The 72,089-nt window shown below is 41.8% G+C and overlaps 1 protein-coding gene across 4 annotated transcripts; it reads left to right on the top strand.

Annotated features, from left to right (window-relative positions):
* The first annotated feature begins 23,472 nt into the window (after positions 1-23,472).
* On the top strand, positions 23,473-64,489 carry FERMT1 (FERM domain containing kindlin 1). 4 transcript variants are annotated; one of them, XM_058563189.1, is made up of 15 exons: positions 23,473-23,636; positions 26,999-27,167; positions 29,356-29,589; positions 33,020-33,166; positions 34,341-34,554; positions 36,382-36,484; positions 46,223-46,330; positions 46,754-46,885; positions 48,468-48,517; positions 55,226-55,350; positions 56,139-56,245; positions 57,700-57,921; positions 58,788-58,912; positions 59,980-60,121; positions 61,764-64,489. In XM_058563189.1, exons 2-15 carry the CDS (start codon positions 27,017-27,019, stop codon positions 61,935-61,937), a joined length of 2,034 nt encoding a protein of 677 aa, XP_058419172.1. In that variant the 5' UTR covers positions 23,473-23,636; positions 26,999-27,016; the 3' UTR covers positions 61,938-64,489. The 4 variants fall into 4 exon arrangements, with proteins under 4 accessions (XP_058419172.1, XP_058419170.1, XP_058419171.1 ...); XM_058563187.1 differs by having other exon boundaries at positions 23,473-23,783; XM_058563188.1 differs by lacking the exon at positions 23,473-23,636 and adding an exon at positions 23,793-24,243.
* The last annotated feature ends 7,600 nt before the right edge of the window (positions 64,490-72,089 follow it).

The raw sequence follows: 72,089 nt of genomic DNA, 5'->3' as shown, positions 1-72,089 counted from the left end.
AGTAATCAAATCTGTGAAATACAGTTACAACAAGAGAAGATCCCTCTCTCATCCTTTGTGCCCTGGAAGTTACAGGACCAGCTAGAGAACTCACAGAATCCTTGGATTTTGGAATTGGAAAAGACTGCTTAGCAAGATCAATTTTCAGAAGAGAGATAGAAAATTATACAATAAGGTCAGAAACTAAAACTTCCAAGTGCACAGGAAAGATTGTGAGTTGCATAATATAGGAGAGCTTTTTTTTTTTTTTTTTGGTGAGGAAGATCAGCCCTGAGCTAACATCCGTGCCAATCCTCCTCTTTTTGCTGAGGAAGACAGGCCCTGAGCTAACATCTATTGCCAATCCTCCTCCTTTTTTTTTCCCTTTTTCTCCCCAAGGCCCCAGTAGATAGTTGTACGTCATAGTTGCACATTCTTCTGGTTGCTATATGTGGGACGCAGCCTCAGCATGGCCAGACAAGCTGTGCGCCAGTGCGTGCCCAGGATCCGAACCCAGGCCACCAGTAGTGGAGCGCACGTACTTAACCACTAAGCCACGGGGCCGGCCCCTATAGGACCGCTTTTAAACAGCAATTTTTTAAAAAATGAATTTTATTCATATTTCATACAGTTCATTGATTTTTACATATATTATTCCAAAAACGATTCATTATATGCAATATGAAGTTAATATATATTATTTATAGGCTTTAAGGATGTGTTTTGTCAGGAAGTTTGTTTCTTGCTTTGAAAATCTGTAAACAGGAAGTGATAGGTTTCAGCAAGCTTCCTCATCACAGAGGAAGGACACGATTGATATAGTATAATGGCAAAAAGTATTTCTTTCTTTTTTCTTGGTTCTCCTGGAAAGCATTGATTAAATTATTACTTCAGTGGATGATGGAGTAACTTCACACCAGGAAAAAATGTATTATATTATTATACCTAACAAAAAAAAGATATACTATTTATATTTTAATTAATGTTATAGTTGTACTATTAACACTCTTTTACTATATTTTTTCCTGGCCAAAAAGCATTTCCTTATAAAAAGGAGGGGAGATTAAAATTAGGACATCAAGTATTAAAGTTAATCGAATACATTTCTATATATAAACAAAATGTCTCCCTACTCTTAAAAAAATTTAAGATTTGAAAATAAGTAATCAAGTAAGCTTTCAAGGAAGCTTAATAAAACTATAAACACCTCTCCATTTGTAAAGCAACATTAAGGATTAAGATGTCACTTTTGGTCTGATAAAAAATCTTTTGTTTGTCTCTTTATGTGGTCTTTCTTAAGTGTATTACACTATTGTGAGAAAGTAGCTTCTTTCTATAATTTAATTTCTTTTCAAGGAAGACAATGTGATTAAAGTCTCATCTTTGTTTAATGAAATATATTAGGCTTGAACAAAAGCCTCTGCATTTCGTTTCTCTCTCTACCTCTAATCCGTTGAAAATGGTTTAGAATTGTTCAGCTGTGACCTCTGCAGCTACTGCATCTTGCTTTATAGACCTTCATAAGAGGCCAGGCAAAATGTTTCCCAGGATTTCGCAAATTTGTGTCAGAAGTTTAAAACCAAAAATCCACTTGCGTTTGAGACTCTTCCCTGCCATATCATCAACCCATAGTGGCTGCATTTGTCAGGGTAATAGCTGTAACAAATTACCCTTAAATATCAGCACCTTAACACAATATAAGTTTCTCATGCATGTAAATTCCAAAACAAGTGTTTCCTATCATTAAGTGTCTCTACACTCAGCAATGATTCAGGAGTAGGAGATGGGGGGTTTAAGCACTTTCATCTTTGCCATCTTCAACATTTAGTCACTAAAACTTCTGTGGGGGTGGTCTCCCTTCCAGCCAGCCTTCTATAAGGGAAAAAGAACATGGTGATACAGGCCTGGGAGTAACTCACATCACTTCTCTACCTTCTATCCGCCAAATATCATTCACATGGCCACACCCAACTGCAAAGGAGGCTGGGAAATGTAGTCTAACCATGTGCCAAGGAGAGGAAAAGAAAAGTTCAGGAAACAGCTATGCTGTCATTGCCACAGCAGCCTCTGTCTCCACTTCATTCACTCTTCACTCAGACTTAGTGAGTGATTCTGTTCCAATCTTCCTTTTTGGCTTCTTATAAATCATCATCCCAAATGCCTCTGTAGTGGGTTGAAGAGTGTCCCCCAAGCATTTGTGTTCACCCAGAACCTCAACTCACATGACCTTATCTGGAAATAGGGTCTCTGCAAATGTAGTTAGTTAAGGATCTCAGATGAAACCATCCTGGATATAGGGTGGGCCCTAAATCCAATGACTGGTATCCTTATAAGAAGAAGAAAGGACACAGAGATACAGAGAAGGCGGCCGTGTGAAGATGGAGGCAGAGATTGCAGTTATGCTGCCACAAGCTAAGGAGCATCAGACGCCGCCTGAAGCTGGGAAAGACAAGGAAGAATTCTTCCCGTGAGACTTTAGAAGGAGTGTAGCCTTTGGCAGCTTGCTCTCAGACTTCTAGGCTTCGGAACTGTGAGAGCATAAATTTACGTTTACACCACCAAGTTTGTGGTGATTTGTAACGGCAGCCCTGGGAAACCAACACAGCCTCCCTCTCCGTCACCTCCTGCATTCAACCAGGTCTGGCTAATTTTACCCACTAAATATGTCTTCAACATGGTCGCCACCAACGACCAGTCCCTCGCCATCTTTCACCTGTTATATTGCAAAAGCCTCCACATTAGCCGGGCTCTCTCTGATTTGCTTCCCCATCAAATCCATTTCTACAAGATCCTAATTCGACCCAGGTTGTTCCCTTGTTAAAAACTCATCTGTGGCTCCCTACTACTCAAAGAAGAGGAGCAAGTCCAAGTCCCCCACCGCAGCCCGTGAGCCTCTCTCGACCCAGCTCCTGACCGCTCACCACCTCACACACTGAGCTGCTTGCCTTCTCCAAAGCCCCCAGGCTGATTCACACCACCACGCCACTGTCACACCACACTGCCCCCTCTTCCTCGGACCCCTTCTTCCCACTTTTTGGGCCCTTCCATTCTTCAAGACTCCATTCATGTCACTTCATGGGGACTCTGCACTTACCATGTTGTATAGGAAGTATCTTTTACTGGGTCAGATTATCTCACAAAACCTCACATTGTTTGATAACAATAGTAATAGCTAACCCCAGTTGGCTAATGTGCCAAATGTTATCCAAAGTGCTTTGCATATATGAATTTGTTTAAGCTTCACAACGTTCCTGTGTTGTAGCATCATTCCCATTTTACAGATGAAGAAACTGAGGTGAAGTAATTTGATTAGAGACCCTCAGCTAGCAAGTGACACAGGCAGGATTCAAATCCAAATCCATCTGCAGAGTTTGTGTCCTCCCCTCCATACCTACTAGTTTTTGTTGCCAGAAACACATAGAAGAAACCTACTCTAAAAATATACTGCTCAGAGAGAAAAGGCGTTAGGTAAAAACTAAGGAAATCCAAAAAAAGTGTAGACTTTAGTTAATAATAGTGTATCAATATTGGTTCATTAGTTGTGATAAATGTACCTTAATAACGTAAAGCTAGTAACAATAGGGGAAACTAGGTGCAGAGTACACATGATCTCTCTGTACTATCTTGGCAACTTTTCTAATTCTAAAATAAAAAGTTGATTAAAAAAAAAAAAAAAAAACACTATTCCAGGCCAAGTTGGTAATGACAGAATTTCTACAAGGAAGGCTTCATTTCTTTGGCTTAAGACTTCAACTACTAATATGATTAAATTAAGTGTTTAATGGATTAGATAAATTAAATTAAAATGAAATTTTTCTATATATAGTCTTGACAGTTATTTACACTCTTTGTCCAAATTTTCTTGGTTTCAGCTCTTGGTATGGATTCGTTCATGGGAATTTTTAAAAGGAACAAAGAGACAGAGGAATAGTATGGTGGTTTAAAATATGTCCACAGACTCCAATACTTGAGCTAGAGTCTAATTCCCTTCTCTTCACTCCTAAGGAATAGAATGTGACAGATGTGATGGTGTGACTTCAGAGACTAGATTGTAAAAGACATGTGGCTTCTGCTTTGCTCTCTCTCTTAGGTCACCCACTCTCAAGGGAGCCAGCCACCATGTTGTGAGGACACTCAAGCAGCCCTGTGAAGAGGTCCATGCATCAAGACACTGAGGCATTCTGCCTACAGCAATGTGCATGCACCATCTTAGAAGCAGGTCCCCCAGTCCAGCCTTCAGCTGACTGCAGCTCCTGCTGACCTCTTCACCACAGCCTCATGAGAGACCCAGAGCCAGAACCACCCAGCTGAGTCACTCCCAAATTCCTGACCCACAGAAACTGTAAAGTAATAAATGTTTATTGTTTAAGCTGCTACAGTTTGGGTAATTTGTTATGTAGCAATAGACAACTCCTTAATTCACCACCACCCCTACCTCAACCACAGATAGAACTGTCCTTAACTTATCCTTAGTCTAGATACAGGGGCTCCTAATTGTTTCTGTGCCATGGATCTCTTTGTCAGTGTATTAGTTTCCTATTGCTGCTGTTAACAAATTACCACACACTTAAGTAGCTTAAAACAACACAAATTTATTATCTTATAGTTCTGGAGGTCAGAAGTTCCGAAATGGGTCTCAGGGGGCTAAAATCAAGGTGTCAGCAGGGCTGTTTCTTTCTGGAAACTCCAGGAGAGAATCCATGTCCTTGACTTGTCCAGTTTCTAGAGGCTGCCCGCATTCCTTGGCTTGTGGCCCCCTTCCACCTTCAAAGCAGCAATCACATCACTCCAACCTCTGTTTCCGTCATCACATCTCCTTCTCTGACTCTGACCCCAACTCTCCCGCCTCCCTCTTTCACTTATAGAGACCCTTGTGATTACATCAGGCCCACCGGGTTCTCCAGGATGATCGCCCCATTTTAGGGTCAGCCGAGTAGCTACCTTAATTCTATCTGCAACCTTAATTCCCTCTCACCAAGTAACATAACATTTGACAGGTTCTGGGAGTTAGGACACAGACATCTTTGAGGAGGCATTATTCTGTGTATCAGTCAGTCTGGTGAAGCCTATGGACCCTTTGCCAGGATAATGCATTTAAATGCATTAATTAACATACATATGACTACAAAGGAAACGAATTCCACTGAATACAGTTATCAAAATACTTAAAAAACAAACTTGTGGTATAGTAATGTCTGTGCTTCTCTTTTAACACATTATAAAATCTAACAGTGACTCTAGTAACCACCTTAATTTCAAAGTGGTGACAATATATATATTTCAAAATTATCTACAACAATATAATGTAAAAAATTGTGATTTCTATCGGTGGCATAGTCCCAGTTACTACTACTACTGTGTTTTTTTGCCTACACTTATAATCAAAGGAAATGCTAGTTTTCTGTTAGAAGTTAGTGATTTTTTTTTTTCCTATTCAAATTCACACCAATTTGGCTTAAGATCTGGTTAAGAACCCTGGTAGAATTAAGGAATTTACCCAGTTTTTAAAAAATAAATAGTACTGCAGTAAGTTAAAATAGAAAGACACTATCTCCTCAAACCTCTAGAAACTCCCCCTTTTCAATTCAATTCAAATTTTTTTAAACCCCTACTGTGTATACAGAGAACTTCATATGCCCAATATAAGCAAGGAAAACAACGAAAGTAGTGGGAAGTCAGTGATAACATGGAAATAAAGCAAGGATGCTGAGAATTTATAAATGGAAATCTGCCCTCTAACTTTAAAATGGACAGACTTGTGTTCTAAATCTAATGAAATCAAACCAAGGTGGGGGAGGGGCAGGAGGAAATGAGGGATGTATGATTTGCAAACGTGACAACTGTGACATCTAGTGGTCATCATGTGGTAAAGCACCTCAGGTACCTACCAAAAAATGCAGGCAGAGCGCGCCACATCCGTTGAACATTTATTGAGCACCTATTATAGATTAATATCTCATTAGGCCCAGGCAGGCAGCCCACTCACGTTCTTTTCCCTCCCCTGGCTCCATCCCACACTATAATGGCCTCATGTGTACACACTTAAGCCAAGTCCCAGATACAAAGTAGGTAAAGGAAAGGATTCTGGTGCTCTTCTCTTTCTAAAACAGATGGACTAGGGTTTCAGGGCCGAAGTAAAAAGTCATGCAGGTATGAGACGACCAAATCTAGGCAAGGAGTATTTTTCCATGGGGACAAAGAAAAACGTGGGCACTGGAGTAGGTTATGATATTGGAGACCTGGGGGTGGGTCATTCAAGTCTCCACAAACTATTTCCACGTTCTCTCCCCCTTGGTTCATTCCTTTTTCCTTCTTCCAACAAACCCAAAGGTAGGGCAAGGATCGTGAGAGAAGAAGAGAAGGGGAAGAAGTAAGATGGACAGGGTTGGGGGAAAGTAAGGTCTCTTGGCCACCCCTCAGACCCAGAGGTGCACACGCTGTGGTGGATCCACCCTGCAGATGAAGGGCAGCCCCGGGCAGTGTTCTTCTCTGTCCTGAAGTCCTACACCTCAGGGCAGGCTGGAGATCCACTGGAACCTGGCTGGTCAGAGTCCAGTGGCTGGAGAAGAGGCCCATGTGGGCCCTGGAAACATGCTTGGGGCCATCTGTGCAAGGAATTCCTGAGTCTCAGGTACCCAAAGTAAGGTCTAGAAGAGTCTAGAGGCAGACTCCAGGCGGACACTCCTCTTAGCCCCATGGATTCCTCAGCCAGTGGGATGGACGTGGCCAGAGGAGAGCCATGGGGTTGGGGGTCTTGCCAAGATTTAAGGGTAGTCCTGCTCTTACCTGTCCTTCCTTCCCTCTCATCTCCTGGTTGGGACCATTGTCGTGACTACAGCAACTGTTTAAATATTCACATGATCAGTATGGATGAGGAGTGAGAGAGAGAACCCACATCTCTCTTTCTGAAAGCCTTCTGTAGTTCAGTACTTCTCATACCTCACTGCGCACAAGAATCACCTGGGGTCTTGTTAGAGTGCAGATTCTGATTCAGTGGGTCTAAGGTTGGGAGCAAGAATCTGCATTTCTAACAACTCCCAGGTGATGCTGATACTGCTGGTCCATAGACCACACTTGGAGTAGCCAGGCTACAGCAGACAATTTTTGTCTGCCCAGCACCCCTTTCTTTTCTTGGAGAACCTGTTCCACTTCCATTCCATAGGAATCCTCCTCAGTCCACGTGATTCACTTGAGGCTGGTTCCATCCTGCCAAGAGCAGGCACATGTCCCAGGCCAGGCCAGTAGAAAGCCTTGTCAGAACTACTGTGCAGTCATAATGGGCATAGGGAAGGTCACCCTTTTCACCACCTTGAGTCAGCCTGAGAATGACGCCAACGCAGAGGAAACCAGAGCCAAGAGACAGAGAGAAAGAGGCAGGGCTCTGGTGAAACCCTGGATCCAGCCATGCCTCTAGACTTCTCAGTTATGACCAATAAACTCCTTTTCTCTCTGAGCTGGCTTGAAATGGGGCCCTCCTCTTATAACGAACGTTCTCCTGATTTCACTCTTGATGTCAATCAAGATACAGACAGCAACTGATTTCCAAATGGAGATGGTACTGCTCTCATTTCATGGGTTCACCTTTCCCAGGAGCCTACCCAACCCCTCCACTCAGCAGGAAGCCTCCTGCATTGAAACCCATAGCTCTCACTGCCTGGGGCCTCTCATTTGGAACTTTTCATTTACAGCAATAACAAATTATAACCCCATTTATAAAGTATCTCCATTTGCAAAGCCTCTTGCAGAAACATAGTCAAGAAAAGAGGTAAACGGCCTGGGTTCAAATCCCACCTTTGCCACTTCTTAGCTGTATGATGTTGGGCCGGTTGCTTAGCTTCTCTATGCTCCCATTTTCTCGTCTGATAAAATGGGGACATTACAGTTCCTCACTCATAGGGCTCTGTTGGTTAATGTAGGTCCAATTCCTAGAACAGTGCCCGGCACATGGTAAGATCCACGTAAGTGCCTACTATTACTATTACTATCATTATTGTTAATATTTTATCTCCTAAACAACCTCCCAGAGTAGATATTATTTTTATCCTTATTCCCATTTTGCAGATAAGGAGACTGAAATTGATTGTGACAAACTCATCTAGTGAACAACATTGCTGAGATAAAATTTCAAGCTTTCTGATTCTATACCCCCATCAACAATCTTCTGCAAATTGTAACATGTGGACTCTTCTAATGCTGTCTTATTTAGCTGTTTTATGGCTACGTAGATTTTAATGTGCTTGTTTTCTCATTAGCTAAATTGTAATTTACTTGATGTTAGGAACTCTGATTAATACATCTTTAAAATCTCTCAGCAAATAGCATGGCAGCTCCAGGTAGCAAACAAATACCCATTGACTAATAATATTTAATGAAATAAAAATGTTTACGTTCATCTTTTAAATGGTAGGGACGGTTTACAAAACAGAATATACATGAAGCTCTATTATTGTCAAAAAATATTTCTCTATATGTAGACAGGATCAAAATGACTGAAGGAATTTATATCCAAATATTAACAAGGTTTGGGCCGGCCCCATGGCTTAGCGGTTAAGTGCGTGTGCTCCGCTGCTGGCGGCCCAGGTTCGGATCCCGGCCGCGCACGGATGCACCGCTTCTCTGGCCATGCTGAGGCCGAGTCCCACATGCAGCAACTAGAAGGATGTGCAGCTATGACATGCAACTATCTACTGGAGCTTTGGGGGAAAAAAATAAATAAATAAAATTTTTAAAAAATCAAATATTAACAAGGTTATCATTTATGGATAATGGGCTATGGATAACTTTTGTGTGTGTGTCTGGGATTTCAATTAAGAGACTTCCAAAGACTCACTAGCTGGCAGATGCGGGGTGCTGGAGTTTCCCCATTTCCGTCCTCCCGAATGCTGCCTGAGACCTGTCAGGGTCCCAGTAGTCACCTCAACTGGAAACAGACTGAAGGGATCCTCTCGAATCCAGAATTTATATTGGTTAGTACCCCCTGGTGTGGCCACCTATCCCAGTGTCTCCTGTCTTAAGCCACTGGACTGAAGGCACTACCTTCCAGTGGTGTTATAAAATTCCCTCTTGTTTCTGCTTGGTGTGTTCTCAATAAAGCATTGTCAGAGGGGCATGGAAACAGGTTGGTATTCATCTGAGAGCTCTCCCTAAAAGGATGTGGAAGAACTCAGGTGGTCTTCAAGGAGAAGAAAGTGAGGGTCCACACGGGGCTCTCCAGCTAGGCATTCTACCACCAACAAGCATCTTATAATAGAGGAAAACATTTGTAAAAGCAAATTAAAAGCATTAAAACGTATGTTGAACATATACTGCAAGAAGTTTTGGGACTGTCTGAGTCCTGCCAAGCTTCATAGTATTGAGAATATTCTTTTCCTGGAATTTTTTCTCTCTATGGGAGTCCTTAAAGTTCAATCAACTTTGAATTGTTTATTCCGGATTCTTTTTTTTTTTTTTTGGTGAGGAAAATTGGCCCTGAGCTAACATCTGTTGCCAATCTTCCTCTATCTTATACATGGGACACTGCCACAGCATACCTTGATGAGCAGTGTGTATGTCCGCACCCGGGATCTGAACCCGCGAACCCTGAGCCCCTGAAGTGGAGCATGCAAACTCAACCACTACACCACCGGGCCAGCCCCTATTCTGGATTCTTTAGTCTACACTCCTTCTCAGTTTCCTAGGCTGATTTTCTACCTCTGCTGTGGCTAGCATAGAACAGCTAGAGAAATCTGTATAAATATTACTTAAGGTCTTCCCTAATTCAAAAAAATATGTTTTTTTCTTTAAACATTTCAATGGGTCAAAACTCAGGAAACTACAGAGTGGGTCTGACTCTTCTTTATCATTTAGCAAATATTTGTTCAGTGCCACAATGTGACAGGCCCTGGGGACAAAGTAATGAATTAAAACATGGGAGCCGGCCCAGTGGTGCAAGCGGTTAAGTGCGCGCTCCGCTGCGGCGGACCGGTGTTCGCTGGTTCGGATCCTGGGCGCGCACCAACGCACTGCTTGGCAAGCCATTCTGTGGCGGCATCCCATATAAAGTGGAGGAAGATGGGCACAGATGTTAGCCCAGGGCCAGTCTTCCTCAGCAAGAAAAGAGGAGGATTGACAGATGTTAGCACAGGGCTGATCTCCTCACAAAAAAATTTAAAAATAAATAAATAAATAAAACCTGCACTCTTCCTGTCCTCCAAGGGCTTAGAGTCTAGTGGACTTAAATCCCACTCACCTCTGGAAACGATGTTCCTTTTCTCCAGTCTAGTCATAATGCTATGCTATTTATGTGCATTAAATTTTCCATGCACACTGAGGGAAGGGTGTTAGGAGAGGAGAAGTTGCCTCACATTTTATCTTCCTAAATATGGGTTTAACGTCAGCCTTTATAAGTGTATTGCAAACTCCGTGAAGGCCGGGACCATATCTTTTATTCATTGCTTTATCCCTAGCACCTAGAACAGTATCTGGCACTTAGAAGGCACTCAACAAACATTGACCAATTGGTTGAATGAATGAATTAATGTACCTAGGAATATTGCCCGGCAGATAGTAGCTGCTCATTTGTGGATAGTTAGATGGATGAACAGGTGGTAAAGTAGATGAGTGGATAAGTGTAGAGATGAGTTAATGGTGGATGGGTGGGTGGAAGGGTGGATAGGTCAATGGGTGGATGAATGAGTGGGTGAATGGGTGGATGGATACTGAGCAAGTGAATGAATGAGTGGATGGATGGTTGGGTTGGTGCCTATGTGGGTGGGTGATTTAAAAAACGGAAAGTGTCAGTATAGTCACCAGGATCCTAGTGATAACATTCAGTTTGTAAAGAAATTTGAATTTGCTCCAGTTAGGAAGAAATCACAGAAACAACACCAGGGTCTTGAGCAGCCCATGCCTAGGAAGTGGCCTGCACATTCCTGAATCATCACCCCAGGTCACGAGGCTCCAGAAGTACACATGTGTTGGTGCCAGTGGCATCTCCTGTTTCTGCTGCCCTGACCCGTTCTCCCTACTCCTGGAAATAGCATCTCTTTACCCTTTGAAGAACCACCCATCCCTCCAAATATGATCTCATGGGTGGGCACATGACATAAGCTGGGCTACTCAGATGTTTGTTCCTTGGAATTTGAAGCTGGGACAGAGAGACACTGTACTAGTTTCCTAGGGCTGCCACAACAAAGCACCACAAACTGCGTGGTTTAAAACAACCAAAACTTACTGTCTCATAATTCTGGAGGCTAGAATTCCAAAATCAAGGTGTGAGCAGGCCCATGCTCTCTCTGAAATCTGTGCAGGAGAATCCTCCCTTGCCTCTTCTAGCTTCTGGTGCTTGCTGGCAATCCTTGGCATTCCTTGGGTTTCAGGTGTATCACGCCAATCTCTGCCTCCATCATCACATGGCCATCTTCTCCCTGTATGTCTCTATTTCTTTTCCTCTTATAAGGACACTAGTCATATTGGATTGGGGTCCACCCTAGGCCACTATGACCTCATCTTAACTTGAGTGCATCTGCAAAGAACCTACTTCCAAGTAAGGTGACATTCACATACTGGGGGCTAGGACTTCAACATACCTTTTTGGGGGGGCATAACAGACATGAAGCCTGAAGCCATATGGAGCCCATTCATCTGAAGAGAGGACCCTGAAGGGACTCCCTATATCCCTGATCTACCTTGGTTCTTGTACTTTCCAAATTCTAATAGGGAGATTTTACTTGATTCTATGCACTATACTTTCATATCCTTACCATAAACTGCTTTTAATTTTGTTTTTTTACCTTTTTAAGACAGAGTTTGTTTATGTTCCTTACATGGATCCTAACAGCTATACCCAGTCCTCCAAGACAAAGGGGTTGAGTGTGATGCATACACACACACACACACACACACACACACACACAGAGAGTCATCTCTCCCATCTCTCTTCCCCTCCGACCTTGGAAAGTGATCTTGGCAAGAATAGGCCAAGGAATTCTTTTAATTTAAATGAAAACAAAAGGCCTTTTCCCGTTACCTTTTATCTAATGAGGGCACCTCTTTACCTCTGCATTTTAGCGAAAGAAGCTTTGATGGTTCACACATTGGACTGTGCTGACTCTGTGCCTAAACTTGTCACAGGGATATTGTAAGAATTAAATAGGGGAAAAAGGATTTGAAAGCAAAACATGAGCTATGAAATGTTATGCAATAATGAAGGCCGTATCTTTAATTAAGGAGGATCAAGCAGTAAACTTTAGATTCAGAAAACCCCTTCAGTTTATAATCAATCTCTTACCCTGATTTATTTTTCTTTATAAACATTTTTACCTGAAGTTATGTTTTATTTGTGTTTATTTATTTACTCTATTGTCAGTCTTCTCTACTAAAAGACAAGTTCCACAAAGGTAGGGACTTGGTTTCACTCACTGCTATATCCATGCTCCTGAAGAAATAAATGAGTGAATGCACAAATGAATGAAAGCAACAAGCTCCAGATCAGCTGTACTGTTAGTACTGCAGACAAATTACTTAACCTGAGTTTTAATTTCCTCATCACTAAAATGGGGATGATAAAACCTACTTTGTTAGGTGAATACAGGAATTAAGATGAGGTAAAGCCTAGCTATCAAAATGTAGTGGCATCCAGCAGCATCAGCATTGTCTGGGAACTTGCTAGAATGCAGATCCTCAGGCCCCAACCCAGACCCACTGAATCAGAATCTACATTTTAACAAGATACCCAGATGACTCATATGAACAGCATAGTTTGAGAAGTCTTGAACTAAGGTACACAAAAATGTTCATTTACTAAGGTAAATGAAACTGTCAAGCAATAAACACATACATTATCATTATTATATTTTCAGTTTTTTGCCATATATCCTCTCACTATTTCACTTATGTGATAAAGGCAGGTATCCCAAGGGCCTGGTAGAGCACTTAGCACAGTCCAAATATTTCAAACAAGACAGTGGCTAACAATAATAAATAATAATCTTAGAGGAGCTTCGATATATTGCTGGAAAGAATATTAATGGGTACAATATTTCTGGCAAGAAATTATACAGTCGTACCAAAACTCTTTAAGTTTTTGCACATATGCACAAAGATTTAGCAACATGTCCAGCACAGCCTTAAGTTGGGGAAAAATGGAGACAATTCAAACCAATAGATTTAATGGGTTACAATAAATTCTATATATCCAAACAATAGAGAGCTTGCAATCATGTCCAGCATTATGGAAATATAAGTATCACCAGTACACTGACCAAGCAAGACTCATGCAGTGTAATTAAAAAAAAAATAAAATAAAATAAAACTATTTTGTTTCCTCTTCTGCCTGTTGACACAGGCGGAGGGGTACTTATTTTCCCCTCCTTGGATGAAAATCGGGGCAGCTTTCATGAGGCATCTAGGCCCTCTTAGATCATGAAAAGTGCTCCAGACACTACCGGTCAGTTAAAAAAAAAAAAAAAAATCCCAGTTTGGTAACAGATAGTCCAGTTTGATGTAATAATTTAAATGTCAATCTTCATTCAAAGTTAAAATTTCTCCTTCCTCCAGCTGTGCTTACCACAGCCTCACCATCTGCAATGCCAGTTCTTAAAGAATGGGTAGGAATTTACAGAAGAAAGGATGGGGGAGGGCAGTACAGAGGGAAGGATCAGTCTGAACAAAGGTGGGAGGCAACAAGGAGCACACCTCCCATGGTGGATGCTGAGTAAACCATCCTGCCCGGAATAGAGCCCTCATAAACGGCCATAAACTTTCAGAAGCTGCCAGAAATTCACCTATCAAAACTAAATAGAATTGGAAATTTGCAAAAGAAACATTGCATGTGCATGCTAACAGTATTATGAGCTGTTGAGAGCATTGGTTTGAGAGTTAAACAGGTACAAGGTCAAATCCCAAGTTTGCCACTCAGTAGCTATGACCCCGGGCAAATTGCTGAAACTCGTAAGATTCCGTTTCCTGACCTGTAAAATGATGTCCCCTTAGGTTATGAGGATTAAATGAGATAATGCATACAAAGAAGTAGGCACTGCTCCTGGAACACAGAAAGTGCTCACCAAAAGGTGTCTGCTCTAAAGGCTGCCTGGGTGACCCAGAAAAGCTCATGCCCCCTCACTGGTCAAGGATTGGAAGCAAGTGTGCCATGTTCAACTCCTACTAAGCAGTTGGGGCTGCCAACTGCCTCTACCCCCTTCCCAGAAACCATCCTCTTCCCAGAAAAATGCAAGACAGGTGCTCACTGTGGTCGTGGGAGCCACAGGGCAAGACCCAGGCCCAAACTGGCCTCAGAAGAAGAAAGACACTTCCTTCAAGCAAACGCTTAGAGAAGACAGAATTGCAGAGACCAGGGGGACTGGAGTCCAGAGTCCTTCCAGAAAGCTCTGCCTTTTCTAAAATAATCTTGGGATCTTCATGAGACGCTGGAGGTCGGGGAAGTGAGACCCAATAATGACAGATTCCATTTCCCACCAGCCCAGCGGGAGTGGAGAAGGAGGCATGGAAGAAAGTGATTTAACATATTTTTGAAAAATTATTCATTTTAAATTTGTTGACAAATTGAAACTTGTACTTGATTAAAAGCAACAGTTCCATACCCCACTCCTTCCCATTCAGCGTCCTGTTCCCCAGGGCAACCATTTCTAATTCTTTTAGCTCTTTCTTCTGGGTGTTAAACTCATATCTCTATACAGGCAAGCCTCATTACTCACAGAGACTGTATTTGCAAATCCGCCTACTAGCTAAAATTTATTTGTAACTCCAAAATCAATACTCATGGCACTTTTGCAGTTGGCAGCAAAAAATCTGAGTCACCTGCAACATGCTTGTTCCTAGCTGAGGTGGAACAAGGCAACTGTCTGCCTTCTTGTTTCAGCTCTCATACAGAGATGACCAGAGGCTGGAGACCAGTGGTACAAGAAGCTCTGGCTCTGGGGCCACTTGGAAGGTTTGAACCCCAACTCTGGCACCTATTAGTGGGGAGGCCTCAGGTCAGTCACTTACTCTGAACTCTGAAAATTTTAAAAAACAGGATCTACCAGGATGAGGTTTTATTTTTGTTTTTTTCTTTCTTTTTTTTTTTTTTTGGTGAGGAAGATTGGCCCTAAGCTAACATATGTGCCAATCTCCCTCTATTTTGTATGTGGGATGCCACCACAGCATGGCTTGATGAACAGTGTGTAGGTCTGTGCCTGGGATCTGAACCAGCAAACCCCAGGCTGCCAAAGCTGAGTGCATGAACTTAACCACTACGCCACCTGGCCAGCCCCAGGATGAGCTGTTTCTAAGGTTTAAGACTATAATCTAAGTGAGGCGTGTGTGTGTGTGTGTGTGTGTGTGTGTGTACATATTTCCCCTACAAGCAATGGTTCAGTATTGGCTAATTCAGTGTTCATGGCAACTTTATAGAACATAACTTCCACGAATAATGAGAATCAACTGTATATAATATGTTACTACTGCTAATTCTTAGTTTCTCAATTTTAGACATCATCTATGGACTTCTAGCTATAATAGATGACTATTCAGTTCTCTTACACAACTCCCACCTCCCAAAAGAGGTATATCTATGTTTACTTTTATTTTAGTTCTTCTCTTGGTTACCTTTGTTACTTCAAGTAATATACAAACACCTTGATTACTTGTTTCTCAGCTGTATCTTTTGGCCTCTCATATAGTAACACTGGCCTTCATCTTTTCCCCTTTTCTTCCACCCCAAACTTTGTTACTATACCTTTGATTTTGCATTGTTGAGGTTGACTGAAGGGTTTTTTCCTCCAACCAGTTCTCTGATTCTTTGACACCAACTGGGTGTTGTTCAATTCCATCCAATTCTGACAGTAACTACCTGGAGTTAGCACAAACCCAACAGGTTTAAGGGTTCAGTCCCACAAGACTGCCCTCACTTCAGATGCCAGTTGCAAGACTTGTGTCTTACCCTCACTGCTATCCCACTTGGGTACAAAGTCAGGGGTTCCCACAACCTCCCCTTTCTCGAGTCTCGATAATTTCCTAGAAAAACTCACAGAACTCAGCAAAACGCTATACTTACTACAGTGTATATTAGTTAATTATAAAAGATGCAAAGGAACAGGCAGACGAAGAGCTACTCAAGGTGAGGTCCAGAAGGGTCCTGAGTGCAAGGCCTCTGTCCCCGTGGAGATGGGGTATACCACCCTCCTGGCATATGGATGTGTTCACCAATTCGGAAGCTCTCCAAAACCCATCGTTTAAGAGTTTTTATGGAGTTTTCATTACGTAGGAATGATTGTGGCCGTTAGTGATTAACTCAATCTCCAGCCTCTCTCCCCTCCCTGGAGAATAGGGGGTGGTGGTGAAAGTTCCAGAGTTTTAATCAAAGCCTGGTCTTTCTGGCAGTCAGCCCTCATTCTGAAGCTATCTAGGGGCCTGCCAAGAGGCCACATTAGAAAAAAAAGACACTCCTGTCACCCTTATCACTCCGAAAATTCCAAGGGTTTTAGGAGTTCTGTGTCAGGAACTGGACGAAGACCAAACATCTTTTATTATACCACATTCACAAAGTTTGCATTCTGTTTCATAACCATAATTAAATCTTATTTGCTTTGTTTACAGACTAATTTTTGAAACTGAAAAAGTCATATTTCCTTTTTTATAGCCATTTGCTTTCCCGAATTTTCTAATTGGCTTTATTTTTTCTTGCACTATTTTCCTTTACCACATCCCAAATCTTTTTCCTAACTTCTCATAACATCAGATATTTTATGAGGTTTCCTTTTGCCCCAGGGACCTCCTCCTAGGGCCCTTAATTCTTCTTTTCTACTTTTCTGGGTTGGATCCACTGTTTCCTGCATCCTAGGTCTTCCTCTTTCTTGATTCACTTTCTTGTTTTCTAGAGCTCATCTTCGAGAACATTTCTAAGACAGGTTATGTGAGAATTAAATTTCTGAGTTCTAGCATGTCTGAAAAATGTCTTCTTTTTTTTTTGTGAGGAAAATCAGCCCTGAGCTAACATCCATGCCAATCCTCCTCTTTTTGCTGAGGAAGACAGGCCCTGAGCTAACATCTATAGCCAATCCTCCTCCTTTTTTTTCCCTTTTTCTCCCCAAAGTCCCAGTAGATAGTTGTATGTCATAGTTGCACATCCTTATAGTTGCTGTATGTGGGATGCCGCCTCAGCATGGCCAGACAAGCGTTGTGTCGGTATGAGCCCAGGATCCAAACACGGGCCACCAGTAGCAGGACACGCACACTTAACCACTAAGCCACAGGGCCGGCCCCTGAAATATATCTTGATTGATAGTCTGGCTGGGTATAGAATGTTGATTTGGGTTCCTTTGTAGGTAACCTATTTTTTCTTACTAAAAGCTTTTGGGTTAGTTGTTTTTCCATAGCGATGTTACATTTCACAATGCTGTACTTTGGTGTGGCTATTTCTTACTCATATCCAGTAGACTCTTTAAGTAGGAGATCCATGTTCCTCATCTCTGGGTGGTTTCTCATATTATTTCTGTGATAATTTATTCCACTCTATTTTTGCTCTTCTCTTGTATTGATCCTCTAGGTTTCTTATTGTTTTACTCATTTTTTTCTATGTTAAATTTTGTCAGGTCAATTATATCTCAATAAAACTGGAAAAATAAATTAAATTAAATTAAGATTTTTAAAAAAATTTTCTCTCTCTCTCTCTTATAGTGGAGGATTTCTTCAAATGTTTGAGAATAAGGAGTTTGTTTCTTTGTTTTTTAATCTGTTTGGGAGCTCAGTGTCCAAGGTTTCACTGATAAGCTTTGCTTTAGGGTAACTGGGTGGGGAGTTGGCCTTTATACCAAGTAACATTTTCAAAGGAGACATTTAACTTCTACAGAAGAGAGCCCTCTGGATTTTGGCCAGCGGGGTGGAGATCTGGCAGCCACACAGCCTAAATGTGATAGTTGGGGATTAACTCTTCTGTATAAAGACTTTCTAATCATTCCCTTGTTTTTGCCAACACATCTCATTTACACTGTCTATCTTATCTGGCATTTCCAAGTCCTGAGTTTCTCTGAGAATATTCTGGAAAGCCTCAGTTACATCCCCATTTTCACATACTCCTAGACTATGGATTTCACTTCCCTGCTTCATTACTAGCCACTCCTTCAATTTTCTATCTTCTAGAAAATTCTTGAAATTTCATATTGGCTGATGGCCTTTCTCTTGTTACCTTTGTCATTGCAGGTTTATACCTTTTTATTCTTACACTATTATTATAGCAGGGACTCAACAGGGAGAAGAGATGACTATGAGTAGCCAGTTAACTATGTTTAACCAAAAATCAATAGACTAAGTTAGATTTAGAAAAAAAAAGGAATATGACCATTCTCACATTCAGCATTCTGGGTTTTTCAAAATCCTACCTGCTACTATAATAATAGCTAGTGTTTACTGAACATCTATTACTAGAAAGTAGCACAGAAATCATCCAATATTTCTCAGAGCACCCTACAACTGCATTGGGGTTTAGAAGGGACTCACTGTGACAAGCTCCCTTTTCCTACTAACCTGGGTATAGACTGTGACATTTTTTGTGGGATGCAGTCTGAGAAAGTCAATAAATTCCTATGGGTTCACCTAAGTGACAATTCCTCCTCTTCTTTGATCCATCACCTGTGAACAAGGAAAGAGGAGAGGTGAGCACAGTCCTACCTCCTTGGGATGAGATGCAACATCCTAGGAGTCTCCAATTCCTTCTCTTCCCAGAGGACACACCTACTCTTTCTTATTTACTTATTTACTCCAGTATTTATTGAACGTTTACCATGTTTCAGGCTCTGTGCTCACTGCTTTACAAACATTATCTCATTCCACAGCACCTTACAAGGTTGGTATTATTACTCCCATTTTACAGAAGCAGAAACTGAGGCTCATAGAACCAAACTAAAACATGCCCAAGTCCTCTGATCTATTAAGTGTCAGCAATACCAGCAGGTGACCCAGATTTGTCAGTCTCCAAAACTTGAACCACCATGTTATAAAGTCATTGCCAGTGATAAGAATACCGGACACGGTCCCCAAATCCCCAACCCAGTTTGAAAACTCTCGGTCAGAAGAACAAACAATCATCTGTACATGGTCTTCCCTCTCTCTGCTCACTGGAAGGTCATGGCTGCCTCCAGAAGCCCCAAGTCCCCTTACCCTCTTGGTAAGTCGCTTCAGGGTCAGGGCAGCTCCTGTCCTCCTCTTCTCCCTCCTCCTCCTCCGCTTCCTCCTTCTTTTAAATAATTTTAGACTTATAGAAAATTTGCAAAAATAGTACACAGAGAACCTTCACCCAGCTTCCTCTTGTTAATTGTACATAACCACAGTACAATTATGGAAACCAGGAATTAGTATTGATACAATACTATTAACTAACCTTCTGCCCTACTCAGATTTCACAGACTTTCCCACTGATGTCCTTTCTCTGTTCCAGGATTCAATCCAGGATCTCACACGGCATTCAGTTATCTTTAGTCTCCTCTGATCTGAGACAGTTACGCAGTTTATCTGTCTCTCGTGACTTTGACACTTTTGAAGAGTATTAGAGATTTATTTTGTACACTGGCCTCCAATTTGAGATTGTCTGACATCTTCTCACGATTAAATTGAGATTACATATTTTGGGCAAGAATACTGTGGAAGTGATGCTGTGTGCCCTTCTCAGAGCATCATATCAGGAGGTATGCAAGGTCAATATGCATTACCACAGATAATGTTCACTTTGTTCACTTGGTTAAGGTGACATCTGCTAATTTTCTCCAATTTAATGTTATTATCTTTCCCTGTGCAATTGACAAATATTTTGCAGGGAGATACTCTGAGACTACGAATATCCTGTCTCTCATCATACTCTTACTTGCTAATTTTAAAATCCATCAATGATTCTTGCCTTAAATGGAAACTCCAAGTACATCCTGTCTCCGCATCTCACTCACTCCCAAATTAAAGTGGTGCCTAAGTGTATCTGAGTGACAGAGTGTAGGTCGTAGGCCTGTGCCCTAGCTGCAAGGGAGGCTGAGAATTTGAGTTCTGATTTCTAGACTGAGATAACATGAGGATTTCTACACATATAAAGAGGACTTTCCAATGATGGTAGGCAGCCATGAATATGACTAATGTCCACTACACTCACCAAGATACTTTAAAGTGAGAAAAGCAAAATGCAGCACAATATGTATAGAATACTATCACCTGCATAAAAAGCAAAGCTAGTTAGTCTACACGCATAAACTATCTCTGGAAGATCCTAGAGGAAACTGTTAACATTTTTCTCCAGGGAAAGGCACTTCATAATCAGGAGAAGAGGAAGACTTAATTATCAGTGTATACTCCTTTGTACCCTCGGATTGAGATGGATGCAAAGGAAGGAAGGAGAAAGAGAGAAGGAGCGGGAGGGACAGAGGGAGGCCGGGAGGCACCATCCTTGCTCCGCTCATTCTCAGTGGTGGGCCCCAGCGTGGCCTCCAGGAAGGCCTTCTTACATTTCTTTGCTCTTCCTCACCCTTCTTCATCTAGTGCCTGTAGATACATCGGGACACACCCTTTCCACCCTCACAAGAAAAAAATTGTAGAACTTGCCTGGGCATAGAAAGTGCTCGTTATCCATCCAGCTGGGGAGGAGGGTGTAGCTATAATTCTGCTTCTTTGCACTACACAGAACATGTTCTCCACAAACATGAACACAGCTCCTGAGTCCCAAAGACTCAGTGAAAATAAAAATACATTTTAGGTGTCTGTTGTCATTTCTCAGTTGCCAGACTTTTAGCATGTTTATAAGCTGAATCCTTAAGAAAGAAACTTAAATTGGGGAGCACCCTATTTGTTTTGTCAAATAAAACCATCAATCAAGGAAAAAACTCCACCTCTTTTCTCCTTCCAGCAGCTTTCTCATTCTCTCTAAATTAATTATATAGCATTTTTAAAACTTCGAGGGCTCATCTAGCGGAAGTGGGAAGGTGCTGGAGGAAGAAAGTCACTTGTGTTTAATAAGTTAAAGTAGCTAGAACTTTCAATGGCCCTCTATTCCTTTATTTCTCTTCATTGAATACAGAACATGGCCACATCCCTCATCCATTCCAGCATACTCATATCCCATATGATAATGCAGACGTGACCAGCTTACCTTTTGAGGGTACTAATTCTTGGGTCAGTTTTTCAGTATATAGGTATCTGATAATAGTTATTGTTTCAATATTTGCACCATGAACATGGAAAATTTTGAGGTCAGGAGATATAGCCCCTCTTTATCCTCCACTCTCTGCTAACTGAAGCACAGTAACTATCTGCTTACTAAAAACTACTTTAAGACAGTTTTCTAGACTATAGGTTATCATAGCCAACTATCAAGCTCTTATCCAGTGTTTCACATTCCATCTCAAAAATCATCTCCTTTCTGAAACCTTTTCTCATACTCCCCTCCACTCCTCACACCTGGCAGAAGTAGACCACCCCTCTTCTGTATCTCTTAGCATCATCATTAGGATCCCAAAATAAAGTCTGTGCCTAGTTAATCTGAGTATTTTCAGCACGTATTACAGTGTCTAGCTCATAGCAATACAGTGGCTGAATGAATAACTAAGTCATTGCTTGATTAATATGTGTGGATTAATTAAATAACTGACTCAAAGTGTTGGTTCTGCTTGTTTTTTAAGAGGGAGAAAGGGTGAGTATTTCTTGTTTATATATGTATGACATTTTGAAGTCCAGAATACACTTTTTAATCCACTTCTAACACAGGACCTCAGGGGACTGGTTGGACCTGTGTCCGGAGAATAATAACCAGGCAGTAAGCAAAAAAAGCCTAGGACACACAATATGGATGAAACTCAAAAACATAATGTTGAACAAAAGAAATAAAATACAAAATAGTACATATCAACCGATTCCATTTATATATGGGACAAAGAGCAGCAAAACCATCTAAGGAGTTAGATCAGGTTAGTGGCGATTCTTTGTGGGGGATGGTAGTGACTGGAAGGGGGGACTAGGGCACTTCTGGGGACTGATAATGTTCTGTTTCTTGATCTGGATGCTCATTACACAGGTGCGTTCAGTATATAAAAATTCATCAGCTGTATATTCATGATATGTGCTCTTGTCTATAAACATAAAGATATAATATTTCAATTAAAAGCTTAAAAAATAACCTAGGCCAGGGGCCGGCCCGGTGGCGCAAGCGGTTGGGTGCGCGCGCTCTGCTGCAGCGGCCCGGGGTTCGCTGGTTCGGATCCCGGGCGCGCACCGAAGTACTGCTTGGTAAGCCATGCTGTGGCGGCGTCCCATATAAAGTGGAGGAAGATGGGCATGGATGTTAGCCCAGGGCCATCTTCCTCAGCAAAAAAAGAGGATTGGCGGATGTTAGCTCAGGGCTGATCTCCTCACAAAAAAAAATAAAAAAAATAACCTAGGCCAAGCAGAAAGCATAAAATCAGTTAAATTCTTTAGCACAATCGAGATATTTTCAACTAAAATGAGAAACCAATTTGGTGTAAATAAAGCCATTACTACTTCAAAATCTTGAAGACAGTCTATGCTCTAATCAGCCATGAGCAATGTTCAGAAAGCAAGGCTTTAGACACTTTCTGCCCAAAAAAAGAGCATATTTTCTCAGTTGATGTTGGGCATCCAGGGAAATGGGACCAGATGACAGTTAGCCCCATTCCCATAGTTGACAAACTCTACCAAATTAGGAAATTCAGTTTCAAGTTTTTTTGCGTGTGTAAGGAAGATCAGCCCTGAGCTAACATCCATGCCAATCCTCCTGTTTTTGCTGAGGAAGACTAGCGCCCTGAGCTAACATCCGCGCCCATCTTCCTCTACTGTATGTGAGACGTCGCCACAGCATGGCTTGACAAGCAGTGCGTCGGTAGGTGCAGGGATCCGAACCTGCAAACCCTGAGCCGCTGAAGGGGAGCGCGCTCACCTAACCGCTATGCCACCAGGCCGGCCCCAAGTTTTTAATTGTTTTAATTATAAAATCCCATATTTGCTGACAATTGTTCAACTGACCTTTTAAAATTAAATTTAAAATACTTTCAAAACCATAATAATGGCTGAATAGGGTAATGTTCAAGCAAAAACAAGGCTTTCGCTTCTAAATTTTATAACATTTCAAATTAATATTTAAGTTATCGCAAGCTTTACGTACTTGAGGTAAATAAAGCCTGTATTATACTGCATGAAATTCTGCCGTTTACTGGTGGCAGGTGTCCCATCCCTCTAGCCATTTTACAGATGAGGAAACAATAATTTCCATGTGTTTTATAACCACCGTATCCTCGGAGCTCAGCACCCGCCCTGGGGAATAGTAAACACTCAACAAATGTGTGTACTATGAAGGAAGGAGGCTTGGAGAGGTCGTGTCAATTGCCCAGTCACCCACCCTTCCGGCGCTCTTTGGAAGTGAATCCGACAGGAAGGTGACCAGCGCGGCTGGGTGGTGAATCTGAGGTGAGCCACTCCAGACTTCCGCATGGGGCGTGGTCTTGGGTCGCCCCAGGGTCTTCCATTGTTCGTATTTCGGGCGCCTCACCCTCCTCAGGATTTACATCACCCTCTTACTCAGAGATGAACCGCTTTTGTTGCTTCCACCTGGCTGTCCCAGGTCCTCCAGGCTCTTTAAAGCGGAGGCGGCTGTTCTAGCCTGGAGCGCGCAGTCTCGGGCCTGGACGCACCCCGGGGTATGCGTGCTGGGTGTACCTGGAAGGCAAGGGAAGTTGCAGGACTTGAATCACCTGGGCTAGTCCCGGGCGGGCCTCGGGGCACCGGGAAAACTAGAGGCGGCCTAAGCGGGGGCGGGATGAGAGATCGCCAGACGGGCGGAGAGGGTGAGTGTCGGTCCCAGGTTCTCCCAGCCCTCCCGCTGCGTGGCAGCCTTTCGACCACCCTTTGCCCTTAAAAAGTCTGCGGAACGCGCCTCCTCTCGAGGGAGCTAGACCTAGCAGGCCCGGGGCTGGGCGTGCCCTCACCTGCCCCGCCGCGCGCTGGCCTCGGCCGGGCCCCTGGGGGCCGCGCAGGGCGGAGACCGTGCACCCGGCGCGCCGCGGCCGACCGGGGGCGGGCGCCGAGCCTCCGCGGGAGGGCCCGGGGCACCTTCGCCCGTGTGTCCACGCCAGTCCTCGCTTGCCGCAGCCTCGCGGAGCAGCCGCCGCGACCGTGCGCCCCCGCGCCCCACTCCGCCAGCGCCCGCCCCCCGGCTCGGCCTGCGTGGCCTCTGGCCGGGTCTAGGGGCGCAGCCCTCCACGTGCCTGTCTGCGAGGCTGCACGCCACAGGCTCCGCGAAAGGAGGTGGGTGCTAAGGGGCTAGGGGGCGGGGGGCTGTCATGGGCACCACTCATTCCAGAGACCCCTGCGCTCTTCCTTGCTGCAGCCCCTTGCACTTAAATGGCTGTTGAATTGAAAATAATGTCCTGGCCGTGTGACCACCTTCTCCAGCCTTTTGCATCTGGCCACAGAAAATAAATTGTCCGTCCAGCCGAGGGTGCTGACCTTACAGGGGTAAAGGGGCAGCTTTCTATCCATCCACCATACTCCCCCGGGCCCCAGGACCCTGCAGACCCTTGGACACACACACACTCGGATCTTCCAGGGGAAGCGTCAGAGGCTATTGCCCCTATCTTTCTGGCTGTCTGTCTCCGTCTAAGTTTTTCTTGCATTTTCTATAAAGAACAGGAGGAAGTAGGTAGCTGGTCTTCACCCAGGGAAGGCAGGTCTGCTGGTGCGTTTTGCTTCTTGTTCTGGTCTCTAAGACTTGCTTTTCTGGTTGAAGTTTGCTGCTCTCTCAACAAGTAACAGCTTGCAGCAGAGAAGTTCACTCCAAAATGAAGGCACAGAAAGATAAGAGAGGAATGTGGGGAAACCAGTGTGTCTAACTTTAGGCTGATTTTTGTTGTAAGGCAATCACATCTATTGCCTAAATGAGAAGTGTTTCGATTGCCCATGTTAAAAAAGGAAAGACCTTATGTCTGGTTGCTCTGAAACAAGCAGTAAAAAGTCACCCTAAAAGATAGGTTATTTTCTTTATGTACAAAACATTTTTAAATAACTAAACCTCAAAGCATTTTAGAAATTGTAAGGATCTTCAAGTCAAACAGTTCACTGCCATGTTATGAGTTTGACTATGAAGATTTATGTTAATAGAAATTCTTAGTGAAGGCTGCTGAGAGTTTCGCGTGTATGGTTTTAAGAGTTTTATTTCATATTGGCGTTGCAACATTGTCAAGGAGGCCTCCCAGTGTGGTCTCTGAAGTTAGAAAGACCTGGATTTCCATCTGGGCTCCACCATCTAACAAGATGCCTAACCTCTCAGAGCCTTTTGTCCTCATTTCTAAGGGGGATTGCTGAGAGGATGAAGGAGGTAACACAAGGATGGTAATTAAATACAGAGTACATCACGTAGTAAGTACATAATAAAAGACACCTGAGGCTGAGGAGGACTGTGGGTGAGTGGTTAGCCCGATATAACCATTGGGTGACATTGCCCATGCAAGAGATCTTCGTGTACGTATGCCTCTGTGCTTTGGGAGGTACAAGCATTACGTCAGTGGGATCCTTCTGGTCATAAAAATATAAGGAGCTATTTCTGAACTCTTGAATTTGACTTGAACAAATAAAATCTGTCCTAAGCCTGTTGGGATTTGCAGTGTTTACCTATTTTGTATGTTTTGAGATTCTCATATGCTTACAAATGTAAACAGTTTCAAAAGAACACAAAACTGGTATGACACTGGTGGTTTAATTATTGCTTATTATTAAAAATAGTGTTCTTCAGATGTCAACATAGTCTTGACTTAATATTGCTTTGGGTAGGTTAAAGGGAGAAACTGAGCCCTGGAGCTAATTTTTCACTTGGCCGTTTTCCACTCAAAAGTGTGAGGCCCAGACCGGCATCACCTGGAGTTTGCTATGAAGGCAGGGTCTCCACCTCCACCCCAGACCTGCTGAATCGAGTCTGCATGAGAATAAGATCCCCAGGGGCTTTGTGTGCACTTTCAGTTAGAGAAGCCCTTTCTTAGGAGTTTGAGTGCATTGTTGTTTCTCAAAAATAGGCCTTATGAAAACATGGATTTCTCATAAGCTGTCTTTACCCAGTAAGGTGAAGAAGATTTGTTATCTCTTAAATGACTGATTTTTGTTTTAAATCTTAAAATAGCCAGGAGAGGTGCTATCATTTGCTTTCTGTTTAAGCAAGATGGCGTTTTAAGTTCTGCCAATTTTGGATTCCAGTGTTCCTGTTTACCCTTGAAACATTTCCATTTTGATACTTCATCGCTTCTTTCACCCTAGTTCCTTCAACGAGGGGAAAACTATGGCCTTGAAGTTCTCACCCCTGTCTGTGGGCTTTGTATGTCTGTCACTCCTGTTTTAAATCTTTTGCCAAAGGTGTGTCCAAAAACTTAATTTATGCATGCATTTATCAACTTTTATATGCTATAAAACAGTAACTCAAGTAAATCAAATATGTGGCAGTAATTATTAAAGACCTATATCTTTATCTGCATTTAAGGTAAAACTACATATTATATGACTGAAATAGAACCTATTTTGCTATAGGTCATCAATATTTGTAGAAGGAATATAATAATATGTATGATATATATTAGAGACAGAGAAAGATTTTAATGACATCCTTTTTTAAAATCAGCTTTATTGAGGTATAATTGCTTACAACAAAACGCATTGTTTAAAAAGATATCATCAAAGATTGCCATGATGTGTTGCCTATTGCTAGAATAGTTCAGAGGTCAAGAAAAGTCAGTAGAGAGGGAAAATGAAGATTGATGCGTTGGGCAGGCATCGGAAAATAAATACCCACGTGGTCCTGGGGCCATGGAAAGATAAAGTACATAAATTTAGAAGGCTTGAGACCATTTTTATAATACTTTTTTGTCTTGCTGAATTTAGTCTCGGGCACTGGGAACCCTGCACAGTTTTTGAAGAGAACGCTGAAATGAGAAAAAAAAAGTTTTGCTCTGCAGGGTCTGCTGGCAAGGTCCATTTTCCTTCTCATGTTCTGATCTGTGTCTGTATTTTTATGCATTAGACACCTGCATTTGCCACGATGCTCTCATCCAGTGACTTTGCATCTGCTTCTTGGGAACTCGTGGTCCGAGTTGACCATCCTAATGAAGGGGAGCAGAAAGACGTCACACTGAGGGTGTCCGGAGATCTGCATGTCGGGGGAGTGATGCTCAAGTTAGTAGAACAGATCAGTAAGTTACTGTTTCTTTATGGTTTCTCTATATTTGATAACCCTCTTTGTTGCATCATCACTAAATGGCTGATCTAGGTTGTCTGATCATCTGTTTTTCTGATCATCCATCTTGTAAAGGCCCAGAGAGCAAGCCTCCTCTCCCAAGGAAGAAAAGAAAAAGGGAATGCCTCAAGAGCCACAGACTGAACCCCCTGACCACCCTTGTAAAAACTGGAGTCTTTTGGTCACAAACTAAAGCTCCCCCATAGATTTAAAGCTGTATTTCCACAAGGACAGGGCTCATTCCACTGGTGACATCTAGGGTGACTTTAGGTAGCATGGCATTGGACTACTGTCCAATTCTCTGTTAATGCTGGATTGCTCAGTGATAAAGGCAGCTTGATGCTAATGTATCTTGAAACACTTCCCTCTTTAAACAAAGAAATAGAAGTCTTCAGGGTCAGGGTCTTAACATCAAGAGTCAACATGATCGACCTGGAATTTAATAATATTCTCTTTTCTTTCTCTCTTTCTTTCTCTTTCTTTCTCTCTCTCTCTCTTTCTTCTCTCTCTCTCTCTCTTTCTTCTCTCTCTCTCTCTCTTTCTCTCTCTCTCTCTCTCTCTCTCTCTCCCCCCCGCCCCTCTCTCCCTCCCTCCCTCTCTCCCTTCCTCCCTCCATTGTGAGGAGGATTAGCCCTGAGCTAACATCTGTGCCACTTTATATGTGGGTCGCCACCTCAGCATGGCTTGATGAGCGGTGTATAGGTCCGCGCCCAGGATCTGTACCCATGAACCCCAGGCTGCTGAAGAGGAGCACATGAACTTAACCACTACACTACTGGGCCGGCCCCTGGCTCACCATTTTTTAAAAATAAAATAAAAATAATGGTGGCTCTTAATTAGCAAAATAGAAGATTGAATATTGACTCCAACATTGACAAAGGGACAAGATTCAACTCTGATGCCCACATTGAGGGAGGGGAAAGATTCAGTGTTCATGTGGACATTGAGAGAGAGAAAATCTTCAGCTCTGATTTAATGTAGACACTTTGGAAACTGGGAATATAGTGGTACTGATAAAGGAGATGGACATTACTAAGAGTGAAACGCCAGCTTGACAGAACTTCTGTGTGGGCTTTGATTGGGAACTGTTGATATTCCCATGGAATCCAGTATGTAGGATGCATTTCTGTTAGAGAAATAATCTTGTTTAAACAAAGCCAAATCCTCTGGCCTTCCCAGGAAGGACCATGGCACTAAGGGATTTTAGGAAAGAGAACTTCAGCATTTCATCGTGAACAAAATTGGTATGTTTCTGTTCCTTCCACAGTATTTATAAAGTGAACATTTTTTTTTTCGTGAGGAAGATCAGCCCTGTGCTAACATCTGCCAATCCTCCTCTTTTTCTTTTTGCTGAGGAAGAGTGGCCCTGGGCTAACATCCATGCCCATCTTCCTCTACTTTATATGGGACACCGCCACAGCATGGCTTGCCAAGCAGTGCGTTGGTGCGCGCCTGGGATCCGAACCGGCGAACCCTGGGCCGCCACAGCGGAGAGCGCGCACTTAACCGCTTGTGCCACCAGGCCAGCCCCTTCCACAGTATTTAAATATAATGATGGAATACTACTCAGCCATAAGAAACGATGAAATCCAGCCATTTGTGACAACATGGATGGACAGTGAGGGTATTATGCAAAGTGAAATAAGTCAGAGGGAGAAGGTCAAGTACCGTATGATTTCCTTCATTAAGTAGTAGATAATAACAACAATAAACAAACACATAGAGACAGAGGTTGGATTGGTGGTTACCAGAGGGGAAGGGGGGAGGGAGGAGGGTGAAAGGGATAATTCGGCACATGTGTGTGGTGATGGGTTGTAATTAGTATTTGGGTGGTGAACATGATGTAATCTATGCAGAAATAGAAGTATAATGATGTACACCTGAAATTTATACACTGTTATAAACCAATGTTACTGCAATAAACAAAAAATTAAAAAATAAATAAATAAATAAAATGATGGTAAGGTTCAGTCTGTTTTCTACCTGCCTCACCTTATTGACTTTGAAGAGAAGCCAAGAATTGTTGAGCCTTGCGTTGTCAAAGGAGCCAGGGAGCTGAAGATCAGTTGTTTGTTTCAGTTTTTACACACAATGGAATTGACTCAGGAGCACGGTCTCATTTTATTTCATTTCCATTTTTGCAGACATATCCCAAGACTGGTCAGACTTTGCCCTTTGGTGGGAACAAAAACGTTGCTGGCTTCTGAAAACACACTGGACTCTGGACAAATATGGAGTCCAGGCAGATGCAAAGCTTCTCTTCACCCCTCAGCATAAAATGCTTCGCCTCCGCCTGCCCAATGTGAAGACGGTGAGATTGCGAGTCAGCTTCTCGGCTGTGGTTTTTAAAGCTGTCAGTGATATCTGCAGAACCCTGAGTGAGTACCCGGAGGGGCCCCGTGCCCTTTGGACTCTAAGCAAAGGAGGGCAGGAAAATTGTGTGTGCTTTCTGCCCAGAAGCAATTGGCTTCCTTATTAGGAAATACACTTTTCAAGCCCAGTTCTGGGGACTTGAGCCATTTAAGTGGAGTTAAACCAAATGGAACATTATTGAAATAAATCAGACTCATTTCCACAAAGCTTAAAACTATTTCGAAAGAGATTTGTGAGCAGAAGAGACAAACCCATTAAGATTTCTCCCCCAAAATTCATTTCTCCAAGCCATACTAAAATCATTATTATGTTTAAGACAAACAAAAGAGTTCCATTAAATCATTATCGCCGTAGAGCCAGTGTGTCTTGATTGTTTTTGAGATAATGGTGTGGCAATCTCTTAATTGCTTCACTGGCACCTGGCTCCAGTAAAAAGCTCTGTCCACAAAAATCATTTGTGGAGTTGATTTTAAGCAGAAAAGTATACTTATTTATGAATCGAAAACTGATTCTTAGGGGTTGATGTCCCATGAGTTTAACAGCCATTAGGGACAACATTGCCCAAACCATTTCTTCTTTGTGGGAATTCCATAATGGGAGCGAACTCTGCGTCATGAAAGTATTCTTATATTTTTTGAAAGTGTGTAGCTATATTCTTTGGTTCCAAGCCTAAGGTCCAGGATTTGCATACAGTATATACAACGTATGTGTGAGTGCTCCGTCTTCCCCATTAAACTATAAACTGCTCATTCATTCCTTCAACAAATATGAATTGATTAGGCAGGCATTGTGGTGAATGATAGGGATATGTTAGCGTCCTACCATAAAAAAAAATAGCCCCAAATCCCTTCCCTCCTTGAGCTTACATGCTAGCATACACAGACAGAAAATAAATAATAAATGTAAAAAATAAGATGTTAAAAGGAGATAGGTAGTAGAGAAAAAAAAAGAGTGTAATAATACATATGGGATTGGGAGTGCCAGTGTGGGGCAGTGGAGGCTGGTATGGTATTAAATAGGGTGAAGACAGAAACCGTTTGACACATCTGTGTTCCTAACACCTACCATGATGCCTGTCACACACTAGCTGCTCAATAACTCTTTGTTGAGGGAACAAAGGAATGGAACTTTCCATTTTAGAACGTAAGTTCCAGTAGTATCCCTGATGCATGGTGAGCGAATGGCAAGCACCAGGGCACCTTGTTTTCAGTAATATTCTTTTTTTTTTTTTTTTTTTTGGTGGGGAAGATCAGCCCTGAGCTAACATCCATGCCATTTCTCCTCTTTTTGCTGAGGAAGGCTGGCCCTGGGCTAACATCCATGCCCATCTTCCTCCACTTTATATGGGACGCCACCACCGCATGGCTTGATGAGCGGTGCGTCAGTGCACGCCCGGGATCCAAACCCAGGCTGCCAGCAGCGGAGCGCGGGCACTTAACCGCTATGCCACGGGGCCGGCCCCTCAGTAATATTCTAAGGAAAATTTGAAAACAAAGTAACTAATGAAATAAAATCATACATTCCACATATCACAGTGGACTGGAAGCACACGTTGTAGCTGGAGCCAAGAACTTGAGTTTTGAAATAAACTGAAGCAGTCATATGTTGTTCTCTTTTTTCTTTTTTTTTTTTGCTGAGGAAGACCAGCTCTGAGCTAACATCTATTGCCAATCCTCCTCCTTTTTTTTTTTTTTCCCCTTTTTCTCCCCAAAGCCCCAGTAGATAGTTGTACGTCATAGTTGCACATCCTTCTAGTTGTTGCATGTGGGCCGCGGCCTCAGCATGGCCGGAGAAGGGTGCGTCGGTGTGGACCCGGGATCCAAACCCGGGCCGCCAGCAGCGGAGCGCGCGCACCTAACCGCCGAGCCACGGGGCCGGCCCTGTTGTTCTCTTTTCCAGATTATATCCCCATGGTAGTTCTAGGGCACAACTTGGTATTTCTCATAATCACTTTTTATGTCCGATCCATTGAAGCTACCTGAAATTTAGCAATATGAACATTTTTCCCTCAAAGAAAAAACACAGATCTTCGGTTTGGAGATACAGGGGTTTTTCGTTTTGTTTCTAATGCTTCCACTGGAAATTTTGCTTCATCTCCAGGTTTTGTGTATAAATTATGCATTTGGAATGGTCACAGGTGCATGTTGCAGCCTGACAATCAGACGCCCTTGGTTACTAGGGAGAGAATTGAGCTGAACTGCTAGCCTCGGTCTCAGTGCTAAGCGGCTAAGCAGCATATGAACTGAGAAGTGGGAGGACCTACGGACTCAGTGCATTTGCCTCCAGGAAAGCTACCCAGAGACTCTGACGTCCACATTCCTCGGTTTTTACCTAGGATCATAGCAGCTCAGTGTGATTAATAGTTATTGCTTCTGAATGACAATGGCAATTATAAATATATTTGACTAATGGAGGAAAATCGGGATTATCGTCTTAGTTTCAGTTATTTAGAAGCAGACCCTGAGATAAGGATTCAAGTACAAATATTTATTTGGGAGGTGATGCCAGGAAACACTGGTTGGGGGTGGGGAAGTGAGACAGGGAAGAGAAGGCCACTAATAAGTGAGTGTCATTAATCATGTCACACTGCGGGCAACTGGGGACCTCTGGCAGACAGTGTAGACGTGCCTCAGAGCTATCCCACCCAAGGGGTGAGGGAACTGGGGTCTTAATACACCATTCTTGCCAGTCATTGAGGGCTGCTCTTGGGTGCATTAATTCTCCAAACTTGTATGGCCTGTTGGCATCTGTATCTGGGCAATGTAGACTCTGGCATCCTGAGCAAGCCCTTGTTGCAAAGAGACACATGTCCTGGCTGCCATTGGAAGTTGAGTCAGAGTGCACTGAAATGGTGAGGGCCAAGAAGAGATGGGTAGGGCGCCAATGATGTCCGCCACATGGATGAAATTAGCTATTGGGCATTGTGTAAGAGAAAGGTTCTCAGGATGTTGGTCCATAAAGAAAAAAGGTGGGGTCCTTGGTTGTTGTTTAAAAAATGAAAAGGAAGGGAGAGAGGAAGGAAGGAAGGAAGGAAGGAGGGAAAGAGAGAGAGAAAAATTGGTAGTAAACAGATGACACAAGAATAGCAAAATGCTGCTAGTGGTTGACGCTGGATGATGAACACATGAAGGGGACCATTAAACTATTCCCTTTGTGTTGAGTGTGTTTGAAATATTTTCACAGTAAGTGAAAAAAGAAACTGGAAATTTTACTAGACTGAATCTCCCTCCACTATTTGCCTCACACCCACACCCATTTTGGGGGTCTCTGATGCCCTTCTATTTTGTCAAAAGGAATTCACTTTAGTTCCATTTACTTCTCAGGAATTTCCTAAGAAATGGTTTCAGATGCCCACCATAACTCTGAGTCTTAGAAGGAATTTTCTTTTTACTTTTTGATTTTCTTCTTTCTTTTTTATGTTTATTTATTTATTAGATATTAGAAGATCAGAAGAGCTTTCCTTGTTAAAGCCTTCTGGTGACTATTTTAAAAAGAAGAAAAAAAAAGATAAAAATAATAAGGAGCCCATCATTGAAGATATTTTAAACCTGGAGTGTTCGCCGACAATTTCAGGTCCACCAGGTAAGATTCATGACAAGTGTTTTGTTGTTTTAGTTCATTCTTAAATCCCAAGAACTCCCCTCCCCTCAGCTCTGCATTTCCTCTTCCCTCCTCCTCCCCTCTCTCCCAAACAAAATTGCAGAATTCCTGTGAAGAGAAAGGATATCTAATTAATTTTAGAACTAACCATATTTTTAACAAGGTGTATGTTACAGCTCATTATTTTGATTTATTTATTTATTTTTGGTGAGGAAGATTCACCCTGAGCTAACATCTGTTGCCAATTTTCCTCCACTTTGCATATGGGTCGCCACCACAGCGCGGCGACTAAGTCGTATAGGTCTGCACCCGGGATCCAAACCCACAAACCCGGGCCACCAAAGTGGAGCATGCCAAACCCAACCACTATGCCACAGGGCCAGTCCCCAGCTCATTATTTTAATTGTATATATTATGTTGCTGATTAATGCAAAACTTTCGTGGAACTGGCCATGCATTTAGGGGGAAAGGAGATTGTTTGGATCACTCAGTTATACTTCTCTTTTCCTGATTCTGTCTTCACATGACTCTTCTGAACTCAATTTCAATTTTGCACTGGGCAGGTAACAAGAGGGCAGGTAAAAATTCTGGAAAGACATCATCCTTTTCTTTTTACATAAAAATAAATAAATCTCTAACTTGCTTGCAACATGGAGGGTTTTCTTGCATAGTATATTCCAATGCAAAGAATAAAAGATTATTTGCACTTTCCTTACACAAGTTAAAGCTAGATGATTTATAAACCATCAGTTAGCTGGGTTCTTAAAATTGGCAAGTACTGCTATTTGCTTAAGAGATTTGCCCGAAAATATAGTACATACATGCATTCTGTGAGATCTCTGGTTCTCTAATAGTACCAAAAGTCACTGCTGAGATAAGAGAATTTTGAATTATTGAGAAGGAGATAGTCCCCAACATTTGTCTGGGTTGATTTTGGAAACTTTTACAGCCTATGAATTCCTCAGCTTTCAGAAGCTAAATATTCAGGTAAGAGTTTTACCTGTGTTCAACTTCTCTCCCCATCAATTATGTCTCATCTAATTATTTTAAATGGTGCAAACATTTAAATTCAAAATCCATTTTAGTATAAGCAGTGTTAGTACTTATTTTTCCAAAGAATCTTATGTCATAGTGCGTGTTCCCTTCTGTCTTGCAGTAAGTCCTGGCTTATACAGTAAAACCATGACTCCCACATATGACCCCATCAATGGAACACCAGCGTCATCCACCATGACTTGGTTCAGTGACAGCCCTTTGACCGAACAAAACTGCAGCATCCTTGCATTCAGCCAACCCCCCCAGTCACCAGAAGCGCTTGCTGATATGTACCAGCCTCGGTCTCTGGTTGATAAAGCCAAGTTTAATGCTGGGTAAGGACGTGGCTCCTTTTTGCTTCTCTGTGAACTGATGTTGATATAGTAAGATGCTATAGAGATGGGGGTTTAATTTTTAAGTTAGCATGCCTGGGGATTATATACTGTTAGCAAAAGTCAGTACTGATTTAGCAATAAAAGGGAAAAATGCAGCCTGTGGTCATTTCAATACATTTAAAGGGTGACAAAATTTATGTGTTCAGGTAACTTAATGGTTTACCATATGTGCCTACTAATTCTTTGCCCCTACGGTGTGCAAAGTGTGTTTTATGGAATGTAGAGCAGTTTATAAGTGAGTTGGTCCCTGTGGGTCGGTGGGGGAGACCCAAGGTAGCCCACCTGGCCCACACTGTCTTTTGTAGAACACCGCATCTCTCTTTAGGCTTTCTCAGGAGTGAGTCCTTCAGCTTCGTCTGAAGTGGTCTCAGAAAATACACTCAGACTATTTCTCAAACCACCATTTCTTTCGCTCTGTATTGTTCACCAAATGAAGTCAAATTTGTTAACAGCATTCTACTCCCTATGAGGTCTGGCCCAGCAGCTGTCTCTATACTGCTGTGCTCTCGTGTACCCCATTCCACCACGGTGCACACTCCCTCTTCTGTCACTGCCTCACCTCTAGGTTTTGCCCTGCTCCGGGATTCTTCTTTTCTCCTGCTCTACTGGCCAGTCTCTGCTTGTCCTTTAAGGCCTGGCCACATAGTGTCTCCTTCTCAGATGTCACAATTCAAGATCAGTCACCTCCTGGAGTTCTGTTCTAACACCTTGCTTGCTCCAGTGTCACCTTGTTCATTTATTACAAGGCTTGGTCTCCCCCACCGGACTGTTAGTTCCTTTAGGATGGAGATTGCATCTCAGTTATCCGTGTTCTCCCACAGGGCCTAATATAATAGACGTTCAAGCCATTTTCATTCAGTGGTATTGGATGACGCTCAGCTTTGCCTCGTTTGGTTGTTAACTTTTAATCTCCATCCCTCACTATTACCCGGTATTCATGTTTCAACTCTGGAAATGTGCTATCCACTACAGGAGCCACTAGCCACAAATGGATATTTACATTTAAATTTGAATTTAATTAAAATTAAAACATGGCACTAGCCACCTTTAAATCTTCAGTAGCCGCGTGTAGCTAGAGGCTGCTCTGTTGGACAGGGCAAGATAGAATATTTCCATCGTTACAGAAAGTTCTAGACAAAAGGATAGAGCCAGCTTTGGGTTAGACCAACTGGTGCAGCAGAGAGGCCGTGCGGGAAGTCAGCAAGTACAGGTTCTCATTCTGGCTCCACCACGAGGTTCATGGCCTTGAACTTATCACTTAATGTCACCGAGACTCAGTTTCCTCATCCATAAAACTGAGAAAATAAGAACTGCCCTGGCTCCTTCACTGAGTTACTGTAACATGTCGGTGAGGAAAAACATGCCTTTCCAAAAGGTACTTGGAAAGCTATAAAAGCTGTAAAACAAAATGCAGATGTAAGCTATTATCAATTCCTCTCCCTTACTGGCTTTTGGTTATATTACTTACTTGGACTTTGTTCAAGGTGGTATAGGTCTGCGTATATATATGTATATATGTTTGTATATATATATGTCTTATATATATATCTATATACAGATATGTATATATCTGTATATAGATATATATGTAATGTATATAATATATATGTATACAGATATATATATGTCTGTGTATATATATACATTACCTACGCATGTGTATATATTTACATATATATGTATATGTATATATAAACATTTCTATAGTACTATAATATATATGTGTAAAATTGATTGACTTTTAAAACTCATCCTATTGTTTTCTAGTTGGCTGGACTCCTCACGTTCCCTTATGGAACAAGGCATCCAGGAGGATGAGCAGCTGCTGTTACGATTTAAATACTACACTTTCTTTGACTTGAATCCCAAAGTAAGATACTTTTTCTCTATTCTCTTTTTTTTTAATGTGAATGTATGGAAGTGTAAAATTGAGTCATTTAGTTATCAAAATTAGGATTAATTTGTGTAATCTTCTGTTTAGCTCTGCAGGGTTAGACCAATAAATGTATACTGGTCTCTGGATTTTCATCTTTTAGTTTCTAGCGAGTGTGGTCAGCCACCGCTCTCCATTCACAGGAATGAAGGAACAGGAAGAGAGCTGCTCACAGAGCCGGGGTCCTTGATGCTTAGGAAGAAAGGACTTGCCAGGGCCCAGGTTAAGAGCAGGTGCTGGTGAGAAGCCAGGACACCATGATGGCACACACCAGACTCCGCACTGCAGTGCCAAATAAGTCTTTGGTGATGAGAAAGAGGGCTCCTCTATGTAAATAAAGACCCCAGCTGGTCACCAACTCCCATCTTAAGTGCACATCTCCCACCTGAGGTTTACTAGGACAGCTGAGTGATGACGTAAGTCCCCTGAACTCCTGCCCCTTCCTTGCCCTTGATTCGCCCTTTAGTGTTTTGAGTCAGCACTTCAATGGCCAAATGTAGAAAATATGAACTGGGTCACCAGTCCTCTGAGTGCACTGGGTGATTTCATCGTATTGTTTCCATCCAGTTTCGTGCTTGTTGCTCTTTTCCATTTCCTGCTGGGCACTTGTCTGAGGGCCCTGCCTCAAGTCACTCTTTCTGTGCAGACGCTCTTCTCATCCACAGCAGTGTTTCTGCCTCTCATGGCACTGTCTTCTCTTTGGTCCTGATTTTGAGTCTGGTCTTCAAAGGCCCATCTCAGCTTCTACTGCTTCCCTAACTGGCATCTTCTTCAAAATAAGCCTTATTCCTGGTCATTTCTGTGGAGTTCCTGCTCCATCTTTGGTTTAGATCCAACTTCATGGCCATGAACCTAGCTTGTGTCTGGAGGGCATAACTTCCAGTGAATCATGGCAAAAGAGCAAATTTTGACTCTTCTTTGATAAAACCTGCAGGAGAAATTACTGTACTGCTCCTTGTAAACAATTGTTTTTTGATTTTTTTTAAGGGCACTGTGAATTATACAACTGTCCAGGTTTTGTTTTTTGTTTTTTTTTGCATTGTCTGCTAGCACCAAATCTATACATTTACTGTGATTTCATTTATAAGCCTCATTCCTTACTTGACTTTACTCTTGCCTTGCTTAAATCGTGGTTAATTTAAGGTATCTTGTTGTATGCTATCTATCCTAATAAACTGCCTTAAATTTTTTTTCTGAAACTAGATAATACATAAATAAAATATATTCATGCGTTTTCTAATTGCTAAGTCAGTAATTTGGCCCCATCTTATCTATTCAAACTTGTGCCCCTAGTGTTTGTTTATTCATTTATTTGTTGAGCAGCTACTGTGCACCAAGAACTAAGCTAGCAGCTGAGAACCCAAAGCTGCTGGACATTAGAATAATGTTTTCAAATTAATGAAATAAAATACATAGGATTACAAAATGAAACAGTTATATTGAACTGTAGTAACCAAAATATTTTTAGAAATGGATATAGTAAGATATGTGTTTAATTAGTTGAGAACATAATAAGAACTAGTGGCAGGTCTCATAGCTAGCATAATTTCAAAGTGGTGATGCATGTGAGCATTATTTGAAAACAACAACTGTGATACAATAGGAAAAATCTGTGATTCTGGTGGTCACAAAGTCACAAGTACTCTGAAATACTGTGGTTTGTTGCCTACTTTGATCATGGAAGGAAATGCTAAATTTCCGTTAGAAGTTGATGTAAATGGAGATGTAGTTTTTCCTCATCCAATCTCATGGACTACCTGATTCAGACCCCCAGATCCAAGAACCCCAGATTCAGAACCCCTGGCCTGATACCACGTTCAAATCTTATCCCTTCCAGAAAGGAGCTTTTCTCTACTCTTGATCACACTGGCCTTTCCCTTCTCTGAGCCACAACTGAGTACAATTTCAGGACTCACACCTCTAATTGTACCACATTCATGGATTTTCTCTACAAATAAACTGCAGACTCCTTGGAGGTAGGGACCACTTCTGATACTTCCCTTGCCCCCTACCCCCACGTGCTGCAAGGATGCTGAGAGAGTCAGACTTGCCTAGCCACCGGCTCTGTGATGGGATCAGCTGGCCTTTGGGGACCCTCCTATCAATTTCCTTCCCAAGAGATTCCCCATTAAATCTCTTGCTTTGGCAGTTAAGCTTAATGCCAAAAATCCAGAAGCTCAGGCATCTACCCCTGAAAAAATTGTCAGGAACATGTAAGCTACTTCCCAGTCAAAGAATTCAGACATGGCAGATCATCAGTGTAAAGGTCAAACGTGGAAGGGCAGTGTTAAATGTGTGTTTTGTCTAAAAAGTGGAAGAAATAAAAGGAATCATACTCCCAGAAGGGGGCAAGGCCTGTGAAGATGGGGCTCCCTAGGGCTGATGTCTTAGGCTCTTTCGCCTCCAGCCGCTGCTTGCTTAATTGGTGAGGAATTCTCTCTACATAGCCCGGGAACAAAACCAATTCAGATCTAACAGCCAAATAGCTGTCAACCCAAAGGTGACAGGAGGACTCAGGCTAGAGGGACATGACTTTGGGGCAGAGGCACAGTGATCCCCAACCACTTTGGGGTTGTAGCAGTGGTTCCTTCTCTCCCCTCCTGAACTATAGAGTGCTATAAATAAAACCAGGTTTTAAGTCTCCTACTATGTGCTGAGTGGATAGAGGGATACAGAAACTTAAGATGCAGTTGATGTTTTCATAGAATCTGCAATCGAATCAGGAAGAACAAAGATAGCACCCATGAAACCACTGCAAACATAGGAGGCACCTTACAACTAAGAACTAAGTTATAATGTTATATGTCAATTATACCTCAATTTAAAAGAAAAAAAAAGGAGCTAAATTGAACAGTCAGACCAGGGAGCTTCTCTTCTCTGACTTTCAAAGGAGAGATGTAGGCAGCCTGTAGGACCAAGGTAAAGGTGCTGATTAAAATCTCAGATATATGAAAGTACTAGAATACAACATTTCAAAAATAATATACTTTAAAAATGCAAAATCATGAAACCATAAAAGATTGATACATTTTAATAAAAAAATGGAAATTTTATGCATGGCAAAAAACTATAAACAAAGTAAAAAAGTCTTTGCAGCACATACTACAAACAAAAGGTTAATCTTCCTAATATATAAACAACTCCTTCAAATCAATAATAAAAAGACCAACAACCCAGTAGACTAATGAGCAAAGGATGTGAACACATAGTTCGTAGAAAAGAAACTATAGTGGCTCTTAGCCTTATAGTGACAAAGATCAAAAAGTTTCATATGCTATCTTAGCAAGAATGCAGGGAAACAGGCTCTCTCATACACTGCTTATAGGTCAAAGTACAAATCTAGCCTCTATGGAAGGCAATTTGGCAATATCTATCAGAATTACAATTTTACATAACTTTGACCCAGCAAATCCACCCCTTGGTACTTATAACACAGTTATACTCACATATGTGAATTGATATGTCTGTACACAAGAAGAGTTATTACTACATTATTTGTTTTAAGGAAAGATTGGAAACCGCCTAAATATCCCTCGTAGGGAACTAGTTAAATACGTTACGGTACATCCATATAGTGTTGTTAAGAAGCATGAATCAGCTTTCTTTTGATGTGGAACATATTCAGGGTATATTATTAAATGAAAAGTTTCCGTAGAGAAACGACCATTTGTAGGGAACAAAGAAGGGAGGGAGACTAACCTTTTATTGTATACCCTTTTGTTCCTTTAGAATTCATTCAAAATGAATTCCTTCATTATATAGTCTTTTGCCCCATTTAAATGCATTCAAAATGTGTGAATTAAAAAAAAAAAACTTGTATACCTCCAATAGTTCATAGTATTTTTTAGATGTTCAGTAGAGAAAAGGCACATCAGTTTTAATAAGAGGCCTGCCTGGAGGATACTGAAAGCTGCTTCTCAGCTAATAGACAGTCTTCAGTGATTAAGTCTAAATCGTAACCCCTTCTTGCGAGTGTGAAAACTGTGGGAGGTAGATTTTATTTGTTTGTATTGTTGGTTGATGGAAGAAGAGAGGGGTTTATTGAATTGACTAGAAGAGAAGAAACGGATTCAAGCAGTGGACGTGGCAGAAACCATGTGCTTCCAGCCTGGGGTTTCTATTCTCATTACACCAGGAGACGAAGGAACTCTAGGGCCCAGGAGAGGGCAGGAGTAGCCAGTCTCCACCAAGGGAGAAGTTTGCTTCTAAGTTTCTGACACCACTGAAAGAGTTCTCAAGGAGAAAAAGACCTAGTGGATGCCTGTTGATGAATGACCTGTGAAAGACCCTTGTGATGTCCCAGAGCCTCAGTGGGAAGGTGACCAAGGCTCCGAAGAGGAGGATCCAGAGCTCTGCTGAGGGAACAGAGGAATCCTGTGTTCCTCAGTGAGAGCTAGGGCTTGTCCTGTCCGCATGACACCTTATTCTAGGTCCTGTTCTCCTAATGTCTGTCTGTAAATGTAGGTCACTTTTGTTTAACCGATGTTCTTTCAAAGAATTGTTTTCTTTGGCTTGGGTAGGAGTTAAGTATGTTAAGGTATGGAAACTTTTATTAAATTTTTTAAATCTTTACTGACTGCATTTGAGAGAAAGGCCTTATTGGGTGATTTAACTTACTCTCACTAAAACTCCTACAGCATTAGGATTGTAGACACTGTGACTGACTGGTGGTCAGATGGATGGATGGATGGATAGATAGATAATGATAGTTTCTTAGTCTAATTCAAACTTCAGTGGCTGCACGTACTATTGAGATTTTGTCTTTCAATCATGAATTAAAGCAGGGATCTTTTGGAGCGGGGGGGGGAGGTTGCTTGGTTTTTTGGTGTGCACTGTGTATGTGGTTTTTTTTAGTTGTCATGTCTTTTGATTGCCGTATAATTTACATGCCATAAAATTCACCTATTGTAAGTGTGCGATATGATTTTTAGTGAATTTGTATAGTTGTGCAACCATCACCATAATCCAGTTTTAAAACACTTGCATCACCCAAAGGAGTTTCCTCATCTGTGGTGAGTCCCTGCCCTCAGCCCCACCACTGGTCTGCTCTCTGTCTCGAGTTTTGCCTTTTCTAGAGATTTCATATAGATGGAATCATACAGTATGTACTCTTGTATGTCTGGACTCTTTTACTCGGCATGATGTATTTGGGGTTTATCCGTGTTGTTGCACGTATCAGTAGTGTCTTCCTTTTTACTGCTGAGTGGTGTCCCACTGTGTGAATGGACCACATTTTGCTCATCCATTCACTAGTTAAGGGACATGGGACTGTTTCCAATTTGGAGCTATTGTGAATAATGTTGCTGTGAATATTCTCTTGTGTGTTGTGTTTTGATTTATTTTTGGAGGATTCTGGGGCTAACTCTTGGTGTTCCATGACACCTGGCAAAGTTCACAAAACAAAGACAGACTTTCTGAAGATTCTTATTATTCCAGCCTACTGAATACCACGCACTTGGACTTGCACTTGCCTTCCTTTCCCAGCAGCTTTGGAGATGCCGAGATGGAGCAGGCCTGGGCAGCAGGTCTCATTTCCCGCTTATCTGATAGCAACACCATTTGCTGGTTTTGGCTTCCTTCGGATTTTTACATTCCCTATCACTTTTTTTTCTTAGTATGTGTAAGGTTAATGCAAAAGGAAAAATAAACTAATGGTAATCAAGCCTTGATAAGCTTGCTTAGGTACTCTATCTTTCTATTCCTCCTCCATGTTTTCTTCAACATTTTTATTTTTTTTAAGGGTAATGTAAAATGCATACTCACTGTAAAAAAAAAAAAAAAAAAAAAAAAAAAAAAGAAAGAAAGAAAAAAATCACACATAGGAGTTATTGTTTAATGGGTACAAAGTTTCAGTTTTGCAGGATGAAAAGAGTTCTGTAAATGGGTGATGGTGATGGTTGCACAACAGTATGAATATTCTTAACGCCACTGAACTATACACTTAAAAATGGTTAAGATGATAAATTTTGTTACGTGTATTTTACCACGTAACAATTAAAAATAATTTTTAAAAATCAAATATAAAAAGGAATCATTAAGAGTAAAGATGGAAAATAGTCCTTTACTATATACCTTTCTCCCAAGAGGCAGCCATAGTTAACACCTTGATGACTAACCATTCTTCCAGATTTTTTCACGTACACTTTTAAACATATTTTTGAACAAATTTTCAGAATCTTTTTTCTCCAACATAAGTGGAATCATTTATTGGCTCTGTAGCTTGCTTCTTTTTAGTTCACTATATATCATGGCCATCTTTTCATATCAGTATATATGTCTGACTCACTTTTTTTTTAGCCGCTACAAAATAATCAAAGGAAAGGTTAAACCATAGTTTATCAGGATCCGTGGGTTGCTTGCAATTTTTGCTCTTTCAAAAAATGTGACCATTCTTGTACAAGTATCTTTGATGAGTGCTTGCATTTTTTTTAGAATAGTAACCATAGGGCCGGCCCTGTGGCTTAGCGGTTAAGTGCCCGCGCTCCGCTACTGGAGGCCCCGGTTCGGATCCGGGCGGGCACCGACGCACCGCTTCTCTGGCCATGCTGAGGCCACGTCCCACATACAGCAACTAGAAGGATGTGCAGCTATGACATACAACTATCTACTGGGGCTTTGGGGAAAAAAAAGGAGAAGGATTGGCAACAAATGTTAGCGTAGGGCCTGTCTTCCTCAGCGAAAAGAGGAGGATTAGCGTGGATGTTAGCTCAGGGCTGATCTTCCTCACAAAAAAAAAAAAAAAAAAGAATAGTAACCATAGACATACTCATCAAGAGGCAAAAAGATACTAAAAGATACCACCAAATTGCCTTCCCACAAACTTCATATGAGAAAGTGCCAGCTTCACCCCATCCTCACCAAGGCCAGACATTATCAGTACTTACAATCTGGGTAAATCTGATAGGAAAATAGAAATTACGTTATCTTATTTTAATTTGAATTCTCTGATTATTAGTGAGGTTGAGCATTTTTTCCAATATCTATATGGCTGTTTTGGTTTCTTCTGTAAATTGCCTGTTTATATATTTGCCCCATTTTCTATTGAATTACCTATATTTTTCATATTGATTTATAGGAGCATTTGTGTGTAATGGATATTATCTTTTATATTTATTGTAAATATTTTCTTTCAATTTGTATTTTGTCCTATAAACATACAATCTTTAGGGTATTTTACACCATTAAAAATGTTTAATTTTAGATTATCAAGTCAGTCTTATGCATTGTAACTTTTAGGCTTCCTGTCTTGCTTAGAAAAGCCTTCCTCATTCAAAGATTACAAAAAGTTTTCTCTCATATTTACTTCTAATAGTTTTGGATGTTACTTTTAGATTTTTTATAACAGCTTTTGGGGATATAATTCACATACCATACATTTCAACCACTTACTGTACAAGTCCATGATTTTTAGCATATTCACAGAGTTGTGCAACCATCACCTCTGTCTTAATTTCAGATTTTCATCATCCCAACAAGAAACCCATTACCCATTTCCCTCCAACCCTCCCAGCCCTAGGCAACCATCAGTCTACTTTCTGTTTTTATGGATTAACTTATTTTGGACATTTCATATAAATGGAGTTAATACAATAGGTAGTACTTCGTGACTAGTTTCTTTCACTTGGCATAACATTTTTAAGGTTCATCCATATTGTAGCATGTATCAGTATTTCTTTTCTTTTTATTGCAAAATAATGTTCCATTATATGTATATACCACTTTTTTTAAATCCATTCGTCAGTTGATGGACATTTGGGTTGTTTCCACTTTTTGCTATTATGAATAATGCTGCTATGAACATTCATGTACAAGTCAGGGGTTTTTTTCTTTCACTTTTTTTGTGTGTAGTAAGATATACATAACAACATTTACCATTTTAATTATTTGTAGGTCTATAATTCAGTGGCATCAAGTACATTCACAGTGTTGTGAATCATTGGCCATTTCCAAAACTTTTTCGTCATCTGGTACAGAAACTCTGTACCCACTAAACAAAAACCCCTGTCCCCCCTCACCCATCCCCAACCCCTGATAACCACCATTCCACTTCCTGTCTCTATGAATTTGTCTATTCTAGGTACTTCATATAAGGGGAATCATACAATATTTGTCCTTTTGTGTCTGGCTTATTTCACTTAGCATGATGTTTTCAAGGTACATATATGTTGTAGCATGTATCAGAATTTCATTCCTTTTTAAGGCTGAATAATATTCTATTGTATGTATATACTACATTTATTTTGTTCATTCATCTGTTGATGGACATTTAGGTTGTTTCTATCTTTTGGCTATTGTGAATAATGCTGCTATGAACATTGGTGTACAAATATCTGAGTCCCTCTTTTCAATTTTTTTCAGTATATACTTACAAGTGGAATTGCTGGATCATAGTCTATGTTTAATTTTTTCAGGAACTGCCAAACTTTTTCCCACGAAGGCTATACCATTTTACATTCCTACCAACAATGAGCAAGGGTTCCAATTTCTCCACATTCTTGCCAACATTTGTTATTATCTGTCTTTTATGTCAGAGCCATCCTAGTGGTTGTGAAGTGATATCTCATTGATACCACTTTGTTTTGTATGTTTAGATTCTTTAATCTATCTGTAATTTATACATTTGGATGATGTAAGATTGTTTTTTGATTTTGGATTTTTGTTTTCCAAATGGCTGGGCGTTTTTTGTTTGTTTTTGTGTGTGTGAGGAAGATCAGCCCTGAGCTAACATCCATGCCAATCCCCCTCTTTTTGCTGAGGAAGACTGGCCCTGAGCTAACATCCATGCCAATCCTCCTCCACTTTATCTGGGACGCCGCCACAGCATGGCCTGAGAAGCGGTGCATCGGTGCGCACCCGGGATCCGAACCCCAGGCTGCCAGCAGTGGAGGGCACGCACTTAACCACTACACCATGGGGCCGGCCCGTAGGCATTTTTAACACTATTTGTGATGTTGAATTCTTTCTTCCTTTACTGATATAATGCCATTTTTATTTTATATTAAATTTATATACATACATAGGTCTATTTCTAGATATTGCTTTATTAATATTTTGTCTATTGCTATACCAGCACCACATTATTTTAATTACACGGCTTTTTTTTTTCTCCTTGAAACTTGTTTGGTCATGGTAATTACACAGCTTTATAATATTTTTTGATGTCTGAGAGGACAAGTGTCTCCCCAACATTGTTCTTTTTCAAAATGTTCTTGGCAATATTTGAACATTATCACTTCCGGCTCAGTTTGAGAATCAGCTTGTGTAAAGTTCCATGAAAAAAATCCCTATCAGATTCTGGTTAAGATTGCACTGGGTTTGCAGATCAGCTTGGGGGTCCCTTCTCCTTTATAATTCTTGTCACATAAACCATTTCCACTACCTGTTTTTCCTACCAATAGAAGCTTGATAAAAGAGAGGGAAAATGATGGAAATAAGATGGGTCGGTTTGGCCCCTCAAAGCAGCTCTGAAAAATATTTTGAGAAAGAAAGTTCTAAATTGAGAAGTAAAATGAGCTGGGGCAGTGGAAAGATAGAGGTGTTTCTTTCAGTTACCTGAACTAAAGTTTATTGTATCCGGTTAACAAGAAATGGCCTCACTTATTCTAGAATTTTTGTATTGTGGAGTGTAAATATGACCTCTCACACACACACACATATACCTGTTTCTTTCTCTAGTACGATGCTGTCCGAATAAACCAACTCTATGAACAAGCCAGGTGGGCCATTCTCTTAGAAGAAATTGACTGCACAGAGGAAGAAATGTTGATCTTTGCAGCACTGCAGGTATGGGAACTTCAGTACTTTTTCTCCGGAAGGAAACAAAGCAAGTTTGTTCTGTTAAAGTTTCATTTGCTTTATACTGTTTTTTTCTTTGAAGAAAGAGCTGAGAATGAGGGGAGTAAATTTAAATTTTAAGAGCTCCTCATAACCCACACACGTGCGCATCTTCTCTAAGGCATTAAGTCTTGCAATCCTTATCTCTTCCTCACTACAAGCTCAACCAGTGATGGAGAAGAACCGAGTCTGAACATGAATAACCATAAATCTCAGAATGATTCAGATCAAAATGTCACTCTCTCTACATAGGAGAGAGATCTCCTTCCAGGAGGTGTTTAGTATTATGGGGGAATTGTCTTCAAAGAAAAAGAAATGGCGAATGGATTCATTTGTGTTTATAACATTTCTAAAACCTCTGTTTCATTGTAGTATCACATTAGCAAACTGTCATCATCAGCTGAAATACAGGATTTTACAAATGAGTCTGAGGTGGATGAAGTGGAAGCAGCGCTTTCTAATTTGGAAGTGACCCTAGAAGGTGGAAAAGCCGACAACGCTTTGGTATGAACTTTTCTGATAACTCAGATTTGTGCTTTTGTTCTGACTAATTGACAAATGTAAATGAACTTTTTTTTATTAGAATTAAGAGAATATTTTGTCTGATTTTGAAAAAAGAAACCATGTTGCCATCTGACAAGCTTAAACCTAGCAAGAACTGACTAGCTTTTCTCAAGTCAGCCCTGTAAGGGACTGTAGGATATTTTTATTACTACTAATGACAGTTCTTTTGTACTATATTTGTTCTTAGGGATAAGTTGGCATGGTATGAGAGAAAGACTGCTGAGGGCTCCATTTCACTAGCGTGGAACATGCAATTGGTCCCTTAACTTAAGTCTAGAAAGAAGCCTCCACTCTATTGTATGGGGTAGCTGTGAGAATAGAGAAAATCTTTTACAGATACAAAACCTTGTTATCTATTTACCTAGTCATACATTTCAACTGGGCAAGGTTGACAGAAGTGAGGGCCTTTTTCTAGAACGTTGTAAAAAGTTCCTGAATGCTTTTGACTTCAGGAAATGAATAAACAAAAAACCGTCCAGTAAAACGTAAAGAGAACTGTTTTAACATCTCTTGCTTCTTATCCATGAAATGTGGCCACATGTCATCTTTATAATTAGAATGCCCTTCCTGTTTGGTTCATTTGTCAAGTGCCACCCTTTTGTTTAACTGCTTCGATCATGCGAGTAATTATTAGTTTAATCACATTGAATCAGAGAGATCCATTGTAATTGGATATAAATAGTAATAGATAAAAATGAGTCACTATATTCTTATTTATTTAATGTATGTTTTCTTGTGATTAAATTCCTTAAAATAAGAAATTGGTATCATGCAAAAGCAAATACCTTATACAAATTAAAGACCAAAATTCTGTAGAGATTCAGAGCCCTGTCTCACGCTTATAGGAGACACAAGCCCCATGAAATTGAAGTTCCCTTTTGTCTACTTCTTCTGCCAAATCAATACAACAGAAAAGTGACCCTTCTTAGAATAAATGAAAAATCTCCTCCTTCCCTCAATATTTTTGTGTGGTGCCAAACTGTAGGCTTTTCAGTTTGAAAATAGGCACCAACCTGCACTGCAGAATGAACCTTGAACCAGATTCCTTTTGAGAGCTTAATCAGTGAAGTAGATGTAGCTAGAAGTTACTCACTCGATGTAAAGATTGTAAAATATTTTGTTTATACGTAAAAGTAGTAGTTTCTAACTCAAAATTTTAATTTGAATGGTAGCGCTTCATCAATTTTTTTAATCTCTTATTTTCATTTGTGTGATATATGACACATATAGGGAAGTGAAAAAAATGTATTAAATTATCACCCAAGTTGCCACCCAAATCAAGAAACAGAACTTTGCCAACCACCCCAGCAGCTCCTGAATGTGCCCCATCCCCCTCCCACCCCTTCCCCACACCACCCCCTAAGCTGTCTACTAGAAATATGGCTAGTGTGACTGAGGAGCCGAGCTTTAATTTTAATTCATCCAATTTAAATGGCTACGGGTGGCAATTGGCTACAGTATTGGACAGTGCAGCACCTCCTGTCTAATTATGGCTTATGAAATGTTATCTGTTTTTCCTTAGGAGGACATTACTGATATCCCTAAACTTGCAGATAATCTCAAATTATTTAGGTAAGTCACTCTTAAAGGGGAAAGAGAGTACTCATAACAAGCCTTTCAGGTAAAAAGTCAGGAGTTTAAATTGCACATCCATTAGGCAGGTTCATGGTTCAAAGGTAGGAGCACGAGTTTTGGCATCACACAGACAATGGGTTGAATCCTTTCTCCACAGCACGTACTAGCCGAGTGACCTCGGGCATTGTCCTTATGTCTCTGAGCCTCAGTTTGCTGATCTATAAAATTGGGGATATACCTCCTCTTGGGTTTGTTGAGAGGATTAAATAAAATAATGCCTATGGAGCATTGAGCATGGTGCCTGGCATATAGTACATGCTCCGTAAATGGTGGTGTAGACGTGGCTGGTGTCAACAGGAATGAACGTATATGCCAGGCTGGAGTTTCTATTAGGGATAGGGAGGCTGTCCTGGGAGGCTCAGGACACTGACACCACTCAAAGGCTCTTTCACAGCTGAAAAATCAGTTGTCTCTAGCGCTTATACAGAGTAGTCACCCTAGTTATCTTCCTTTGCCTGTTAAACTATTTCTAATAAACTCCCCAGTCACCTCAGGTCAACCTGAAACTATTAAAAAGGCAGAGAAGTTTTTTATTTCATGGAAAGAAAGGACTGCCACTTTTGTGATGGTGCCAAGGTGTGTTAGGATGAAAGGAATAAGGTCCCTTTGAAGTTCTATCACTTATGTCACTTTATGGTTTGTTGACTTTTCTTAACAAACACTGCACTCGGTCAGTTGGCTTGAAAAGAAACATTAGTTCCTTTTGTTAATACATGATGCAAAGAATCAAGAATGAACAATGAATCGGGTATAAAGGAGAAACAAGCAGCCAAAGGTAATAATATTTGTCACTCAGTTTCTACAGGGTTTTTTTTTTAATGTGATTGTAGCATGTGGTCTCAAACAATAGGGTCATTAATTTAACTTCTGTGGCATAAATACTTGCCACCACTCTATGACTATTGTTATAGTCAGAGCTACAGAAAAAAAGTAATAATTTGAACCCACAAATACATTTTCATACATTATTAATAATTGTTCTACAAAGAAATTAGGTTGCTGTATTCTCTATATAGAGCAAATTGAGCTCTTCACAAACCAAATGATGACAATTCCCTTCCTATAGATGTTTTTGATGAAGGAGATGATATTCTGGAGTTAAGCCCCACGTGCACGTCACTTTAGTGTAACTGGTTTACTAAAACTCACAAAATTGTCCTCATATTGGCCCGTGGACACTTTATCTACCAAAGGTCTCAAGACATTGAATTTAATATATATATTTCATGGAGGAAAGAAATGAAGGAGAGAGGTGAGGGAGGAGAAAGCAAAGAAAAAAGGAGAAGGGAAGGGAGGCAGGAGATTGGAGAATGGAGCTCTGTTCCTAGTGGGTGTGTAACCATTAAAGCCCCTTCGTTTCCCTGGCCGCCTTTTTTTTATGAATAGAAGAGCATTGAACTAGCCCTTTGATTTTTTATGTTTTTGTTTTCTTTAACAGTGAAGCTCTTTTTTTGCTTAAACAAAATCTATTGAAGCCACTGTATAAATAGTGGACTTCAGTTTCCAGCAACATGGTATCTAATGCAAATCCCAGTCTTGCTATAAATACATATGGGTGCTGGATAAAATAAAAATAAAAGAATTGTAAATACAAGTTGATCTTGAAGTGAGACCAGGAAAGTGCAATTTGCAGGAAATAGAGAGGGAGCCTAGGGGCCGGCCCCGTGGCATAGCGGTTAAGTGTGCGTGCTCCGCTGCTGGCAGCCCGGGTTTGGATCCCGGGTGTGCACTGATGCACTGCTTGTCAGACCATGCTGTGGCAGTGTCCCACATAAAGTGGAGGAAGATAGGCACGGATGTTAGCTCAGGGCCAGTCTTCCTCAGCAAAAAAAGAGGAGGATTGGCCTGGATATTAGCTCAGGGCTGATCTTCCTCACAAAAAAAAAAAAAAAGAAGGAACCTAGTTCTACAAATGAAGCCTCAGCTGCACTGAGGGATTTGGGCGATGGATGTAGATTCTCATGGCTTGGAGCTGAGATTTTAATGCCTGTGTAGGGATCAGAGGTGAAACTTTAAGGTGGAGTGTGCTTCATGTAAGGCAATGAACCAGGACTGAAGCCACTGCCTAAAGGTGAAAACTCGCAAGGGCTGCCTTCTCTGTTTAACAGGGAGTAGGAAAACTACCCATCAGCCAAAGGAAGCAGTAAGGTAGTTCATCCCTGCGTGGGGTTCTGTGTGGGGAAATGAAAAGTCTCTTGAGAAATTGGAGCCAAGGTCTGTACCACACACAGATGTAGATCTAAATTTAAATGTCTTATAAGAGAATCCTGAAAAGATAAGAGAGAAACTGGTCCAAGACCACAAAATCTATGAAGGCCCAGCAAATGTAATTGCAAAAATACTTGGAGGGCAGTATCTACCATCTAGCACGTATGGGCCTTCTACAGAAAACAGTACCCCCTAAAAAAAACCAAAACTCCCAATAAAAATTGCTAGCCATTTGAGTTAATGAATCATCATAAAGGAAAAACAGCAGACTCAACAAACAAGATTAGCAGTTTCAATAATTTTAGGTAACAGAACAATCTGAAGAAACCATAAAATGAGTATGTTTAGAATCATTAAGTAAATTAAAAGGTAAACATTATAATGAAAGAAAACAGGCAATATGGAAAAGGAACCACATAGAAATTCTAGAAATGAAAAATATAGTCATAGAAATTTAAAATTGAATAGGTGCATTAAATATTGTTTAAAAACACAGTTGGAGAACTCCGAAAGGTAGAAATGGAAAATATGATGTAGATAGAATGAGCAAGTTCAACATATGTCTGCTAGGAGTTGCAGAAGAAAATATGGGAGAGAAGCAAGCATTCAAAAGAGAATGCTTGAGAATTTTCCATAATCGTTGAAGACAAAAATCCTTAAATTCAGGAATCACAAATCCCAACAAAATAAATCAGTACAAATGGACGTCTTGATACAGCCAACCATTGGTAAGAAGAGAGTCTTTAAAATTGGAGGGAAAAGACAGATTTCCTACAAAAGGAAAACACTTAGGTGGGCAGAAGACTTCTCGTTGGCTGGAAAATATCTTGAAAGTGCTAAGAGAAGATAACATTCTAGACTTTTTTGCCCAACCAATCTTTCAAGATTCTACTTATTGCAAACCTCTGAATATAAACCAGACAAAATACAATCATGCTAGTAAATTACATATTTAATAAAAGCAATGGTTTATGCCCAAACTATAAGGTGTAACCACTGTTAAAAAGACTCTTTTGTAATAAGTAAAATGGCTCCACAACAGCATTTTAGAGAGAGGCCACACATAAAATTCATTTGTTGCACCGTTAGGCCGGTAGGCAAGTTACTGTAGCAAAGAAGTTCCATTCAGACGTATACAATGTGCGACAGGAAATGATCAGTGAGATTCATTTTGTAAACGCAAGACTCTTAAAATATAGTAGAATATTTACAATACTTTTAAAGAGATGGAGAGTGACTGTGAAAATCTTTGGTCTCACATTAGGGCTCAGTGGTTATCACATGGAAAAGTACCTAGAGTTACACATTTTTGTTTTTTCAAAAAATGTGTTCCAAATTTATGACCTTGAATAGTAGGTGCTTTCAAAATAATAAACGCACATAATCTTAAAGAGAGCATTTTGAAAACAGTTATTTGGAAATGTTTTCATTGTCATGATGATAATGATATAATAATAATATAACATAATGATACTGCCTATTAAAACAATATTATCTGCACACCGTTCATACTTGGAAACAGAATTTTTCTGTGTTAAACATCATCCACATTGAGTTATAGTGTATTTTAAACCCACTTATTAAAAATATAAAAATGCAACATATTCTGATTAATTTGCATAAGTGAATGACATCAGGGAAGATGGAAATTAGTAGCTTTGTTTCAACAAAAACCTTCACAAACAAGTAGATGGCATTAAACTGAATGTTACTTCTTCAACTGGGATTTATGTAACTGAGTAATAACCTCCCTTCTTAAAACAAACTGAACTTCTCATGTTCATTCATTTTTAATTTATATGTTTGTGTAGGTTTATAGTGTATATATTGCAATATATTACAAATACACAAATATTACAAATAAACCGTTGTAAATGTGTTAGGGACTGGGTGCTCAAAATATTTTAAAGATGAATATGCCCAGTTTTAGTTTGGAGATTACTGGTCTAGACTAGTATTTCTCAAACTCCGGGGAACCGCCTTAGGAAAGCTTATTTAAAGTGCAGATGCCTAGGCCCTAACCTGCACCTGCTGAATCTGAATCTTTGGGACTGGGGCAATGTCTAGGTATCTCTAACAAGCTCCCTTCCAGTTCTGATGAATACCATAGTTTGAGAACTATTCCTCTATAAAGTAAAGTCCAACTCCTTAGCAGGACATTCAAAGTCCCACCCTGGCCCCAACCTACCTTGCTGTTCTTGTCTCCATCATCGCCCACACATGGAAATGCTGTAGCCACAGAAACTACCCCTCTCTCCCATTTCCGTTGCTCAGCACAGTGCCCATGATCAGGTAGGTGTTCAAGAGATGTTTGACCCAACTCGTATCACCAGGGTGCTCGGCTCTGACTCACCTCTGCATGTTGCGTGTGCAGTTGCTGCCTTCTAAATTTTTTTTTCCTGTTCCTCCAATCAAATTCTTATTCATCCTTCATTCTATGTTTAAATGCTATGTCCTCTGTAACTCACCACCCCCGCATCCTTGTTGTATGACTTACCATATTGTATTGTATTTGTTTGTTTTGTGCATTTCCCTCTTTAAGCTATGAGCTCCATGAGGATTTGTGAGAATGTCTCATTCATATGTACATCGTTCCCCACCCAGCCACTATGTCCATTTCTGCTTCCCCCTACCCTGCCCTGCCCCAGCCTCTGGAACACAGAATAGGAGCAATAATCATTAGCTTTGGGAATGTATGGAAGCAGCCTAGAAGATGAACCAAACTGGAAGAGGATAGTAGAGGGAATATGAGAACTTTTAATACTCTTAAAGTCCAATTAAAATGGAGAAGCAGGATTTCATTCTTAATTCTGAATAGAAATTTAGCTGCCTAGGACCAACTGAGACCTTACTATCTTTTGGTTATATGCTGTCTTTAGATTCTATTTTGAAAATACTATTAATTTTGGAGAATTTGATTCTTAGACAATCTTTTAAATATGTTTTTTAGAATTATATTAACTACAACTATAACGTGATAAATACTATTTTGATGCAGTGGTTTTCTAAATCCTGGAAATGTTAACTCCATAAGGTTTTTCTTTCTTTTCTTTTTTTTTTCTGAGGAAGATCAGCCCTGTGGCTAACATCTGCCAATCCTCCTCTTTTTTTTTGCTAAGGAAGACTGGCCCTGGGCTAACATCCGTGCCCATCTTCCTCCACTTTATATGGGATGCCGCCACAGCATGGCTTGCCAAGCGGTGCGTTGGTGCGCACCTGGGATCCGAACCGGCGAACCCCCGGCCACCGCAGCAGAGTACATGCACTTAACCGCTTGCAACACCGGGCCGGCCCCATATAATGTTTTTCAATTTTATTTTATAATTTTTTTGTAATATGCTCCTGTAATACACTGGTTTTTTAGTGAACATCTTCTCCCTTATCCTTGTGTTAAGGATAACATGTTTTTAGCTAAGGAAAGACTAGTAGTAACTTGTTAAAAGACTTGTGCAAAATTATATATGAGTGGTAGTAACACCAAGCTTCCTCTCTTCTCCCCTTCTTGAACGCAGAAATCCACTCATCTGGCGTGAGATACCCTCATCAACCGCCAAAGCCAGGATTGTTCCACTGAACCACATACAACTCATATTATCTTTTATTTGCCCATCTGTACTCACTTCCTATTCTCCAGTTCTCTCTCACGTTTTCTATTTTGAATGATGCAACTGAATCCTGCCATTGGCACCACCGACCTTGTCTAGCCCAGAGTACAAAGTTTTCTGGCCCCAACAGATGTCACTGTTGGAGATCTTCCCCCAAAATATTTTTTAATAACAGTAGAGTCTACGTAGATTAGCGGTAGATTTTGGTGATTTCCTTGGCTCACTGGGAATCCTCTAGTGGTTTCTCTTAACAGTCAAGAGGAAACTACAGAAAAGGTTGCTCACTTTTATGTCTGATTTTTATGTCAGATAACTTGACGGTTGTGCTGTCCATATGGGCAGCTCTTTCAGATCCAAGAAGTATAGTACAATTTCACATGTCACCAGATTCGTGGGTGTCTCTCACATACATAATAATTTGTTGAACACTTCCATTCTGCCAAGCAGAGTGATGCCCCTTTACAAAGATTAGCTTTTTCCATCCTCATAAAGCCCTGTGAGTTGGAGGCTGCTGCTCTCCCCATCACACAGAGACAGTACACGTTGCCCGGGCAGATGAAGAGTCTTTCCCAGGGTCACACGCGTAGCAGTTGCAGAGCCAGAGAGTGGCCCCGGCTTGTCTAACTCCTGAAATTTCACAGTAACTTCTACATCTCATATCAAAATCCCATTTTCAGTTTTTAGAAATGAGTTAGCAATTTGAAAATTATTTTTAAAAATAAAGACTATGTTGTTTGACAGGGTCTCTAAGAGCTTCTTGATCCGCTTGAAATTTTTGATGTCCTACATTTCTGGATGGTTGTGTCAACGCTTACTGTACTTTAATTTGCAGGCCCAAGAAGCTAGTATTGAAAGCTTTCAAACAATATTGGTTCGTCTTTAAAGATACGTCTATAGCCTACTTTAAAAATAAAGAACTCGAACAAGGAGAACCAGTGGAAAAACTTAATCTTAGAGGTAAGAGGGTCCTACATCTTGGTATGGCTTGTCATGACCCAGGAAGCAGATGGAAGCCAAGACTCCTACCCAATGAAGCAAAGTTTACTTCCAGAGGAACCTCTGTATGTCACTGGTGTCAAAACAGCAGCCAGCCTGCGGCTCCTCTTCCCCGTGGAGCATGGACCTGAAATGTGGTCTAGTAAATGTGGTTATTTGCAATCTACAGTCCTTTCTTTCCCAGTGCTTCTAAGTCTATGAAGTGATGGTAACTGGTGTCCTAAGTCTAGTACATGAGGCATTGTAGGATCCTGAAAAGCTTTCTGAATTCCGGAACAATTATGTTTAATTCGGTGTCACTTTAGTGCCTATTCTAATTTCTGCAAGTGGCTGTGAGTATGCTGGTAACTCCATTAACTGAAATATTTAATTAACCAGTGCACTCAATTCCCTTATCATTGTGACAATCAGAGAATTTCCTCTGCTTTGATTTGTTTAAAAGTTCATATTCATAATCATTCCATAACTCATTCACAATCATGAGTTAGAATAGCCAAATCAATCTGAAAAATGAATTCAGTTGATGATATATGAAAATCATAAAAGAAAATATTTTTCTTTATCCATGTTAATTCTCATAAGTTTTATTTAGTATCCTTTAATTAATGTTATCAACTTGCTCCTCAATTTTTCAGAAGAGAACCGAACCTGAGGGGCTTATGTTCAAAGTCTTTGTTTTAGACACACATCTGATATTTATACGACAGATTTCTCAGAACTCAGTTTTGTCCCTGCCTTTTATCATTCAGGCTGTGAAGTTGTGCCAGATGTAAATGTAGCAGGGAGAAAATTTGGAATCAAGTTACTAATCCCTGTTGCTGATGGTATGAATGAGGTGTATCTGAGATGTGACCATGTAAGTAAAACCACAAAAATGTTAAGTCACTTCACCTTTATTAAGCCTAAGGGCAAACCACCTGAGGTATTTTCTCAAATCAGAGCACTCATCAGTCAGCTACTGCTTTGTAACAAACAACCACAAAATCACAATGACATATACCAATAAACATTTGTTTCTGAAACATCTGCAGGCAAGCTGGGGGTGGGATGATCCAGGCTGGTGTCAGCTGGGCAGATCTGCTTTGAGCTGTAGATCTGTCTAGGCTTGGCTCTGTGCTTCAGGTTAAGTTCATTGTATTTATTCTGGGACCTCAGCTGCCTGGAGAGGGTCTTCTCATAGTGATGGCAGAAGCGTGAAAGGGGAACTAGAAACACAAGTCCTCCTAAAGCTTGGGCTCACAATTGGTACACTGTCATTTCCACCCACATTCCATTGCCCGAAGAGAGTCCATGGCTGTCCCAAAGTCAAGAGGTGGGAAATTACACTCTGGCTCTGGTGGGAGGGACTGTAAAATTTACATGGCAAGGGTGTGGACACCAGGAGGGTGAAGATCGAGGCCAGTAATTCAATATACCTCACCTGCTGTTGCTGTGAACAGTGCCACCCTTCAACTGCATCCCCACGGTTTCTAGGACCACTCCTGTTCACTCTCTGAGGTAGAAAATGAGCACAGACTTTAAAGAACAATGGAAGCCACCGCAAATTGGTTCAGATCCCATCAGTGGACTTGAGTCCTACCATGGGATAGGCCAGGGTAGAAATAATGTGGGAAATCAGTTAATGATTTTTTTCTCATTTTCTTCTGCCAGAGAGATCAGACATGATATGAAGATGGAAATATATATCAAGGAAGGCTGTCGGGTGGTTTGGGTTTTCACCTGTCTGTGCTCCTTGGAGCTCCTTTGTGTCCCTGGTTCATCTTTTTTTTTTTTTTTTTTTTTTTTTGTGAGGAGATCAGCCCTGTGCTGACATCTGCTAATCTTCCTCTTTTTTTTTTTTTGCTGAGGAAGACTGGCCCTGGGCTAACATCCATGCCCATCTTCCTCCAATTTATATGGAACACCGCCACAGCATGGCTTGACAAGCAGTGCGTTGGTGCACACCCAGGATCCAAACTGGCGAACCCTGGGCTGCCGCAGCAGAGCACACACACTTAACCGCTTGTGCCACCAGGCCGGCCCCCCTGGTTCGTCTTGAAAGGCAAAGTTCCCTCCATGGAATTTATCAAAGCTGACATTCCTATTCTCTGGCCCCGTAGCATCTAGAAACTCAACACAGGACTCAAAAGCTTTTCTTGGGTGTTAAAGTAGGTGATTGACAGCCACCAGAATGTGTGCCGCTTCACATCTCTCCTTGCTTGGGAGGCAAAGGTTTTATATTATGAAGGTGAAAGCCCAAGTCCTGCTCTGTTCCTGGCGGGGTGGCTCTGCACTTGAACTTGTCTCTCAGCCCTCCCACGTTTGCTGCAGGAGAATCAATATGCCCAGTGGATGGCTGCTTGCGTCTTGGCATCGAAGGGCAAAACCATGGCGGACAGCTCTTACCAGCCAGAGGCCCTCAACATCCTTTCCTTTCTGAGGATGAAAAACCGCAACTCAGCATCTCCGGTGGCTTCCAGTCTGGAAAACATGGACATGAATCCGGAATGTTTTGTGTCACCTCGATGCGCAAAAAAACACAAGTCAAAACAGGTACTACTAATATTGTTGGGACAAGATTATTTGCAGTGAATTCTGTATTTTCTCAAATAAAATGAGGAATTAAAATGATTGAGGCCATCGTCATGAAAAATCAGCTAATGGGGGAATTTGACTGTGGACTGGGTATTAGACAATATTAAGAAATTGTTAGTTTTGTTAGAGGTGACTGTACTGCTAACTGAACATGTCGATATTCCCAGATTTAATTTAATTAAAAATAAAATGTCTTGGGGCTGGCCTGGTGGCCTAGTGGTTAACTTCAGCATGCTCCACTTCAGTGGCCTGGGTTCACTTCCCGGGCGCAGACCTACACCACTCATCAGTGGCCATGCTGTGGTGGTGACCCACGTACAAAATAGAGATAGGCAACAGATGTGAGCTCAGAGCAAATCTTCCTCAAGCAAAGAAAGGAAGATTGGCAACAGATGTTAGCTCAAGGTGAATCTTCCTCAGCATAAAAATAAATAAAATTTTTTAGTTCCCACAAATTAAAATTTTTAATTATGGTTCCATAAACGTGGGTTAAAAAAGTTACACAGATGAACTGAATCAAGTACAACCATTGTCAGTGGACACTCCACAGACCCCAGAAAGAGGGACCCAGAACTCTCCATCTGCATGAACCTTAGAAGCTTATGTTTTAGCCAGTCTGGTTCCTTCTTCTCTCCAGGGATTTACATGTCTTATAGAAAAAGAGAGGGGCAGAGAATGAATGAATGAATGAGAAAGAAGTGTCTTTGTGGAGCTGCATTTGAGCCTTGCATTTGTTTTTCTCCTTGGGGATCTGAGCTCATGGGATGGTCATAGCACAGTCAGCACATGCTAAGGAAAGTTTCTTGTCTCCTGCTTCTGCTTAGCTGGCAGCCCGGATTCTGGAAGCCCACCAGAACGTGGCCCAGATGCCCCTGGTCGAAGCCAAGCTGCGGTTCATCCAGGCGTGGCAATCTCTACCTGAATTCGGCCTCACCTACTACCTTGTCAGGTAATCACAGTGTTCACTTGCCTCTCTCACTTTCTATTCCATTAAAATGACCTTTCTTGAAGCCCAGTATATTCTCATTTAGTCTAGGACACAGAACTCTTTTTATTTTAGAATACCGTCCTTTCACAAATGACTCCACCACTTTTGGCTGCTCATAACCGTCTTTCTTCTGTTCAGAGTGCCTACCTGGTCTCCCTGCTTCTTCTCTTGTCCCCCTGAGTTTTCAGCTTAACAGCCAGAGTAATCCTTTTAAGATCGACATCAAACCATGTCAGGCCTCTGCTCAAAACCATCAGAAGGCATTCCGTCTCACTCAGAGTAAAAGTCAGATTCTTGCAATGGCCCTACAAGACCTCTTCTCTGGAATTTCACATCCTCTCCCCTCCTTCACTGTGCCCGGCCACACTGGCCTCCTGGCAGATCCTTAAGCACGCAAAAAACAAAAATGCCCTGGCCTTTGCACTGGCTGTGCCCTCTGCCTGCTGTCGTCTTTGCACGGATATCCATGTGGCTCGCTCACTCATGGATGTCAGTTCTTTGATCAAATGTCTCTTCTCACTGAGATCTTCCTTGCCTCCCCGTTTAAAATCATAACCACCTCATTGCCAGTATTCTCTGTCCCATTTTTGTGCTTTATTTTTCTTCTTGATCTTATCTGGCATGTATGTTTCACTTATTCATGACTCTCTCCCCCCACTAGAACACAAGCTCCGTGCAGTCAGGAATTTTCTATGTGTTTAGGTCACTACTGTGTTCCCAGCGCCTGGAAGGGTGCCTGGCATACACCATACACTAGTGCTAATTTTGAATTGACTTAACCTCCTCTTATTTTGCTTTTCTCTGATGTCAGTTGCACTTAAAGAATGTCTGCAGAACAGCTTTACTTCTCCCCATTCTCCATATTCTCTATATCGCAATAACAATACCCTTCTGTAGAAAGTTACTCCCTCATTGTCCAGTCTTCAGAAATGATTTAGAAATGTTGGTATTAGATGGAAGAAGTTGTATATGAATGACCATCACATTACAGAAAGCTGTTGCTTCTTTTAATTAATTTTTTTTTTCAGATTTAAAGGAAGCAAAAAAGATGACATTCTGGGAGTTTCCTACAATAGGTTGATTAAAATCGATGCAGCCACTGGGATTCCAATTACAACATGGAGATTCACAAATATGAAACAGTGGAACGTAAATTGGGAAATCCGGCAGGTAAAGTGAAAGTTTTTGGTATATTCAGGTTGAGCCTGTAAATGTGTGTTCCCTCAGAATTACAGATTATTCTGATTTTAAAAGGGTGTTCTTGGGCCGGCCCCGTGGCTTAGCAGTTAAGTGCACGTGCTCTGCTGCTCGCGGCCCGGGTTCGGATCCCGGGCGCGCACCGACGCACCGCTTCTCCGGCCATGCTGAGGCCGCATCCCACGTACAGCAACTAGAAGGATGCGCATCTATGACATACAACTATCTACTGGGGCTTTGGGGGAAAAAGATTAAAAAATAAAAAATAAAAAAAGGGTGTTCTTATATTTAGAATTCAGAAAGCATAAGCTCATGGTAATTGTCTGCTAAAATAATCACATGCAATTCTGGGCAGTTTCCTAACAAGTATAGGCCAAATGCTTAGTCTGCATGCAGACTTTTCATACAGACAGACTCTAAAATTGCTGAGTAGTTTAATTTCCTTCGACTCAGCATAGGATTATATAAAATGTAGGCTGATAATTACTTAGCAGAAGCTACCTGAGATGTAACTGTCATGCAAAATAAATACAAAAAAGGCCTCATCTGACTGACTGCCATGAAGTCTAACTGGTTGAGGACTCAGAGGCTCAATTATCTACCTGGAGAGCATTCCAGCCCCGAAAGGGGAAAACTTCTCGAGAAGCAAGTGAGGTGCATGGGGAAGACTGAGAAGAGCTTAGCCTCTTGAGTTTAGGAGCCCTCGAGCCCTCAGCCTCCCATCATCTCCACACTAGGAACTAAGTTCAGGCCAAACCTGTATCATGGGAAATTCTAGATGAAGTTAGAGGCACCTTAGCATCCTGATGATTTAAAACAGTCTGCTGTTGCTGATATAGAGTCTCTTTTCCCCCATTCCTTTGGCATTCTCATTTTTCCAGTAGGAAAGCCGTCAACACAGAGGGATGGTAAGAGACTCACACTTTTTTTTTAAAAGAAACATAGATTCCTCTCATTGGGCTATTAACCATCTGGGCACTCATTTGTAGAATGAAGGTCTGAGATTAGATGACTTCTAAGGCAGTGGCTCTAAACCCTTGTTGCATATTAGGACCACCTGGGGAGCTTTAAAATGCCACTGCCCGGGTCACACCTAGCACCAGTTAAATCCGAATCTCGGAGTGGGAGCTGGGCATCAGGATAATTTTTAAAGATCCACTGGTGATTCCACTGGGCAGCCAAGGTTGAGAACCAGTGAAGTCTCAGTTTCTTCTAGTGCTTAGAGTTTATGACTTTCAGCTGGGAAGGGGTGCGAGGCAGTAGGTGTAGGAAAATTCAGGTGGGCCTTTTAGTCTGCATTTAAAAAATCTGCAAAGCACCCTGCCCAGTGACAAAGGGAGTGCTTGAAAAGTTCTTATATCTAAATAAGAGACAGACAGAAAATCTCTGTGTTAGGAGTTAGGATGTATTGACACCACAAGAGGGCGCAAAGGGAACAAAGACATGTTTTCTATAAGCGTTTAACAGAAGTGGTGGTTTTTTGTGGATTTTTTCTGAGAAATCCATCTATAAGCCACCTCAGCAGTCCTCAGCTCTGGGGCCCTCGCCAGCAAAGCAACTTCTTTCTCCTCTTTCCTTGTCGGAGTTAAAGCTTATCTGTGCCTTCTTCTTCCAGGTGGCGATCGAGTTTGACCAGAATGTCTCCATTGCGTTCACCTGCCTGAGTGCGGATTGCAAGATCGTGCATGAGTACATCGGTGGCTACATTTTCTTGTCCACTCGCTCCAAGGACCAGAATGAAACGCTCGACGAGGACCTGTTCCACAAGTTGACTGGCGGTCAGGAGTGAAGCAAAGCAGGCCTGCTGGGCCTACACACAAAGGGCGAGGCAGAGGTGGTCCTCCCTGCAAGATGGGATCCGTGGCTTGCACAGTGTGTAGATTCCAGACTCACAGACAACGTATATTCACCATCAGTCACCCAGATCCTCGCCTCATTTCAAACACTGCCTAGCACATCCCTTTCCTTACTTTGCTCTGTGCTATCAGCAGTGGAAGGGGCCTCAGTTGCCTTTTCTGTAAAATGGGTAGGTGGGAAAGAGGACAGTGCTCTAAGATTGCTCTAAGGCCCAGCATGTAGCTACAGTTCTGTGACTTGTAGAACCTGCCCGTTGCATGGTTAGAAGTTGTCCGTGTACTTATCTGCTTTGTTGCTAAGTCTGCGGAGAAGACAGAAAGGTTAAAAGCACATATAGCAAGGACACCTCTTATGCCACAAACTCAGGTACGAAAAAAAAGTATGTCTTTCCTTAACAGAACTGCTTTTAGCTCCTATCTTGTGAAAATGGCAGGAGTCCACACGTACACTTTTTCCCTGGAGGTCGAGGTCTGGGGATGGTACCAGTTGGTGACAAGGGGTCAGAGCAGTGGCCCTCAATGTCATCAGTCCACAGTGACATCTACCGAGGTGACCACTGACCCGTCTGGTCTTGGACATTGGTTCCCTCAGGTTACTGCGACCACCTGCAAGTCGCAGTCCATTCCTGGGGATCCCTCAGCCACCTTTAAGTCCTTCTTGATGACATGGGTGACACAGAGGTACAGGGAAACCCATTCCTCAACTCAGTTCCATGTCTGCACTGCTTCTACTCTGGGTTGGGGCTCAGGAAGATGGGCACAGTTCTCTCTGTTCAGAAAAACCACCTTCCAAGATTGAGGCTTCCAGAGATGTCTCTATCCCAACTGGTCAGGAAGAGGAGGGCAGGCCCGTTCTCAAAGACCACCATGTTCAAGGTCCCATGGCTTCCCCACTGGCATCCGTCTACAGGGCTTTTGGCTGGTCTAGGGTGTGGGAAAGCCTTGCCCTTATCATTCATCAGTATTCTGGATTTGGTGTCCTTTAGGGGAAAAGCCTTTCTTTGGCTTTTGTAAATCAACAGCCCATAATGGACTTTTTTTTTTCTCTGAGACATGAGCATGGGCCAATTAACAGCTGCCTCAATTATTTTCTGTTTTGGTTTGTCAGCAATGGGAGGAGTGGGTTTTGAGAAGATAAGCAATACTAGGGGTAGAGGGAAATATCAGAGTATTTTATTATGTTATTATAAATATTCTTCTGTCACCCAAAGGACTGAGTTGCAAGGGTAAGGCAGAGGCTCCGTTTCCATTTTGAAGTTCCTTTAGGATGAGAATCTCAGGGGGCCTGGCCAGAGTCCAGATGCTCCAAAACATTAGCTGTTGCTTTATATTCCAACAAAGCCAGTTGAGAAGAGAGATCTCGGCAAATTCCAGGAGCCTCATGGAGACAGAGTTGGCTAGGGAGCCCCATGCCCTGAGCCAGAAGTTGTCTCTGGAAATTCCTCTTTCAGCCTCTCCTTAGAGGTGAGTGTTAATGAAGACTCCCCAGGCACTAGCTGAACTTCCGAGGCCCAGCTTAAAGCTCAGAGTCAGCACTTGGAAAATCTGATCTATATCATAAAGAGCTTAATTTGAAATGTTTTATATAGAAACTAGTGCAGAGCATACTGTTTTAAACATGGTGCTGGTCATTTTTCAATAGCGCTGGGCTCCATTATTTTAGAACCTAGTCAAGTCTTTAAGATTACAGTGGGTCCTACATTATAAAATAATGCTCCTTGATGTCTCATTTGACCTGTCTGCTGCCAAGTGCAGCTCTGCATAATTTACCAAAGCTAGACCTTCAGTGCAACCCTCTTTCTCAGCATTTCATGGTTGTCTGACATTTCCATGAAAACGCTCAAAGGAGCTGACTGGTTTTAACCAAATTTCAGGGGAACATTTCTCCCACGACTACATAGCCACATCCCAAAGGAGTAAAGTGTGACAAGAAAACCTTAAATGCTGCTATTCCAAAGAGCAACTTAAGGACTTTTTTTTTTTTTTTTTTTTTTACATTGGGTACAAAAACCTTCCGACTTCCTGTGATGGAATTTTGTGTGTGTGTGTGTGTGTGTGTGTGTGTGAGTGAGAGAGAGAGAGAAAGATCAGCCCTGAGCTAACATCCGTGCTAATCCTCCTCTTATTTTGCTGAGGAAGACCGGCTCTGAGCTAACATCTATCGTCAATCCTCCTCCTTTTATTTCCCCCAAAGCCCCAGTAGATAGTTGTATGTCATAGTTACAGATCCTTCTAGTTGCTGTATGTGGGACGCGGCCTCAGCATGGCCAGACAAGTGGTGGGTCGGTGCGCGCCCAGGATCCGAACCCCGGGCCGCCAGTAGCGGAGCGCACGCACTGAACCGCTAAGCCACGGGGCCGGCCCTGGAATTTTAAATTAATACGTGCCTTTCAACTTTGTTTGCTTACTTATCTATACTAGATGGGGAAATCGCCATTTGTTATTTTATATGACTTTTTTAATTAAAAGGTTTATATGGATTTGAGTACCGTCTAGTTGTATCCTCTCCAGTCAGCTGTGTTTAAAAAGGTGACCATTTTCTCCATTGTCAAAAACGAGTGCAACTTTCAGGTTTAACATGTACTTCTCATGATTCCAAGATTCCAGTTCATTCTCCCCACTGGTGCGCAGAGTGGCTGATCACATGGGGCCTTAGAAACGTCAGAAATCGGCTTAGAACCCTCACTTAACTGTTGGTTTCTACCTTTTGGAAGAAGCACCCGAGAGTAAAGAAATATCCAGAGGCAGAGGAGCAGCAGAGGGCATCCCATTTGATGGCCAAATGTCAAGGGCATTTCTTTGATTTAGTGATAAATGGTCCATAACAGGTAGTGTTACCTGCAGTTTAGATATCCCTTCATGTAATTCTCACATCAACCTATAGGGGACAGCAACAGCTTGCTTTCTCTTTTAACAAAGAAGAAAACAGGCTCAGAAGGTGAAGTAATTTGCCCAAGTTCATCCCACCAGTAAGCAGTGGAAGCGGGATTCAAAGTCAACTTAGTCTCACCTCCGGAGATCACTAAACTTACCCAGCAAATCCCACCCTTCCTTTTCCAGCCCTGCTCAGCCTTGGAAGTCCTGCCCCTACCCTTCGGACCCAGTGCAGGCCTCGCCTGAGCTCAGTGTCGCCATGTCCGTCACACTGGTAGGAGAAGGTGAGAGGTAGTAGGGGATTGGCTGCCCCAGAGTTAGCTGGGGAACGTGGGGGTGAATCAGAAAGGCCTGGGAGCCAGAGAAATGAGTTGCCTAGTGAGTGTTTTATTTTTAATGCTGGGAAAGTTTCGTTTTCAGTCCCACGGTTGAAAAAGTAAGCAAATTAGTCTTTCATTTGAAAACTCATCTTTGAGTTGTAGGCACTAGAAACCAGGACATCTTGCAATATTTTCTGAAGTCGCTAAAAAAAACTTTTTTAATTCACTTATGAGTAAAGACTTCTTTTTTGCTTCAGTATATTCAGCATCTCTTTATTCGTTTTCATTATTTTCGCACACAAACACGTGATTTTCCTGCCTCCTCCCCTTCGCTCCAGCTGTCACCCCCAGAATCTTTAGAGGGTGGGAGGTGGAGGGACACCTTTTTTTTCTATTTCACCCCTTTTTCCCGTTCATGCCCCCTACCTCCAAGAGCCGTTGAGTCCTAGAAATTGTGGGTAGAAAAGCTAAAGGTCACCACTTAGCCATTTCTCGTGTTAAAGTTTCCCCATCCCCTTTCTCAACACTTTGTACGTCACTGAAGCTGTGTGGAAATACCGAGTGGTGTCAAAAAAGAAAAAAATCAGGCTGTTCCCGTCCTCTGTCCTCACAAATGCCTCTGCTGCCCTCAACTCCCACCGTCCTTGGGATGATAAGTTCTCGACTTCTTTAAAGCAGAACCTTCTTGCTAAATGAAAGGTGGGATTCTAGTAAATTAAGCCACCCTTGAGCCCAGAGTTTCATGGGAGCTGCTTTGGAAAATACCAGATTAGATGATTTAGAAAAAGCCTTGGCATTTGCCCACACGTGCCATGTTGCATCAAGACTCAGCTCAGAAAAGCCCCTGTAAAACAAGAAACAGAATGAGAAGAGGTTTCTCTATAGACTCACTAATGCTCCTAATTAACAACTGTGGAAAAGATTCAACTAGATGGATTTGCTTCCTCTGATTCACTGTGTGACCTTGAAGACCCATAATTCCCCAGCATGCCTGTTTCTTCAGTTTTTATAGAGGAAAAATCCTATAATTACTTCTCCTCAGGGGACCCCCCGACTGACAAATGCTGTGTGGGAACTTAGCAGGATATTGCTTCTCTTCTGACAGTGGAAGTTGGGAGGGGAGGCCTTTGGCTGCTCTCTCAGATCCCTGGGATTGCAAGAGTGCAAGGGATGCTAGGGGAGGAGGCAGAGCCTTTTGTGAGAGGAACCAGAGCCTTGGGGGAGGGAAGGGTCCAAAGCCCCAAGCCTGTGTCCTCTGATTCAAGAGATGTGTCATCAGGGCCCATGACAGGGGAGGCAAATGAGGTTCCAGAAGGGAAAAAATTATATATATATATATCTCCTTGAGAAAAGACTAAGGGGATTGTGACACGACCTGGGGCCAGGGCTCAACATGTAGGCACAAGTGTTGGTGACAGAGTCGCTGGTAAAGGAAACCCCCACTTGTGCCACTATGGCTATTAGGAGAGAGCAAGGACACTCTTGCAGGCAATATTATGGAAGGTTGGGGAGCCAGTGCTATAGTACTGGGGCATTCTAGGAACCGGGGAGGGTTGGGGAGGAAGATCTGATGTGGTCCTTACAAAGGGGCCCTGGATCTCTGTGCTACCACTTAACTTCCTAAACTGTTCCCAAAGAACCAACATGGGCAGCCAGGCCAGACCACGTGACGCAGTGTTATCTAAAAAAATATAGCAGAACCAGTGTTTCTTTTCTAGGAGTTAGAAAGCCCACACACCCAGGTTGAAAATGGAAAGCACCCTCATTGCCATTGAGCGTCATATACTGAGCATTAAACCCACATAGACTGCAGCTTTAGGCCTTGCTACTCAAACTGTGGTCCTTGGACCAGCAGCCTTTGTCAGAAATGCAGAATCTCACAGGGCCGGGACTAGGGTGAGACAAGCAAGTCACCCAGGGCACAAAATTCAAGGAGGCCCTCCCGTCAGGACAGTGCAATGCCATTCTAGGTGCCTCCTTACCTCACTGCAGTCCCAGCGCTGGGGCCCACCCTGACCTTCCGAATCAGACTCTGCATTTAACAAGACCCTCAGGTAATCTGTGCACACAGTCAAGTTTGAGAAGCTCTGGTCTAAGACATGTGGCAAGGAAGATGCCACACGCTGGAGAAATTGTCAAGGAAGAATGTAAATGCCATAAACTCTGCAAGCCAGTGTACTGGGTTGACTAGTGTCCCCCAGTAACTCATGTCCACCCAGAACCTGTGATTGTGATCCTATTTGGAAATAGGGTCTTTGCAGATGTAATCAAGTTAAGATGAGGTCATACTAAATTGAAGTGGGTCCTAAATCCAATATGGCTGCTACCCTTGTAAGAAGATGAGAAGAGAGACACAGAGATAGGGAGAAAGAAAACCAGGTGATGACAGAGGCAGAGATCAGAGTGATGCAGCTCAAGCCAGGGAATGCTGGCAATCACAAGAAGCCAGGAAAAGGCAAGGAATTCTTCCCAAGAACCTTCAGAGAGATCATGGTCCAGCTGACACCTTGATTTCAGACTTCCAGATTCCAGAACTATGAGAGAATAAATTTCTTTTGAAGCCACCAGGCTTGTGGTAATTTGTTATGGCAGTTCTAAGAAACTAATGCAGCCAAAATTTTTGCATCTTTAAAAATGAGGATGCTGCCTTCCCCACCATGTCACTGGGCTATTGGAAAGAATATGAGAATGATGCAAAGATGTTCTATAAAGTACAAAATGCAATACAAACGTATTATCATTTTTTATGAGAACATATTTTCAATTATAAAAGTATTTTATGTACTTGTTTTCAAGGAAGTGTGATAGTCTGTATGATAGTTTGAATAATTGTTCAGCAAATACTTGTTCCCTTCCCACTGTGGGTCATATATACTTCCTGCCCCATTGATATGGGCTTGGCCATACGACTTCCTTTAGCCACTGGGGTGTTAGTGGGTCTGATGTGAACAGAGGCCTCCAATGTGCTTATACAGTTTAGCTGGCCCCTTGCACTCCTGTCATCCACAAGAGAACAGGATCCCCCAGGTAATCACCTGGGCCACAGAATGAGACACATGCAGCAGATCCGAACCTAATCCTGGGGCCAAGCCTAGCTATATCAGCTGACCCACAGACTATTAGTAGGGGAATATATTTTTGCTATTGTAAGCTGCTGAGTTTTGGGGTAGTTTGTTAAGCAGCATTATTGTGGGATAGCTGACTAATACAGGATGTAATGTCACAAAAAGTAGAAAAAGAAATCTATCCACACTAACACTATCCAAAGACATATATTGTCGGCATTTTGGAGCATATCTTTCCATTCTTTATACCATCCTGTATCCTGGTTTTTGTTTTTGTATTTTAAAATGATATCTATTCAGTCATTCCAGATTTGTGGAAATTGATTAATTCATGAGCTATTCATTGAGAAAAAAAGTAGCTATTAGAGTGTTGGCTGAATGCAAAGTATGGGGCTGTGATCCTGCCCTAAAACAGCTTAAAACTTCTAACGTGAAATGTGATGCTTCATCTTTTAAGACGTTTTCTTCCTTTTTTTTTTTCCACCTTTACCCATTTCCCCCACCCTTCACCCACCATCTCTGGCAACCACCAATCTAGTCTCTGTTTCTATGAGTTTGGTTTTTTTAGATTCCACATATAAGTTACATCATACAGTATTTGTCTGACTTATTTCTCTTAAATAATGCCCTCAAGGCCCATACGTGTTGTTGCAAATGGCAGCATTTCCTTCTTTTTTATGGCTGAATAATATTCCTGTGTGTGTGTGTGTGTGTGTGTGTGTGTGTGTGTGTGTGTGTGTACAAACACCACATTTTCTTTAGCCATTCATCCGTTGATGGACACTTAGGTTGTTTCCATGTCTTGATTATTATAAAGAATGCTGCAATGAACATGGGGTGCATATATCTTTTCATGTTAGTGATTTCATTTCTTTCAGACATATCCAAGAAGTGGAACTGCTGGATGATCATATGGTAGCTCTATTTTTAATTTTTTAGGAACCCTCCATACTGTTTTCCTTGGCGGCTGCACCAATTTACATTCCCATTTTAAGATATGTTCTTGCTTGCTTTTCTGATCCCATCCAGTAAATTCTCTTACAGTTTCTGAATTTGATTATGTTTTCATCATAACCAAAAGCTAAGAGCATCATCCTGGTGAAAAAGGAAATTGGAAAACAACAGTAGAGGGAACTCAAGCCTCAGGCTGACAGTATCTGTCTCCTCATCTGTAAAACGAGGGGTTTGAATTGTGTGGTTTCCTGTAGCCCTTTGTACTCCAGTGTTCTTTGATTATGGTCCATTTCCCCCACAATCAGGTCGAGGTACATCCCCTACTCCAGTGTAATAATCTGGGGCCTTGGAACCAAGCCTGTGCTTTTCTTCTGAAATTCTGGCATCACTCTGCCAGTACGACCCCATTATTTGTGTCAGGCTGCATAGATATAACTCGAAGCTCAGGGAAAGTTGACAGGCTGCCATGGCAGTCCCCAGGCAAAAGGGACACCAAGAGGGTAAATAGCTCTGCCAACTGATGTTGGAGCCAGTGAAATCAGGCTTCTACCTCCCCAAAGAGTAGTCTCAACAATAATAAAGCTAATAGTGCACGGCTAAAAGAATTAGAATACTACGATGTATTAAGGGCTATCACTTGTGCTTCCCAAGAGTTCTCTCAATTCATCCTCTGGGTGAGGCAGGTATTATCAGCCCATTGTACAAATTAGGAAATGTGCAGTGGTGTGCTGGTGAATGTTTAATAAATCTGTGGGTGGGAGGGAGCCCTGATTTGCCAATTTCCCTGGTGTCAAGACTGCGGCTGCGGCCAACATGACATCAGTGAAGAGAGTTGGGAAGGGACAAGCCAGCTGCAGCACACACTGGAACCGTGTACAAAGAGGTCAAGCAACTTGTCAAGATCACACAGCTAGAAGGTGGGACGCAAGGATTTGAACTCAGACCTTCCGACTTGAGCTGTGCTCTTTAGCACTACTCTTGATATTCCCGTGTGAACAGCAAGTCCTCTTGAGCCGAGAGCCCTAGATTGTCTTTATTTGTGATAATACCGTTGGGGTGATTTTTCCCAGAACATATCTGGGTAAGGAAGATCAAAACACCAGAGACATTTTTTTCCTCCAATTACTTTACACTAGATTTCAAATACCAAAACAGTGAAAATTTCTACTAAAAAATCTTCAGATCTCAACTGGTCTTGTGGACGTGCTGACCCACTTGTCCAATATGCCATTTGATTGCAAATCTGGGTCAGAGGTGGGGTTTAGGAGCAAACACCAAACCATGACCCAGGACAACCCCATCCACCCCCATCCCCACGACTGGTTGGCCCAGCTCCCGCCATTTCATGTAAATGATTAACACCAATTCCACCAGCCAGAGGTGACTTTTCCTCAGGGACTCAGCTCTGGTTTTAGATGCTGAGTGAAATGTTCTGATTCTGACCTTTTCCTCCCTTTATAAATGGTTCTTTGAATCAGGTAGACATCAGGAGAGTAAACGGGCAAACACTTGGCAAGAAGTTGCTGAATAATCCATTGCTTATGACCTAAGCACAGTTCACTCTAGGATATGGGGCTGCCAACGCACAGGCCTTCGGGGGTAGATAACATGCATGGGCACAGTAGGGCAGATATGCGACCACGTGGATTCGTGAGGCGTGCCCTGCCTAGTGTTCACATGTATGAAAAATATGTGAATATATATCTAAGAACTTAGTGCAACCTGTGGGCCAACAGTTGTCAAGCTTGGGTTCAGCCGATTGTAATTCAAGCAATTCAGTTACATACACACATGCATACACAATTTTTTTTCTTTTTTTGTGGTGAGGAAGATTGGCCCTAAGCTAACATCTGTTGCCAATCTTCCTCTTTTTGCTTGAGGAAGATTGTCCCTGAGCTAACATCCAAGTCAACCTTCCTCTATTTTGTATGTGGGATGCTGCCACAGCATGGCTTGATGAGCAGTGTGTAGGTCTGCATCCAGGATCCGAACCCATGAACCTCAGGCCACCGAAGTGGAGCACACAAATTTAACCACTACACCACTGGGCCGGCCCCACCAACACACACAATTTGTATATATTTCTATCAGTTAGAACTGTTTAGCTACTAGTAACAGAAAACCCAAAATAATAGTGGCTCAAACAAAAGAGAAGTTTTTTTCTCTTCCACCTAATGCTCCTAAGGCACTCCGCTATGCACAGCCCCTACTCCCAGTCATCACGTGGTCTAATACGGCTGCCTTAGCTCCAGGTATTACGCACATGGCTTCAGTTAGCTACAAGGGAGGTTGAAATATTTGGTCTTTATTCAAAGTAACCATGAACTCAAAAATCAGGGTTCTTTTTCTGATAAAGGTGAGAATAGATATTAGGAAACAAGTAGCTTCCTCTACCATAAGCACTTGCTGTGTGCTAGGCACTATGCTAGCTTCTAAGGATAAGATATTGAACAGAGTTGATAATCTAGCAAGAGACAGACATTTGAGCCAATAACTCTGTAATGCTGTATAACAGGTATTATCCCTGTTATATAAAAAAGACATATGAGGACGAAAAGGAAGGAGTAATTAGTTTTGTTAAAATCAGGAGCAAAGTGGGAAGGATTTCCCAGAAGAGGGGACATTTAGACTTGGCCTTGAAGGATGAGTAAGTGTTTGCCAAGTGGGGAGAAGGGCAGGAATTAGGTCAAGCTTGGCAGAGGGGCTATTAGTAGAGAGAGAGCCAGTGAATGTTCTTATCCGTGAGGTGCCATGATCAGTCCTGCATTTTAGAGCTATAAATCTGGGAGCTGATGGAAGATGAATGGAGGGGGGCCACACTGGAAGTTGGAGGGTCAGTTCAGAGGCTGCGGTGATAGCTGAGTTAAAAGAC

Source organism: Diceros bicornis, chromosome 19 (assembly GCF_020826845.1).
Source record: "Diceros bicornis minor isolate mBicDic1 chromosome 19, mDicBic1.mat.cur, whole genome shotgun sequence".
NCBI classification, from domain to species: domain Eukaryota; kingdom Metazoa; phylum Chordata; class Mammalia; order Perissodactyla; family Rhinocerotidae; genus Diceros; species Diceros bicornis.
Note: the sequence above shows the minus strand (reverse complement) of the source record. Positions and strands in the feature narration are given on the sequence as shown.

Excerpts from the sequence above, each read along its gene's own strand:
- FERMT1 (XM_058563186.1), top strand. The coding sequence starts at position 26,302 with ATGTCTGTCACTCCTGTTTTAAATCTTTTGCCAAAG. Across the intron at positions 48,518-55,225 it reads GATAATCTCAAATTATTTAG|GCCCAAGAAGCTAGTATTGA; the intron begins GTAAGTCACTCT and ends TTTAATTTGCAG. Across the intron at positions 58,913-59,979 it reads CTCACCTACTACCTTGTCAG|ATTTAAAGGAAGCAAAAAAG; the intron begins GTAATCACAGTG and ends TTTTTTTTTCAG.